Raw genomic sequence first — 72089 nt, 5'->3', positions numbered from 1 at the left:
TTGCTTGATTGACTTTAAATTTTTGGAGAACCCCCCTCTATTATATCTTTGATTCTTTGGACCCCCAAATGGAGGGGTCCTTAAAGAAATTTCTTGCGAACCATCAACAATTTTTCTTGAAAGCCTGATTGATCAATTTTTTTGTTTAAATTTTATAATTAATTTTATTAATGTTTTACTTTACATTATTTAATGATTTATTTATTAATATCGAAAATTTTAATTATTAAAATTGGGAAATTACCATTTTATGTGTTTGAGTGGTATACTTGGTTTCGATTTGTTATTTTATGTGTTTGAGTGGATTTTCCTATGCGTAATGCAGGCTCTAGGGTTGTTTTGATGTTAGGGGTATTTTGGTAATTTAGTCATTTTTATCGTAAAGCTTCTTTTTGATTTGCAAGATGATGATTTCTATGTTTCTGGGGTCGTATTTTCCTAGCGTAGCATGGTTTCTAAGTTTTGTCAGTTCGAGATACCTCATCCGGATTTTTGAAACATATCTAGTAACAAAATAAAGCCTTGGAATAGACATCCATCATTGGGAACCTTTGCGATCGGGTTGACGACTTGATTAATCAGGCGGATGCAAAAATGGGGTGTCTACACTTATATGATCAAAACCATCCAACATCTCACATTATTTTTTATTTTTAAAATATAAATGACTAGCAATCCACCAAAAATCATCATATATGTTATAGATGCGTGATTTTTTATTATGAATACCATTTCTACAAAAGTTTGGATACGCCACTATTCATATTTGTAAAAGGGTGTGAATGGTCACCCGATGTGTATTTTCGAAAAAACTTCATTTTTGGCATTTAATGACTCTCAATGGATAAGATACCAATCAACTTAAGATCAAGGTAAGTGATTTGATTAGGGAAAAGGGAAGGTGTTAGACACCCTTTTCTCCCCACCAAGTGGTGGTAACCTTAACGCAACTCGATCATTTTTTTTTTTTTTTGAAAATGCAAAATAAAATAAAGTGTCACGTATCGATAACTTATACCCTAAGTAGGGATTTATTTTTTGCTTGATTATAAGATCATCCCATTGAAGGAGATGATCCTTATAAACCCTTAGCCTTGGGGACTACATGTGCTTTTGAAAAATATTGACTATAGTTATGGGTCCATTCTCATAAATTGAAAAGAACCCAAACACTAGTTGCCACAAAACGGCTTAATGGGTTAAAAAAATTTTGTTTTGAAAATGGTTACAACCCTTATAATTTAAATTGAACTGAAGTCTGATCTATAGAAATAGGGAGGGGGGGCATCACATCCTATGTCTTTCTAAAAATAAATTGAAGAGATGAGAGGAAAAGTAGAAAAGGGATATAGACAGGGTAGATAAAGAGAGAGGGATATGTATTCCTTTAACCCATCTTGAAACCTTAGCTTTTCTTTATTTTCTTCCTTTTTCTTCTTCTTCTATAACTTCTTCTTTGAGTCCTTAATGATTTATGAGAATGTAACTCTTTAGAATATATAAAGTGAGTGAGTAGAGAAGAGATGAGTAGAAAGTTGAGTTGAGTGTAGATTTTTTAGTGTAAGACTTGGTCACTCATTTTGAAAAGGGAGGGGGATATTTATAGGTGTTTGGAGGTTACTTTAGGAATATATGGGGTGAAGTAATCAAATGGTAGATAATGGCATGGGATTTGAAGGTTGAGAGTATGAAATTTAGAGTTGGAATAAGGGTAGTTGTGTAATGAGGGTAAATGGGTGATTTTTTATCTAAATGGTTTGGATCCTACCCAACCCATGTGGGTGGAGTATTTGGTGAGGTGAGATGATGGGTGTTTGATTTAAGATAATGGGAGTGTAAGGGAATGGTTTGTTGATGGAGTGTTAGGTAGGTTAAAGGAGAGTAGTATTTAGGTTAGGAGAATGGATTGTGTAAGGGATTAATTGATTAGATTTTGGAAGGATGAAGGAAATGGTAACATGTGTCAAACAGATATGGGGAGGTGAGGTGATTAGATAAGTTGATTAAAGAGAATGAGTGTTTGATTGGAGAAGAGGAGTGTGGATTTAGTTTGTGGATATGAATTTGTAAGTAATAACGAGGGTAGGTTAGAGAAGGGTATGAGTTGAGATGGGGGTAGATGATTTTTTAAAGATGAAGATGTAGGTAGGTTAGGAAAGGGTATGGGTTGAGATGATTTTTAAAGAGAGGTGATGTGGGTAGATGGTTTGTTAAAGAAAGTTGATAGGGGTAGGCAGTTGGTAGAGGAAGGTGAGTTAGGGTGATGACATGTGTCCCATTGGTGATCACAATGGTGATTGGTTGATAAGGATAATGGTTTGTGGGTTAGGGTTATGGGTGTGGATATGGATTTGGTATGAATAATGACTTGTGGGCATTATTGTATTGGGCTTGGGTTTTAGGAAGGTTGTAGGTTATTTGGGATTGGATAGGGTTAATTTTAGAATGAGTTTTTGAGGGTGAGTATGTTTTAGGATTTAAGTATATGAGATTAAGTCTAGGTTAGATTGGATATGGTAAGAAATGCATTTTTTGTAAGTTGAGAGTTCGTGGGCTTTGAGCGGGCTTGAGGTAATTCGATTTCGAGGGTGGAACAATGAAAGGTGGGGAAAATAGAGGCACGCCAAGTGACCTTTAGGGGGTCTTAAGGACTTTCGATTCGATCAAAATGTCGCACTTAGATGAATTGGGCTTTTTAATCCCGTTGGCAAGTTATTTAGAAAATCTGATTTTTTTGGGCCCTTTCGAGTAGGAGCCTGTTCAAATTGGGGTGTCTACAGCTACCCTTCTTTGCAGGAATTGTGTACAAAGAACTGCAAATAATAGACTAAATCCCTATTTGTACGGGCTAGAAAATTTTATAAAAAAACACGATTTCAAAACACCAAGTAAATCAATAACTTTTGTAGAAAATGACTACCCAAGTACGGGGTCTGACAGGGTTTTGTCTTATTAATTCCTTGATCTCAATGGCATGGAGCTCGTTTGAGATCTCAGATGAGAATTGATGAATTTTGAAATTTATGTGTTTTTAGTCGTATTTTTTGACAAATTGGAGTTGAATGTATCTCAAAAGGGTTTTTGATTTTTTTTTTTTACTTTTTTGTAATCTTTTGATTTTTGATTTTTTGTATTTTTATGATTTTTTTTTTTTTTTTGTATTTTCTTGATTTTTGATTTTTTTTTTTTTTTTTGTGAGAAGGTTCAATGGGGTTTGAACAAGCTGAGATTCACACTTGCCTTGCCTAAGGTCCCATTGCAATGGGGCTTGATCGAGATTATGTTGACGTGTTAGGTTCCTGAATTTAACCTTTTTCCGTTTTAGGGAACACTAGATGACTTCCATCATAGAGGAGTTTGAAGTGCCTTTGGGTCTCGAAATGTCGAGTACAATTGTTGTTTTACCTTTACACGAAAGTTGTTAAGGTGGGTGTAGATACGTGGTTTTCGATTACGATAACCACATCTACTAAGGATTGGAATCACCTCCATTTATGTGTAAGTAGGTGTAAATGGTCACCCGATTTACATTTTTCGGAAAATGACATTTTGGTATTTAGTGACTCACGATAGATAGGAACTAATCAAACCTTGAGATCAGGATAAACAACTCAATTGGAGAAAAGGGAAGGTGTTAGGCACCCTTTTCTCCCCACCATGTGGTGGTAACCTCAACTCAACTCGGTCATTTTAAATTAAAAATGCAAAATAAAAGTGAAGTGCCACGTGTCAATAAGTTGTACTCTAAGTAGGGATTTGCTTTTGGCTTGATTATAGGATCATTCCATTGATGGAAATGATTCTTATAAACCTTTGACTTGAGGATTACATGTAATTTGGAAAAATATTAGCTAAAGATTACATACCTATTACCTCAAAATGATTTAAAGATTAAAATCGATTTTATTTTGAAAGTGATTACAACCCTTGTACTTTCGACCGAATCGAAGTCCGATCTACCGGAGATAAATGAGGAATAGCATTACATCCTAAAAATAAAATTAAAGAGAAGGAGGGGGACAATAGAAGAGGGAGGTGGAGAAGGTAGAGAGAAGAGAGAGAGGGGGATTGCCTTGAACCCACCTTGAAGCTTCAACCTTACTTCTCTTTCTTTTCTTCTGCTTCTTTAATATCTTCTAAGGTCCTTAGTAGAATATGAAAGTATATTTTTCTTTTTTAGAAGATTAGTATGAAAATAGAGAAAAGATGAGAAGAGAATAGATTGAGTGAAGTATTTTTTTATGTGAGACTTGGTAAAGTTTTTTGTAGTGAGAGTTGGTAGGATTTTTGTGATGAGAATTTGGGTAGGGGAGAAATTAGTAAGACTTGGTAATCATTTTTGAAAGGAGATGAGGGGTATTTATAGGTGTTGGGAGGATACTTTGGGGATATAATAGAGTAAAGTATGGGAGAGTAGAGAATGACACATGTTTTAAAGGTGGAGGGTATGAAATTAGGAGTTGGGAGAGGAGTAATTATGTATTGGATGTAAATGGGTTGGATCTTACCCAAACTATTTAGGTGGAGTGTTTGGTGAGGTTAGATGATGGGTGTTTAAGAGGGTGATTGATTGATTGAGTGGTGTTTGGTTTAAGAGAATAGAAGGTGTAAGAGGATGGTTGGGAGGGAGATAGTGACATGTGGCAAGATGTGTAGAGGTTAGGGGTTTAGATTTAATTGATGGGAGAGAATAAGTATTTGATTTGAGAGGATGGGTATAAGTTTAGGTTGTAGAGATGGATTTATAGAAAATGATGATGGTAGATTAGGAGGAGGTATGATGATGATAGGTTAGGGGGAGGTGTGGGTTGAAGGTGTTTGATTTGAGAGAATAGGGGTTAGGAATTATTAGCGTAGGTTAGGGAGAGGTATGGGTTGGAAGTGTTTGATTTGAGAGAATGGAGGTTTATAAGGAGTAATGAGGGTAGATTAAGGAGGGTGTGGGTTGATGTGAATTTTAGAGAAAAGGTGATGTGGGTAGTTAATTTTTTAGAGAAAAGTGATGGGGTAGGTGGTTTGATGAGGAAGGTGAGAGGGGGTGATGACATGTGTCACCTTTTGATGATAAAAACAGTGGTTGGTTTGAATATGGTTGTTTTGTGGACTTGTTGTATTGGGTTGGTTGGAAATGAATTGAATATGGATAATGTTTTGTGGACTTTGTTGTATTGGGCTTGGATTTTGGAAATGATTTGTAAGTTATTTTGGATTGTGTAGAGTTTGTTTTGGATTGGATTTTTAAAGGTGGGTAGGTTTTAGGGTTTAGGTGATATTGGATTAATTTTAGGTTAGGAGATAAGGTGGGAAATTGATTTTTGAAAAATTGAGGATTCATGGGCTTTAAACGAATTTAAGGTATTTGTAGATTTGGAAGATGGAGCGGTGAAGGTAGAGGAAGGGTATGCATCCCAAGTTTCACTTTTTTTATTTACTAATTTTTTTGAGGTTTTTGCAATCATTGGTTTGATCAAAAATGCCACGTGTTGGCAAATTGAGCCTTTTAAGCCCGTTGAAAAATTTTATTAAAAATCGGATATTTCTGGATTCATGGGTAGAGCGGTGAAGGTTAGGGTAGTTCAAACCCCCTTGGCGGATCCCCTAGACTATTAGGAGGTCTTGGGGGACCTTGGTTCGATCAAAACGTCTTTTTTCAATATTTTTTGCCCTTGAGGCCCGTTGGCCAATTTTGTCGAAAAATTGATATTTTGAGTGGAGCGGGGTATATGAGAGTATACTGAATCTTTCCATGTGGGCCCATTAGACCATTAGGAGGTCTTAGGGGCCTCGACTCAGTAAAAATGTTGTTTTTCACTGATTTGGGCCCTTGAGGCTCAGTGATGAATTTTGTTGCAAAATCAATACTTTTGGGCCCTTTCAAGTATGGGCCCGTTCAAATTGGGGTGTCTACAGTGGGACTTCCAACTTCTTGGGGATAAACTGTAAGTTTTTGAAGATTCCGGACGGCGGATCGATTTTGAAGACAATGTCTAGATCCTTCTTGATTGAATGTCTTACGGATCTCTCAAGGTCGTTGATTCACTTTAATGCCTTTAATTTGATAGTGGTGAACCAACTCTTGTTTTCGGGTGGCGGAGATATCATGGACCTCTCCCTCATTCACGTGATTCAACAAGTTTAGAGAGACGTTGGTTAGCCCTTATGCTTTTGAGTGAGATGTTCCAATCTCTCACGGCTTGTTTGTCCGGTCATGATTGGATTTTCTGTGTATGCATTCCACTCCTACAAGTAAGTTCCAAACTAAGCATAGATTTACAATTTAAACTTTTTAGTTTTCAAAAGTTTAGAATGCTCCTATTTTTGTAGCTTTGGTTTATGGATCACGTGGCTTCAACTGAAGCCATTAACCGCCTGTTTTGCATTAATGCTGATCTTATGCTCATGATGTCGAGGCAAGTTGCTCCCTTGGTCTCAAGTGGTAAAAAGGAATGGTATGCCATCATTTGCAACCTTGATGATAAGGACGTGAGGTGGGTTGGTGCATTCCAACCTCAAGGGTCTCCCGTGATTACATTTGATGGGATACGTTTCCTTATCTTTATCGGTCTCCATGGGACGACCCACTATGTACCGCTTTGGGTTCTTCGACAATTTGGCTATAATCAAGGTGTGCTTATTCCTGAGAATTTCAACGAGTTGGTTGGTCCTTTATCAATCACACTTCTGAGTTGACTCATGAAAAAATGGAACCGAGTTGAGGTTTTAATTCGGGTCGTCTTTGCGGCACACCTATTCCCATCCTACTTGCATTGGATTTGAGAACTCATCTCTAGGAGGCAATTGGTGTCAATAGTGCCTCAAGCGTGTCCTAGTGTTTCTTCCTTCTTTGATTATCGAGATCGAGTAGAGGAGTCCTAAACTGATCCTCGTTGAATTTAGGCTATTTGGCTCAAATCAAAAAAGAAGATGCAGAAAGAGATTGCTCGACTGACATCCCAACTTCCACAGTCGAGATCTAGTGATAGTGATGAAATGGCTAGGCTTTGAGCTGAAGTTTCAGAGTTAAGGGACAGGCTTGCCCAGTGTCCCCATTTTGATGATTCTGTAGCATATTTGGTGAGCCGTGATGTTTCAGATACTGAAAAAGTGATGACTAGCCAGGTTCTCAGGATCTGTGCTTTGGATGAGCATCTTAACTCCTTATTTATTTCTTACCATAACATTTGACGGGTTATGTGTTGTATTCCCGCTTTTTTGTATTTTCTTATTATTATCTGAATGTATGTAAAACATTAAAATACTTAATGCAAATGTAGACACCCCATTTTTACGCTCGCCTGATTAATCAACTCGTCAACCCGATCGCAATAGTTCCCAATGATGGATGTTTATTCAAATGCTTTATTTTGTTACCAGATATGTTTCAGAAATTCGAATGAGGTATCTCGAACTGACAAAACTGTAGAAACCACACAACGCTACGAAAATATGACCCCAGAAACATAAAAATCATCATTTTTCAGATAAAAAGAAGCTTCACGATAGAAATCACTAAAAAAATGATCAAATTACCAAAAAACCCCTAATCTTAAAACATCCCTAAAGCCTACGTTACGCTTAGGAAAATCCATTTAAAGACATAAAACAACAAATCAAAATCAAATAAATCATTTCACCAATTTTCACAAATTTTGACAAAATTACGAAATCCAATATTTCCATTAAATTTCTTACAAAAAATCGATTCTAAAACATCCTAGAATATCAAAAACCGACTTGAAACACAAAAAGTCCTCTCCGAGGGTAAAATGGTAATTTTACAATTTTTATAATTAAAATTTTCGAAATTAATAAATAAAATATTAAATAATTAAAGTGAAATATTAATAAAATTAATTTAAAATTTTGAACCAAAAAAAGCGATCAATTAGGCTCTTAGGCAAAATTGTTGAGGGTTGCCAAGATATTTATTCAAGGACCCCTCCATTTGGGGTCCAAAGAATTAAAGATACAATAAAGGGGGATTCTCCAAAAAATTAAAGTCAATCAAGTGTGACTAAAGTCAATATATTAAATTCAATCAATTAAGACTAAAGTCAAAATTAAAGTCAATCAAGTAAGACTAAAGTCAAGATATTAAAGTCAATCAAGTAAGACTAAAGTCAAAATCTTAAAGTCAATCAAATAAGACCAAAAGTCAAAACCCTAATAGAGTTCTAATTAAATAATAATTCTATTTAACAATCCTAATTAAATAATAACTCTATTTAATAGAATTTTAATTAAAATATAACTCTACCTAAAACAATTCTAATTAAAATATAATTCTAACTAAAAGAATTATAATTAAACATTAATTCTATCTAAACAAACACTTAAAAAAATCTATAAATAGGGGTCTTCACACCCTATTTTCGTATCAAATAATAAATCCTAAGAGAACTAGGTCAAAAAGCATCCCTAGCCTCCCATAAACCCTAATTTTGAAGTCCCAACTCCTTACCTAACACCCATACTTTGATTTTAACTTGAAAAATACATAAAAACCCTTCAAAAACACCCTAAAATCTATAACAAAGAATCCAAATCTAAGAAAGAGATACCTTACCTCGGAGCTCAGAGATCAGATCCGGAGACAGAACGAGGAATACTATACGATGAGCTATTCTATCAGATCTGAGGGGATAAAATCGTTGCGTTCGAAAAAGGTGAGTATTTTTATTTTTTTATTATTATTTAGGTCTTATTAGTAATATAATTTTATTTAAGAATTAGTAGAGACCGGTGCATTTCCCGGGCGGGGTTGGTGTCTAACACCTTCCAATCCCGTAACGTGATCCCCGGACCCATATTTTTCTTTCGTAGATTAGTTTATTTACCTTTTAGGGTCAAAATTCGATTTCTAGACCGTAATAACTAGGTGGCGACTCCCAAACCTCAAAGGTCAAAAGCGGATCCGCGCACCCCGCAAATCGAGGGTGCTTTCAGCAAGAAAATAGGTTTTATATTTACTTGGTCTCAGGTATATCTATTGTTCTTTGAAAACATGAAGTTTTGTTGAATAAGTCCTAGATTTGTCATCATTGACCAAAATAGTAGTTTTTCTTTTGAAATTTTATGAAATATCTTTATCAAATGAGTACGATAAATTCAGAGTTTGTAAAATCTTCGAGTGTAACGATCTTGGTGTTTTTGCTAATCATAGGGGATACGAGCATCAATCACTCTTTTGGTTCCTTTAGAATCATCCCCAGTGCCCTGATATCAGAGGAAAGTTTTTGGAAAGATTTTTCCATTCACAGTTTATACTCGTACAGGCCAAGAATTTTTTTTTTGCCCTTATTGCCCCCGACGCCAATTTTGGTTTTCACCAGACTCGGTTTCCATATTTTTTACTCATCGATACCCTTTTTGGGATTTTTATTGTGTCGGTAGCTTTAATCTTTCCATAGGTTGATTCTTTTACTCATAGTGCCCTTTCGGATTTTCACTATACTCTTTCAGACTATGCTTGTATTTTTTTTTTTTTTTTACATTATGATTCTCGCTCGGAGTTTCTAGGTCTTTGTGGCTTGGTGACTCAAGTTGAGCTTCTATATCAGTGACTCTACTCTTGTAGTGGCGCTCTTTCTTAAGTGATCGATCTAGATTTTCCTCTCGAGTTTGCTGACGATTTCTCATGGTTCGACAACTCAAGTTGAGCCACTAGATCGACTACTATACACTTCAAGATGCTATTTTTTTCGAATATCCGATCTAGATTCCCCTTTATAGTCTTTTAACGACTAATAAGACTTGAGGTCTGGATCAAGTTACATGATCATTGGCGTTGCCATCGTCATTATGTTGTCCTAGAACATTCCCTGATTTGAAAAGACTTTTGGTGGGACGAAATGTTGGCTTAAGCTAATAGTAATAGATGGATACAAAAAATGTTAAGGTCTGGATCTGTCTAGAGTGGGTTAGACATGGGGTTCGTCTATGTTTGTTTTGAAAAGGTGATTTATGTTTCCTCCCAACGTCTCTCGAACTTATTTAGACTGGAGATTTGGATCGAACTCAAAATCAAGTATCTGAGTTTTTTATTTTTTTTGTATTTTTAGTCATTCATAGTTTATCCTCATGCAGGCCAAAAGTACTTTGATGTTTTTTCTCTTTTTTTTAAAATTTTTTTTGTTTTGTTTTGTTTTGTATTGTTAACTTGCTTCAGTCTTAGGTTAAGAAATAACATAATGGTTAAAAATGGTTGATTAGGGTTAGACAGTTATTTTTAGGCCAGCAAAGATAGCTTTTCGTCATCTCACGATCAGTTTTTAGGTGTAATATTTCTTAATAGTATCAGCATTGATCGATTGAGGGAAGACTTGCCCGTCCATTTCTGTAAGAATCAGAGCTCATCCCTTTATCACATTTTGTACGATAAATAGTCCTTCGTAGTTTAATCGAAACTTTCCTTGGCAATCTTCTTGGATTGGTAAGATCTTCTTTAAGACAAGGTCTCCTGCTAAGAAATCTCTAGGTTTGACCTTTTTATTATACGCACGAGTTATTCGTCGTTGATAAATTTGTCTATGGCAAATGACTACAAGGTGTTTCTCCTCTATCAGATTCAGTTGATCGAACCGAGCTTGAACTGATTCAATTTTATCCAACTCTACTTCTTTTAAGATTCCAAATGATGGAATCTCGACTTCTACAGGCAAGACTGCTACCATTCTGTATACTAGGGAATAAGTCATTGCCCTAGTCGAAGTCCTGAATGAGGTTTGATAGGCGTGAAGTGCAAAAGGCAACATGTCATGCTAATCTTTGTATGTAATTACCATCTTCTCGATAATTTTCTTGATATTCTTATTGGCTGCTTCATCGGCTCTATTCATCTTAAGTCTGTAAGGTATCAAATTATGATGAGCAATCTAGAAGTCTTTGCATATCTTGATCATATCCTTGTTCTTGAAGTTTTTGGCATTATCCGTTACTAATCCGCTAGGAAGCCCATACCGACAGATGATGTTATTTTTTACAAACTTCAAGACGTTGCTCTTCGTGACATTGGCATATGATGTAGCTTCTACCCACTTGGTAAAGTAATCTATAGTAATTAGAATGAAACGGTGCCCATTTGCAGCTTTTGGTGAGATCTGTCTGATGACGTCCATCCCCCATAGTGAGAAAGGCTAAATGGTGGTTATGTTATGCAGTTCTGAAGGCGGAGCGTTGATCTTGTTAGCATAAATCTGGCACAGATGACATTTGTGAATATGCTGATAGCAACCACTCTCCATTGTTGACCAATAATATCATATCCTCATAATCTTCTTGACTAGCATATGATCATTCATGTAGGGTCCATAGACTCTACCATGCACAGTCTCAATCAGTCGTTTTGCTTCTGATTTTACTACACATCGAAGTAAGACCTCGTGATGCAATTTCTTGTACAAAATATCGTTGTTCAAGAAGAATTACCCTGCAAATTTCTGAATGGTCCTACGATCGTTTAGCATCGCAACTGAGAGAAGGGTTCAATCTTCGAGATATGCCTTAATGTCCGAGTACCATGATTTTTCTTTGAATTATTCTACTTCGATAGGTAGACAATAGGCCAACTCATCCTAAATTTCAATCTCAATAGGATCGATAACTAGGTCTTTTGAAATGTTGATTATGGAAGCGAGTATAGCTAGTCCATCTGCGAATTAATTCTTAGCTCTTGGCATGTATGTCAATGAAATCCTATTAAAGCTTGAGCTTAATTCTTCGAGATATTTATGGTAAGGGATCAATCTTTGCTCTCGGGTCTTCCATTCTCTAGTCGTCTAATAAACTATTAAGCTTGAATCTTCGAATACATCGATTTCATCTACTTCGAGATTTAGCATCGCTTTCAATCATGTTATGCATACTTCATATTCTACCTCGTTGTTAGAACATTGGAACTTTAATCTGATGGCAATTGGCCCATGGGACTCATCTGGCTTGATCAAGACTACCCCTCTATTCCCTTTTTGATTTGCTACTTCGTCGAAGTACATTTTCCAGCCTAATTCTTCGTCATCGTCCTCAATCTCGATGAATAGTATGACTTCATCGGGGAAGTTTGTCTTCAATGGCTAATAGTCAGGCAACGGGTGCTTGGCTAAGTGATTGGCAATGACTTGTCCCTTGATGGATTTTTTGAGTGACATAGGTGATGTCAAACTCAGATAACAATAGTTGTCATTTTACAGTGCGACCTGTCAATGCCAGTTTCTCGAACAGATACTTTATGGGGTCTATTCTGGCGATAAGCATAGTCGAGTAACTGAGCAAATAATGGCGTAGTCGTTGAGATGTTCAGATTAATGCACAACAACTCTTCTCAAGCATTGAATATTTTGCTTCGTACTCGGTAAATTTCTTGTTCCTTCCGCTCTGATTCATTATGTTATCCTAGCACACATTCCATTGACATTTCTTGCACTGAGATATACATCTGCAGAGGTCGCCCTGAAGTAGGAGGGACCAAGATTGGTGAATTGAGCAGATATTGTTTGATCTTATCGAAAGCTTCTTGACAATCCTTGTTTCACTTTTTTGGTGTATCCTTTCTGAGTAGCTTGAAGTTGGCTCACAGATGGGTGTGAGCTGAACAATGAATCGGCTGATGTATTGTATTCTTCTCAAAAATGCCCCAACATCCCTTTTTGAAACAAGCGCTTTCATCTCGAAGATATATTTGGTTTTTGCCAGATCTATCTCGATGCCTCTTCTATTGACGATGAAACCCAGTAGTTGTCCAATGTTGTCCTAAATACATACTTTGAAGGATTGAGCCTTAAATTGTACTTCCTTAGTTGGTTGAATAACTTCTTTAGATTTACCAGATGATCTTCGTTTATACCAGACTTAACGTTCATGTCATCTACGTAGACTTCCATTTTTTTATGGATCATGTCGTTGAATAATGCAGTGATTACATGTTGGTAAGTCGCCCCTACATTCTTTAACCCGAATGACATGACTTTGTAGTAGAAAATCCCTCATGGTGTGATGAATACAATCTTTTCCTAGTCTTCTTCTGTCATTTTTATTTGGTTATAGCCGAGAAGCCGTCCATGAAAGAGAACATGCCATGCCCTATTATACTATCGACTAGAGTGTCAATGTGTGGTATTGGAAAATCATCCTTAGGACTGGCCTTTTCCAAGTCTCGGTAGTCAACACACATGCATACCTTCCCATCTTTCTTGGGTATTGGGAGAATGATAGCTAGCCATTCGGGATACGTAGAAACTACGAGGAATCCTACTTCGAGTTGTTTCATGACCTCGTCCTTGACCTTGAGGGTTCATTCTAGTTTCAATCTTCTCAATTTATGCTTGATCGACTTGCTTTCTGGAGCAATTGGTAGTTTGTGACTGACAAGATCTGTGTCTAACTCGGACATATATCTGTATGACTATGCAAAAAAATTTTGACAAATTTGTAAGAATTCGATTATTTTTTTCCTTCTGCTGTTGTGTCAATAAGGTTCCGATCATGACGATTCATGGGTCTTCTTCAGTAGTAAGATTGATTGAATATGTATCCTCAATATTTGGCTTAACACCTTTCTTGTGACGTTTCTACCAAGTCTTTGATTTCTTTAGGTATTCCATTTCATCCTTAGACTCTTATTCGACCCCCATAGGATCAAAGTCGAGTTTGAGATCAAAATCATACTCGTCCTTTTCAAACTCTATTCTATTTAGGTACTCATTTGATCGAGACAGATCTCTTGAAAACTTTTTTTTTTGTTTTTAAAAAATATCTATTTTTTGTAATTTTGAAAGTTTTTTATTTTATTTTTTTGCCTTTTGAGATATTTTTTATTTTTTTGATTTTCGAGGAATATTTATATTTTTGTTGTTTTTTAGATATCTAAAATAAGAAGAACAAAATCATGCAAATTTATTAGTAAAAATAGGAAGCCCTCAAAATAGTCTTTCCTCGAGGACGAGGACTCATTATAATCATTGGACAAATCAGATTTGTTTTTTGGAGGCTTGAGCAGCCTCAAGGATTAAAGGGAATTCTTCCCAGTTGTTCAAGACCTCCCCTTCTCTGATAGGGTGGAAGGTGGGAAGGTGGTTCCGTTGGTGGTTCGAAGATGGCCATTACCTTTGGTTGAATGTTATCAGAGTTGGGCATAGTCCCTCCCAAGCTTGGTGGGATGATGACTGATGCCTAGTTGATGCTGATGGGAAAAGGCGATTCATTCTTTCCACTTACAATGGATTCAGTGCATGCAGGTTATCCCATTGTTTCTTGTAGACTTTCGTTGGAATCCCCATTGAACAAGTTGTCAATGTCTTCCACAAGGGATAGTTAGGACTCAACAATTGAGTCTTCTTAAATGTGTTGGACTTTAAAACTTACTGTTCTCAGCTTTTTAGCTAGCTTTGTTGGCAGTTGTTCTGATAGATTGTCGGGTCTAACTTGTGATTTGGAAAAGTTGATACTGATGTGAGGAACCTTGCCCAAATTTCAAACGTTTGATTCACAATTTTGCTTTCTTACTAGTCAAAGTTCTCTCTTTTTGTCATTCATATCTGATATATCCTTTTTCGTAGGTCTAAACCCCAAACTGAAATAAGGAGTGTGTTTCTTCGCTTCGACTAGCGTGGCTTTCTCTTTTCCTCCCGGTCCCAATCCTTGTCTGGGTCAGTAACCTACTTTCTTTAAGGCCCGGACAATCATCAGATTTGCCCTTTATAATTCTACTTTTATATTTTATTTCTCCTTTTCGATATGATTAATGACAGCAAATTGATAGGAATGGTACAGTACCTTGTCCTTCATCATTTCTATGTCTATGAAAGGAACGTCTGGAGCTATCCCAGTTGGGATGAGATTTTCTACTAAGACAGATATCATCTTCTATCTCATGATAAACTTAACTCTTTGGTACAAAGAGGAAGGTACTACCCCAACAATGTAGATCCATGACCTTTCTAGCAGCAAGTTGAAGGTTGTCGGTATTTTTATGACCTCGAACGTTACCTCAAATGTATAAGGGCCTATAGTGATCGGTAAATCTACCTCTGCCAGGGAGTTTTCTTCTTGAACTATCAAAACCTCAGACAACTTTATTGTTTGGTTTGACATGCGACCAATTGGCATTGAGTTTGCGAAAGGTTTCGAGAGAATAGACATTGAGAGCTGAGTCATTATCAATTAATACCTTGACAACCATCATACCCTTGCACATGACCATAATATTTAATGGCTCAATGTGCCCCTAACCCTCTAACACGATTTCACTTTCTGATTGGGAGCCATGATCTAACCAACCGTTTGTTCTAGTTGTGCGGGTAAAGTAGTTGTAGGTACATGCAATTTTCTAAGAATTCTCAATAACACTTCTTGGTATTCCTCTGACTTCTATAGGAGGCCCAAAATACTTATCTGAGCCGACTGTTTGTTCAATTGGTCTACGACATTATGCTTTCTCTTGCGAATAAGCTTAATGAAGTTTGTCGCCTTTTTATCCGATACTTTCACATTTCCTCCTTTTTGTTATCTTTTTCGTTCACCTTGTCTTTCCCTTTTGTTTTCCTCTTCTCCTCGTCCACTGTCCCCTTTGTTATTTCTTTCTTTTCGATTCTTATCCCTTTCATTAACACCCTTTGGCACGTCCCTACTTTCATCATGTGACTAATGTCAACCACCACCGTCTTTTTTATTGTATTGACCCATGTCGATGTGATGATGGTTGTCTCATAACTCCATGGGATGGCTTAGTTAAAAGTATATAGGAATGGTTTAAGTGAGCGTATGGTTATCGTAGGTGGATCAGGTTTTACATTAAGGATAAAGGGTGGTGGTTGTGATTTGGATGTTGTGGTAATGAGAGGAGTTACTTGAAGAGTTGATAGAATGTAAGGAATGATGAATGGTGGTCGAGTGGTTGAAGTGTAAGTTATATAAAAGGGGGCTCGAGTCGTATTTTGGGTATTTGGCGATGTATAGGGTATGACGAGAGGTGGTCGAATGGTAGCATTGAAAATTTGATGAGTAGAATGGATGGTGAGATCAACTATTCTAAGTAGCAATTGTGAGTTTCAAGGGAGGTTTGTCGTGTATTGGGTAATGGCGTTAACTATTGATGTCTCTAATTCCTTTATTAGGTGGATTCTGATATTCGACTAGACAGGAGCTATCAAAACGATGGATTAAAGTCTAGTTCTCCGAAAATGACATTTATCTCATGCCCACCTTCCCCTCCATTGTGGGTAGGCAATGGGTTTTGATTGATGTTCTGTTGTTGAGTCGGATTTGCTGGTCCTCCAATATGCTGGCATTTTTATCTATCAGGTTTTATAGTTGATGTTTGAGTTGGTAGCACTGATCTGTAGAGCGCCTTGGTGCACCCATGTGGAATTATAAGACAAGCTAGATACTCTCCCCTGAGCAAGATCGGAAGTAATTTTAACAGTGTCATGGGCAACCTGGTGAACATCTTGTTTACCCTGTTGGGTCGTATTTGTTGGTTCTGCCCGTATTGTGATGCTTGATGTGCGACTGGTGAAGGGTTTGCCCGAAATGGGTTTTGAGGTACGTGGGTCCAAGCTGGTAGAGGCGTCGGAGCATATGGTCTCGGCATTGGTGTTGGGAAGAAGAGGGGTTGGTTTGGTTGTACATTGTTAACCCATATTTCTTCCTTCTTCCTTCCTAGTGGTACCAACTTTCTCTATGGAGGTATCCCTGCTACTGCCTTTGGCTTGTAAAATCAAATATCAGACCAGTTCGGATCCCGTCTTCGACCCGATCTGCTACTTATACTAGATTTGAGAAGGTGCCTGTAGTATGTCCCACCAGATGAGTATAAAAGGTGTGTCCTAGGGTTGAGATAAACATGGTGTTTATATCTTGTTCGATCATCGCAGGCCTTACTTGTGAAGTAAACTCTCGCCACCTCTAGATGTACTCTTTCACCGTTTCCCTGTGTTTTCATGTCATATTGGTCATGTCATTCATATTAATCCCACATTGTACTAAACTAGTAATTATACCAGAACATTTCTATCAAGTCTTACCAATTTTTGATGAGCGTATGGTCCAATCTTAATAATCATTTGAGAGTTGGCCCCATAAGGCTCCTTTGGAACAACTGTACTAGTAGCCTGTTTTCCTCGCCATATTGGCACATGGACCCACAATACAACTTTAGGTGTGAAAGAGAACACCCTACCCCATTATACTTTTCGAATTTCGAACATTTGAACTTGGTCGGCAGCTGTGCGTTAGGATAAAAGCAAAGATCCTTAAAACGAATTCTACTCATGGTGTTGAGGCCTTTGATTTTCCCTATTTCCTCTTGAAGAGACTAGATTTGTTGGCCCACCTTTTCGTCTGTCATGTTTTTGGCCTTTTTCGGCCCTATACTCACACTCGTCGTCAGGAATGACCACAGGGGGTTAGTCGATTCTGTGAAATGTAAAACGAGGGCCCTTGGTATCTTGGAACTGTTGGTGGCAAGGTGTTTTGTGGCCCTTGTGGAAGTGGTTCAAGGAGATCCTAGTTTGACCCTAATGCATGGTGTTGTATTGTTTGGGCCTGTATGAAGCTGGCATTAACTAACACAGTACTCAACATTTTTTTTTACTGCTTAGTGGTTTTCAATAATGATGCGATCCTTGTATCAATATCTGACATATCGGCTGTAGACACCTCAATTTGAACGGGCCACTTCTCGAAAGGGCCCAAAAATATCGATTTTCCAAATAAATGGGCCAACAGGCCTTAAGGGCCCAAGTCATTGAAAAGTGACATTTTTACCAAACCGAGGCCCCTAAGACCTCTCAATGGTTTAGGAGGCCCACCAAAAGGACTCGGCCTACCTTACGCTTTCCCAATATTCACCGCTCCGCTTCCAAAATCAAAAACGCCAAATTTCCGATAAATTTCACCAACGGGCCTAAAAAGCCCGATTCGCCAACACGTGGCATTTTTGATCAAACTAATGATTGCAAAAATCTAAAAAAATTAAAAAATTAAAAATGTGAGACTTGGGATGCCTACCCCTTCTCTACTACCACCGCTTCGCCTTCAAATCCGCAAAAACCATAGGCCCACCTAAGGCCCACAAGCCCTCAACACTTTCCTAAATCAATTTCTCACCTTACCCCTAACCTAAAATCAATCCCACATCACCTAAAATCTAAAACCAACCTATACCCTCAAAATCCATTCCAAAATAACCCTCAACCAATCCCTAAAATCCAAAACCATTTCTAAAACCCAAGCCCAACACTACAAAGCCCACAAATCATTAACCATATCCAATTCATTATCCAACCCACAACCCTAACCCATAAACAACAACCCACATCAACCAATCACTCTTTTATCATCAAAAGATGACACATGTCATCACCCCATCTCACCTCCCTCATCCAACCACCTACCTCATTAATTCCCTTTAAACCTCATCTACCCACACATCAACCCATTACCTTTTCTCTCAAATCAAACACATCAACCCACACCCCTAACCTATACCTCCCCTAATCTACCCTCATCATTCCCTACAAAATCTACATCTACAACCTAAACATACACCATCCTCTCAAGTCAAACACTCAACCTCTCCCATCAACCTATCTCAACCCTTCATTTCCAACCACTTTGACACATGGCATCATCTCCCTCACCTTCCAAAAATATCATCAACCACCTCTTTAAATCCTCCATTCTCTTAAACCAAATACCATTTAATCTCAACCATCATCTTAAACTCACCTCACCAAACACTCCACCCAAATGGGTTGGGTAAGATCCAAACCATTTGGGTCAAAACTCACCCATTTAACCCTCCTTCCCTAAATACCCTCCAATCTCCTCTAAATTACATCCATTTCTTTCTCAAACTTATAACCATTCTATCATTTTTCTTCATTTCACCCAACTTTACCCCCAAAATAACTCCTCAACATCTATAAATACCCTCCTCCTCTTCCTAAAAAAGCCCCCCAACTTTAACTACAAAAATTCTCCCCTCCCACTCTTACAAAAAAAAATACTACCAATTCTCTCCCCCAAGTCTCACAAAAAAAAATTTATTATACTCCACTCATCTCTCTCATCATCTCTTCTCTACTCCTTCAACCATACAAGAATTGTATTTTCATAAAATACTAAGGACTCAAGAAGAAGAAAAGAAGAAAAAAAAATACAATGTGGGTTCAAGGCAATCCCCCCCCCCCTCTCTCTTCTACACCCTATCCTCCTCCCTCTTCTATCACCCCTCTCCCCTTTATTTTATTTTTTAGGATTAATGGACCCCAACGCTAAAGGTCTATAAGGGTCATTTCCATCAATGGAATGACCCTATGATCAAGCCGAAAATGAACCCCTATCTAGGGTACAAATGCACCCACGTGGCACATTTTTTTCACATCTTTTTAAATAAAAAAGGACCGAGTTGAGTTGAGGTTACCACTATTTAGTGGAGAGAAAAGGGTGCCTAACACCTTTCCTTTTCTCCAACCGAGTCGCTTATCCCGTATCTCAAAGATTTGATCCGTACCTTATCCATCGAGAGTCACTAAACGCCAAAATGTCACTTTTTCAAAAAATGTACATCGGGTGACCATTCACACCTACTTACAAAAATGAATGGTGGCGACTCCAAACCATCGTAGATGTGGCCGTCGTAATGACGAAATCACGTGTCTACAGCTTGGCGACTCCACTGGGGAGTAAAGGCTCTACCCTCGTGTCAACTCGGTTATTTTGAAAAAAAAAAAAAAGGTTTCAAAATTTTTTATTTGCAAGCTAACAATACTTGTTGTATTTGTTGTATTTATTTTTTAAATAGGTTTCTTTTATTTATTTACTCACTTGAAAAAAAAAAAAATTCCGACTTTTACTTTATTTATCCGATTATGTCCTTTTAAGCATGCATATCATCAAACAAATGAAAAAAAAATTTTCTTTTTTGGCCCAAGCCAAAAACCAGAGGCAATGTGCCTCAAAATGGGTATAAAAAAATAAAAAAAATAAAAAAAAGTCGTTTTTCTTCTTTTTTGGCCGAATGGACAGTCGAACTTAAACTAATCGTAACTTTCTCGTCCGATCTCCGATTAGCTATTAGTGCATATCGATTTGGGGTAGAACAAAATTTTCTACAAAATGTGACAAAGTAAGCAACATTTTGCCAAGTCAGAATCGATTTCTAAGCTCATTTACTATCGTTTACGCTATCATTTCCTTTTGACGTCTCGTCGCAATACAAAATGAGTAGGAAAAAAGAGCATAAAAAAGGAAAAAATTTGGCCAAAGTCAAAAATCAGAGGCAATGTGCCTCAAAATGAGCACAAAAAAAATTAATTTAAAAAAAAATAATTAAAAAAAAAAAAAAATTTTGCTCAACTTGTTCCTTACATCAGTCTTGGAAACTTTCCTCTTAGAATTTATTTTTATTTTAAGTTTTAAAGCTTCAAAAGATCAAACGGATCACCTTTTTTTAACTCAAGGCGTACCGCTCGCCACTTTTTAATTGATCAAAATGAAAATTCAAAGCGATCATCGGTTGGACCATAAAAAAATATAAAAATAAAAAAACAAGTCTTCTTGTTATTAGTTCATTCGTTAAAAAAAATTAAAAAAAAAAGTGATGAAAAAAAAAAACCGATTGGTTGATGCGTAACCATGAATGTGTTATCCTTGCGGACTGATGGTTTTTATAGGTATATTTTAATGTGCCTACATTAAATGATTTGATCTGGCCAATGGGCCCACTCATCTGGAAAATGCCCCGGGCACACCCTATCATATTTGCACACACTACTAGCACGTCTACTTTACTGTATTGCACGCTTGCACATCCCTAATAGCCAACGTGGCACTAGTGCGTGGCCCGATCTCCTCGGAGATGCAACGTCATTCATGAAAACCACAACTCCAGTCATGTACCTCAAGGTATATCAAACTGGGACATCAATACCATCTGATCAGGTGATTCTGAGAGGTATATTGATGCACCCAGGCTGGAGCGACCTGAGCCTTTGACCTATTGTGAGCCACACAGTCACATGTCCCATTTGCCAACGTAGTACTAGTACGTGGTCGGTCCCCTCGCGGGATGCGAAAACCATTTATGAAAGCTACAACTTATGACTCGTACTTGTAGGTATACAAAAGATAATCCAAGTACATCAATTGCACTTCTTGGTCAAAACCAATGCCTAAGCAAGATCCTGCCCCGCTGTACCCTACTGTACGAGGGGGATAGACTACGTCTATTCCAGACGAGAGGTACTTAAGTGGGAGTGCGCCACTTCTCAACTGGGGATCAAACTGGCTGTTTTTGGCTTCAGAGAAGTGAATTGAAGTTTTAGATTATCACCTATACGGTATATCAAACCAAGTCACCACGTACCGTCTGATTGAGTACGCTTGAGAGGTATATAGGTGTGCTTGGGCAAGGGTGGCCAGATAAAAATGCATTGCACGTAGTAAGCTTAGAGTCTAGAAACCTTCCTTGTAAGTCACGACTCGAACTTATCGCGGGTGTTCCCGGATAGTTGAATGAAACCTGATAATTGATGTATGTGAATGATGTGAATGATGAAATCAGAGTTTATGATTGTCCTTAAGGATCAAAATTTTGTTTTCAGAAATTAAAATGGGTGCACCGACCCAGTAAAGAATCCATTTCTTGAATGACCCAGTCCATCTCGATCCAATAATAATGATAGGCCGGGTCATTTAAATCAAAATGAAAATCAAATTTTCAAAAAAGAAAAGTGGTTTGCAAAAGAAATTTTTTTTTCAGAAAGTAGATTTTCCAAAAATAGTGTTCTCTAGGGAAAAAATGTTTTCAAAAAGAAAAGTGTTTCCAAGAAAGTGTTTTTCAAGAAGAACAAAAATTTTCAAATGAAAAGTAATTTTACATGGACCTTGGAAATGTACTGAACTATTCTTTTGTGTCAACTCAGGATGCTGGCTGCAGGCAATAACCCAATCGACCAATTGGTCAAAACAACCATCACGGGGATGCACACCGTAGAGAAATTCAACTTTGGAAAATTCATGTTGAGATGCGCTCTGTACTTCCACGAGTTTGAGATAGATTGGAACCTTTTGCACGCTATGGCTAAGCATTGAAATCCTTATCTTCACATCTTCCACATTGGGCATATGCACTTGTGTCCTACTTATGAAGACTATTGTGGTATCATGGGGATATCTACTTCAGGTCCTCTAGTCAAGCCTTCATTGAAGACAGGATATTCTGGTGACCTCGCCACAGGCCTAAACATTTCAAAGGAAGAAGCCAAGGCCTTAGTCTGTAACGGGAGATTGGATTTAGTACCCTTATTGAGTCCATACCACTCTCGTAGTCATCCCATCAATGTAAAACCGGAAGCTTGGAGAGCCACTAGAGACAATCGGTTATGTTTAGGGATCCTAGCCCAATACATACTAACCTCCAAAAGTGAGGGTCAAACTATTCATGAGTCTTTCATAGACATAGCTTCCCAGCTCTCTAGAAAAGCCAACCATGTACCTCTTATTCTAGCTGAAACCTTCTCAGGTTTGGATGCCATAAAAAATGGTGAGGGAAGGGATTTCAAAGGAAGCCCTCACCTACTTTATATGTGGCTTTGCGATCGTCTTAAAATTGTGGACATCCATTCAACCCTCGAGTATAGGCCAGAGCACTTTTCCAAGAGAAATATGTTAATGCGTCACAACTCAGTTAAGGCTTGAAGCAAATGGTTGGATTCTCGCCTTGTCCGTCATATTGGTTTGAGATGCCCTTGGTGGATGACGGACTACCCTGTTTTAGGTACCAAAGGATCCTATTATGTCCGTTTGATTGGACTGGAGGAGACATCTTTTTACCAACCTGCCATTGATCCCAGAACAGTACGGAATACCTATAGAGTTTTCGCTACCTCAACACAAACAATTCTTTTCTCCCGGACCATTGACTGAAAAGTTAGTGCATCTCATTGAGAAGGCTTGGAACAAGCGCACCTTAGGATATCCAGATGGACCAGCAGAGTTCAAAGAGCTAGTCGTTAGAACCAAAAGAAGCAAGCCTAATTGTCCCAGCAATCCTGATGACGATCAAAACAAATCCAAGCGTCCATGTAAAAGAATGTAAGACAGAGTTATTGAAAATTGTTATTCAAGGAAAATCTTATCTGTCAAGTAATTTTCAATAGTTCAATAAAATTTCTTTTAGTTTCTTTGTGGATAATCATGGCATAAATGAATTGTTTAATGGGTCGGTATACAAAATTCAAAATGTAATCTTCTTTTTCAAAATGTCATACCGACTCCGTGTCGATGCCAGCTCCGTGCTGATGAAATTTCTTTTTTAAAATGCTTTACTGACTCCGTGTCGATGCCAGCTTCGTGCTGATGAAATTTCTTTTTCAAAATACTTTACCGACTCCGTGTCGATGCCAGCTCTGTGCTGATGAAATCACTTTTAAATTTTACCGACTCCGTGTCGATGCCAGCTCCGTGCTGATGAAATTTCATTTTTCAAGTGCTTTACCGACTCCGTGTCGATGCCAGCTCCGTGCTGATGAAATCGTTTTTAAATTTTACCGACTCCGTGTCGATGCCAGCTCCGTGCTGATAAAATTTCTTTTTCAAAATGCTTTACCGACTCCGTGTCGATACCAGCTCCGTGCTGATGAAATTTCATTTTTTCAAAATACTTTACCGACTCCGTGTCGATGCCAGCTCCGTGCTGATGGAATCGTTTTTAAATTTTATCGACTCCGTGCTGATGAAATTTCATTTTTTCAAAATACTTTACCGACTCCGTGTCGATGCCAGGTCCGTGCTGATGAAATCGTTTTTAAATTTTACCGACTCCTTATCGATGCCAGCTCCGTGTTGATGAAATTTCTTTTTCAAAATGCTTTACCGACTCCGTGTCGATGCCGGCTCCGTGCTGATGAAATTTCATTTTTTCAAAATACTTTACCGACTCCGTGTCGATGCCAGCTCTGTGCTGATTAAATCGTTTGTGAATTTTACCAACTCCGTGTCGATGCCAGCTCCTGCTGATGTAATTCTTTTTCGAAATGTTGTACCAGCTCCGTGTCGATACCAGCTCCGTACTGACGAAATCTTTTTAATTTTACCGACTCCGTGTCGATACCAGCCCCGTGCTGATGAAATTTCTTTTTATTTTACCGACTCCGTGTCGATGCCAGTTCCGACTGATGTAATTCTTTTTCAAAATATTTCGCCAGTCCCGTGCTGATGCCAACTTCGCATTAATGTCGGCTCCGAGCCGAAGAACTCTTTTCTTTAAAACTCGTTACTTTAAAATAAATAATTTTACCCGACCTAATAAAACATCATGCATATTCTTTTTGTAAACAAAACAGTACCGTTTGATCTTCTGTACGCACAAGGTGGCCAAACGAAAGAAGTACAAACACCCTGAGAAGCCTCCGTATTTCCTTCGATCTACATCAGCTATGAGCAACTCAGAGGACCCACAACCTGCGACAAGTTAACTTGCCAAAGCTAATGCAATGATAGCGAAGTTAGTAGAAACAACAAAAAGACAAGAACAAATGTTGATGACTGTTTTTAGTAATACTAACTTCCTACAAGCGCAAGCCGCTCAGCACCAAGCATCTGGATCAAATCCGGAACCCCTTGAACAAACACGACCAGATCAACAGACCACCCCATCTCCTACGGTGCCAATGTATCAGGGCCCTCCACTCTATATTCCACAGAATTCGACCACCCCCTGTGGTCATTCCCGACGAGGAATGCTAGTACAGGGCTACGGAAGCCAAAAGCGCAACAGATGAAAAACTGGCTCAGCAAATCGAATCTCTGCAGGAAGAGATGAGGAGGATGAAGGGCCTTAACACTATGAGCAGAACCAGATTCAAGGATCTATGCTTCTACCCCAATGCTCAATTACCGGCCAAGTTCAAGTGTCCGGAGTTTGAAAAATATAACGGAGTAGGGTGCCCGCTGTCACATCTGAAGTTGTATTGTGGATCCATGTGCCAGTATGGCGAGGATGACAGGTTATTGGTACAGTTATTTCAGAGGAGCTTAACAGGGTCGGTACTCAAATGGTTTTCTGGATTGGATCACTCACTCATTAAGAGCTGGCAAGACCTAGTCGAGATGTTCTGGCAAAATTATCGGTTCAATACTGATGTGGGGGTAGATCGAAACGACATGGCCAAGATGACAAGAAAGCAACGGGAAACGGTGAAAGAGTATGCACAGAGGTGGCGAGAGTCTGCCTCACAAGTTAGGCCTGCAATGACAGAGTAAGAGATGAACACCACGTTCATCTCGACACTAGGGCACGCTTTCTATACTCATCTGATGGGGCACACTACGAGCACATTTTCAAATCTGGTACAAGTAGCAGACCGGGTCGAGGACGGGATCCAAACTGGTCTGATATTCGACTTTACAAACTTGGGGGCAGCAGCAGGGATCCCCTTTCAGAAAAAACCAGTGCCGGTAGTAAAGAAAAGAGAAGAGACACAGGTTAACAATGTACAACCAAATCGACCCCTCTTCATTCCAGCACCAGCACCAAGACCACAAGCTCCATCAACTTCTTGGACCCCGGCACCTCCACCAGTCTGGAACCCTGGACCTCAGAACCAGTTCAGGGCAAATCCTTCACCAGTAACACCGCAGTATGGGCAAGGTCAGCAAGCGCGGCCTAACAGAGTTAATAGAGTGTTTACTCGGTTGCCAATGACACTGTCAGAATTACTCCCGATCTTGCTCAACGGAGAGTATCTCACGAAACGACCACCAAACCCAGAAGCCGAACAGGGACCAGGATACAATCCAAGCTTGTTTTGTGAATTTCACATGGGTGCACCAGGGCACTCTACAGACCAATGCTGGCAGCTCAAACATCAAGTGCAGAACCTAATCGATAAAAGGGCTCTCATCCTAGATGGGCATGCCAACCCGCCCCAACAACAGAACATCAATCAAAACCCTCTACCTACTCATAATGGAGAAGGAAGTGGGCACAGGGTAAACGTCATCTACGAAGAGTTTGACTTCAAACCTTCAGAACTAATAGCACCTGTCGGAATGAAAATCAGGGTTCACTTAACCCAGAAATCAAGGATGTCAGCAATTAACATAGTCGACCACTATGCAGCAAATCCATCACAAAATTCACAGCTACCTCATAGAATGGCCAACCTCACCATCCATCCCCCTCATCAAGATACTACCACCCGACCACCTTTAGTCATACCTTACGGATCACCCCATCATCAAAATTCGACCCGACCTCCCCTTGTTATACCCTACACACCACCATATTCCCAAGGATCAACTCGACCCCCCTCCATATACCATACACTTCATCTCCACGTCCACCACTCGTCATTCCATACACTCCATCGACTCCACCAACTCATACTATCACTACATCCAAGTCATCATCACCACCTCTCATTCTCAATATGAAGCCCGATCCACCTCCCATAACCATACACTCACCTAAATCATTCCCCTATAGCTCCGATCAGGCAATCCCTTGGAGCTATGAGACCACTATCACCACGACCAACGGGGTCGAAATAATGAAGAAAGTAATGGTGGCTGATATCGACCGTATAACTTGAGCAGGAAAGTGCCAGAAACTGTCAGGAAATGGGGTGAACATCAGGGAAGAAACAAAAGAGACTGCAAAAGAGGTGACAGATGACGAAAAAATAAAAGCAAAGGGAAAGGGTAAACTGTATAAGGAGGACAAAATGGAAGAGAAGGCGAAAGTGACAGACAAAGAAGCCACAAACTTTATTAAGCTCATCCTCAAGAGAGAGCATAACATAGTTGACAGATTGAACAAGCAGCCAGCCCAAGTCAGCAGCCTAGGACTAATACAAAAATTGGAAGAGCACCAAGAGGCATTGTTGAAAGTCCTAGGGGGATCACATGTACCTTTGACCACGACACCGGCGCAGTTAGAGCAAACAGTCGGCCAGATCATGGCCCCCAATCCTATTATTTTCATGGAAAATGAGTTTATACTTGAAGGAACGGGGCACGTCGAGCCACTAAACATTATGGTCATATGCAAGGGCATGATGGTTGCCAGGGTGCTGATTGACAACGGCTCAGCGCTTAACGTTTGTCCACTTGAGACCTTCTGAAAGCTGAACGCCGATTGGTCACACGTCAAGCCCAACAACAAGGTTGTCCGAGGTTTTGACAGTTCAAGAAGAGACTCCTTGGGGGAGGTAGTTTTACCTATCACAATAGGCCCATGCACCTTTGAAGTAACATTTGAGGTCATGGAGATACCAACAACCTTCAATCTACTACTGGGCAGGCCATGGATCCACATAGCAGGGACTGTACCTTCTTCTTTACACCAGAGAGTCAAATTCATCATGGGGCAGAGAATGATATCGGTATTGGCAGAAAACTTGATCCCGGCTGGCAGAGCTCCAGACGTGCCATTTATTGATATAGAGATGACGAAGGACAAGACACTCTACCATTCGTACCAATTTGCGACTGTCAACCACATCGAGAAGGGGAAGGAGAAGGTAAGGGCAAAGCTATCAAGAACGAACCTTATGATCGGTCGGGTTATGAAAAGGGGAGGTTACCGACCCAAGCAAGGGTTGGGACCAGGGGGAAGAGGAAGAGCTACACCAGTCGAAACAAGCAAACATACTCCTTATTTTGGTCTAGGGTTTAGGCCTACAAAAAGGGATTTAGCATAAATGAATGCAAAGAAGAAAGAACTTCGACTAGCAAGAAAGCAAAACCATGAACCGAACGTCTGGAATCTGCGTCGAGTCCCTCACATCAGTGTTAGCTTCCCAAAATCACATGCTAGAGCCGACAGGTTATCAGAACCACAACTAGCAAAAAGGCCAAAAGTGGTAAAATCCAAACCCATGCAAGAAAACCCAGTCGTCGAGTCCCAATCATCCTTCATAGAAGGCATTGATGTTCTATTCAATGGGGATTCCGATGAAAGTCTACCAGAGACCACTCTAGAATCCACCCAAGTGGAAATCACTACAAGCTACGAGAAAAAATCACCATTCCCCACTGGCATCGACTGGGCATCAGTCGTCATCCCACCAAGCTTGGGAGGGACTATGCCCCAATCTGACAAAAATCAATCAGAGATCATGGTTATCTCCGAACCGCTAACCAAATCATCCAACGAATCACTTTCACATCTCATCCGCCCCCTCAGAGAAGGGAAAGTTCTGAACAATTGGGAGGAATTCCCATTGACCCTTGAGGCTGTTGAGGCCTAAAAAAAAACGCCGTTAAACGAATCTAGTTTGCCCGAGGATCATAGCGAGCCCTTTTCCTCGGGTAAAGACTGTTTTGAGGGCTCCCCATCTTTATTAATGAATTTGCATGATTGTTCTTCTTATTTCATGTATTCGAAAAGTAACAAAAAAACAAATATTCCTCAAAAAGCAAAAAAATCAAAAATTTCTCAAAAGACAAAAAAATCAAAATGCTTTCAAAATTGTAAAAAAATAGATTTTTTTCAAAAGCCAAAAAAAGGTTTTCAACGGATCTATCTCAATCAAATGAGTATCCAGATAACATAGAATTTGAAAGGGACGAGTATGATTTCGATCTTGAACTCGACTTTGACCTCATGGGGATCGAAGAAGAGTCTGAGGACGAAATGGAGTACCCGCCTAAAGAAATCAAAGACTTGGTAGAGCGTCACGAGAAAGGTGTTCAGCCAAACATTGAGGATACAGATTCAATCAATCTTGGTACCGAAGAGGACCCACGAATCGTCAAGATCGGAGCCTTATTAACATCGCAGCAGAAGGAAGAAATGATCGAATTCTTACGAAACTATCAAGACGTTTTCGCATGGTCATACAGAGACATGCCGGGGTTAAACACGGATCTTGTTGTACACAAACTACCCATTGCTTCCGAAAGTAAGCCAATTAAGCAAAAATTGAGAAAACTAAAGCCAGAATGGACCCTCAAGGTCAAAGATGAGGTCATAAAACAGTTCGAAGTCGGATTTCTCGCAGTTTCTACATACCCTGAGTGGTTGGCTAATGTTGTACCAGTACCCAAGAAAGACGAAAAAGTACGCATGTGTGTTGACTATCGAGACTTGAACAAAGCCAGTCCTAAGGATGACTTTCCACTTCCACACATCGACACTCTAGTCGATAGTACAGCAGGGTACGGCATGTTCTCGTTCATGGATGGCTTCTCAGGCTATAATCAGATAAAAATGGCAGAAGAAGACCAGGAAAAGACTGCATTTATCACACCATGGGATACTTTCCACTACAAAGTCATGCCATTCGGGCTCAAGAACGCAGGGGTGACTTACCAACGGGCAATGACCGCACTATTCCACGATATGATCCACAAGGAAATGGAAGTCTACGTAGATGATATGATCGCAAAATCGAGCATAGAAGAAGATCATCTGGAAAATCTCAAAAAATTGTTCGACAGGCTAAGGAAATACAATTTAAGGCTAAATCCTGCAAATTGTGTATTCGGGGCAACATCGGGCAAACTACTGGGTTTCATCGTCAGCAGAAGAGGCATCGAGATAGATCCTACAAAAACTAAGTATATACTCGAAATGAAGGTACCTGTTTCAGAAAAAGATGTTCGGGACTTTTTGGGGAGAATACAGTATATAAATCGGTTTATAGCTCAACTCACGCCTATCTGTGAGCCAGTCTTCAAGCTACTGAGGAAAGACACGCCAAAGAAGTGGAACAACGACTGTCAAGAAGCATTCGACAAGATTAAACAATATCTGCTCAATCCACCAGTCCTAGTCCCTCCTACTCTAGGGCGACCTTTACTGATGTACATCTCGGTGCAAGAAACGTCAATGGGGTGTGTGTTAGGGCAACACGATGAATCAGGACGGAAGGAACAGGCCATTTACTATCTCAACAAGAAATTTACTGAGTACGAAGCAAAATATTCAATGCTTGAGAAAACTTGCTGCGCATTAGTCTGGGCATCTCAACGATTACGTCACTATTTGCTGAGTTACTCGACTATGCTAATCGCCAGGATGGATCCTCTCAAGTACCTTTTCGAGAAACCGGCATTAACAGGTCGTACAGCAAAGTAGCAATTATTATTATCTGAGTTTGACATCACCTATGTCACTCAAAAGGCCATCAAAGGGCAAGCCATCGCTAATCACCTCGCCGAGCACCCATTGCCTGATTACGAGCCATTAAAGACAAACTTCCCCGATGAAGCCATACTGATCACTGAGGTTCAAGACGATAATGAGGAGCTAGGCTGGAAAATGTACTTTGACGGAGCAGCCAATCAGAAAGGAAACGGAATAGGGGCAGTTCTGATCAAGCCAGATGGATCCCACGTGCCAATCGCAATCAGACTAAAATTTCAATGTTCCAACAATGAGGGTGAATACGAAGCATGCATAGCAGGGTTGAAAGGCAGCACTGGATCTCGAAGTAGATGAGATCGATGTTTTCGGAGATTCAAGCTTAGTAGTCTATCAGACAACTGGAGAATGGAAGACCCGAGAACAGAGATTGGTTCCTTACCACGAGTATTTAGAAGAACTAAGCTCGCGCTTTGATAGGATTTCATTCACGTACATGCCGAGAGCTAAGAATCAGTTTGTAGATGCGCTAGCTACACTTGCCTCTATGATCAGTATCTCGAAAGACTTAATCATCGACCCTATCGAGATTGGAATTCAAGATGAGCCAGCCTATTGCTTACCCGTTGAAGTAGAAGAATCTGAAGAAAAGCCATGGTATTCTAACATCAAGGCATATCTTGAAGATCGAACGCTCCCCTCAGATGCAACGCCAAATGATCAAAGGACCATTCAGAAGCTAGCAGGGCAATTCTTTTTAAGCAACGGTATTTTGTACAAGAAGTCGCACCATGAGGTCTTACTTAGGTGTGTGGCAGAAACATAAGCGAAACGACTAATTGAGACTGTACATGGGGGAGTCTGTGGACCTCACATGAATGGTCATATGCTTGCTAAGAAGATCATGAGGATGGGATAATATTGGTCGACAATGGAGAGTGAATGCTATCAGCATGTCCGCAAATGTCATCTATGCCAATTTATGCCAACAAAATCAATGCTCCACCTTCAGAATTGCATAACATGACCACTCATTGGTCTTTCTCGTTCTGGGGCATAGACGTCATCGGTCAGATCTCGCCAAAAACTGCTAATGGGCACCGTTTCATTCTAGTGCCCATCGACTACTTCACCAAATGGGTAGAAGCGGCGTCCTATGCTAATGTCACCAAAAGCAATGTCTTGAAGTTTATCAAGAATAACATCATCTGTCGGTATGGACTTCCCAGCGGATTGGTAACTGACAATGCTAAAAACTTCAAGAACAAGGACATGGTCAAGATGTGCGAAGACTTCCAGATCACTCATCACAACTCTGTAACCTACAAACCTAAGATGAATGGAGCAGTCGAGGCAGCCAACAAGAACATCAAGAAAATCATCGAGAAGATGGCAGTTACGTACAAAGACTGGCACGACATGTTGTTTTTCGCCCTTCACGCTTATCGGACTTCATTTCGAACTTCAACTGGGGCAACTCCGTACTCATTGGTGTATGGCATGGAAGCAGTCTTACCCGTAGAGGTTGAGATTCCTTCCCTCCGAATCTTAAAAGAAGCAGAGTTAGATGAAACTTAATGGATTCAAGCTCGGTTCGATCAGCTGAATCTGATTGAAGAGAAACGCCTTGCAGCCATTTGCCATGGACAGATCTATCAGCGACAAATAGCTCGTGCCTATAACAAGAAAGTTAAGCCTAGGGATTTCTCACCAGGAGACCTGGTCTTAAATAAGATTCTACCAATCCAAGAAGACGCCAGAGGAAAGTGCAGACCAAACTATGAGGGACCATTCATCGTACAGAAGGTAATGACGGGAGGAGCTCTGATTCTCACAGAAATGCACGGACAAGTCTTCTCGCAACCGATCAATGCTGACACTGTTAAGAAATATTACGCTTAAGACCTGACCCTGAGATGACGAAATGCCATTTTTGTTATCCCAAGCAAAACATCACACCCTAGTAAACCCTTTTGAGCTATCACGTTCATTTCTTAACTTAAGACTTGGGCAAGTCAACAACTACAAAACGAAAAAAAAAATCAAAAGCATCAAAAGTACTCCTGGCCCGCATGAGGATAAACTGTGAACGGCCAAAAATACAAAAAAATCAAGAAAGTCAAAAACTCGAATACTTGATCATAGCTCGACCCAAATCTCCAGCCTAAACAAGTTCGAGAGATGCTGGGTGGAGACATAGATCACCTTTTCGAAGTAAAAATAGACAAATCCCAAGTCTAATCCACTCTAGACAAACCCAGACCTTAACATTTTTTTTAAAACCTTCCACTACCATAAGCCTAAGCCAACGTTTCGTCCTACTTAAAGTCCTTTTTGATCAGGAAATGTTCTAAGACAACATAATGACAGTGGCAGCACCAATGATCTTGCGACTTGGTCCGAACCTCAAAGCCTTGTTATTCGTTGGAAGACTCGAGAGGGGAATCCAGATCGAAAGAGAGTACTCGAAGTGTAGAGTAGCCGATCTCGCAACTCAACTTGAGTTGCCGAACCACGAATAGTCGTCAGCAAACTCGATAGGGGAATCTAGATCTATTACTCAAGAAAGAGTGCCACTACAAGAGTAGAGTCGTCGATCTTGCAACTCAACTTAAGTCACCAAGCCACAAAGACACAGAGACTCCGAGCAGAATTGTAATGAAAAATCTAGAAAAATACAAGCATGGTCTGAAAGGGCATGGTGAAAACCTGAAAGGGCGCTATGAGTAAAAGAATCAGACTATGGCAAGATCAAAGCCACTAGTAAGATGAAAATCCTAAAAAGGACGTCAATGCGTAAAAATGTGGAAACCGGGTCTGATGAAAACCGTAATTGGCATCAAGGGCAATAAAGGTTAATAAAAAAAAAAACTCCTGGCCCGCAAGAGTATAAACTGTGAACGGCAAAATCTTTCCAAAATCCCGAAACCCAAACAGATAATAGTCTTCAAATACCAGGGCCCTAGGAATGACTCTAAAGGAATCAAAAGAGCAATTGACGTTTATATCCTCTGTGATTGGCAAAAACACCAAGATCGTCGCAACCAAAGATTTTACAAACTCTGAATTTATCTTACTCATTTGATAAAAATATTTCATAAAATTTCAAAAAGAAAAACTACTATTTTGGTCGATGATGAAAAATCTAGGACTTATTCAAAACTTCAAGTTTTCAAAGCATTAGATACACCTGAGGCCAAGTAATTACAAAACCTATTTTCTTTGTATTTAATCTTTCAATATTTTGCAATAAAAAGAAAATACAAAAAGAGTTAATACAACGCAGTCAATCAAACATCATGAAAAAAGAGTCAAAGTGTTCCTCCAAAGCACGGATCCGGGCAGCATGACTCATCATCACTTTTCCAGCGTCCGAAGCATTACGACTCACTAGACAAGACGCGAAGGCATCGAAGCAGGGACCCCAAGCAAGCTCCTCCTGAGATCACTCTCCGAGCCTACTGAGGTAGATAAACAATTGATCATCGAACTCGTAGTTGTAGCAATGGAAGAGTTTATAAGAATGACCCAACTAGGGAAACCCTTATGGATGCATAGCCTTGATCATGCTTATGAGATTCTAAGTGAAGATGAGTACGAGTGAACATTCCCGAGGGGAGTTTGGTCAAAACCATTTGAATTGAAATCAGAACCTTCTCGAGAAACGGCCGTTGTTATCATGAATCACATTAACCTTGTTGAGATCCTTATGGATGTGAATCAGTGGTCCACTGTGCTTTCTAACATTATTTCAAAAGCAACAACTCTTGAGGTCGTATCAACAGGCTAGCAGAAAACTATAATGGAACTCTTCAAGTGATGACAGCAGAATTTCAAGTCCCTTCACCTTTTGTTCTGACTCGAGAGAGTTTCTTTGTAAGGTATTGTAAACAACATGCTGAGGGAATTTGGGTGGTGGTCGATGTTTCCTTGGATCGTTTGCGTCCTAGCCCGATATCGAGATGTCGAAGAAGGCCATCAGGTTGTTTAAATCCAAGAAATGTCAAATGGTTACTCCAAGGTTATATGGGTCGAACACGTAGAAGTGGATGATAAAGCAGTTCATAGTATATATAAAACACTGGTTAACTCCAGCCTTGGGTTTGGCGCAAAGCGTTGGGTTGCTACCCTAAATCGACAATGTGAACGCCTTGCAAGTGTTATGGCTAGTAACATGCCCGCTGGAGATGTTGGTGTGATCACAAGTCAAGAAGGGCGAAAGAGTATGTTGAAGTTAGTTGAGAGAATGGTGATGAGTTTTTGTTCTGGTGTAAGTGCTTCTACTGCTCACACATGGACAACATTATCGGGAAGTGGCGCTAAAGATGTAAGGACCATGATTGGAAAAATCATAGATGATCCCGGCAGGCCTCCTGGTATTGTATTAAGTACAGCTACTTCTTTCTGGCTTCCAGTCCCACCAAAGAGAGTTTTCAATATCCTTCGCGATGAGAACTTTAGAAGTGAGTGGGACATTCTTTCTAATTGTGGTGCTATTCAAGAAATGACACATATTGCTAATGGCAGAGATCCTGGTAACTGTGTTTCTCTACTGCAAGTTAATACTCCAAATTTCAGTCAGAACAACATGTTGATATTACAAGAGAGTAGCACCGATGCAACGGGCTCTTTTGTAATCTATGCTCCTGTTGATATTGTTGCAATGAACGTGGTTCTAAATGGGGGAGACCCAGACTGTGTAGCACTCATTCCCCCTGGTTTTGCTATACTCCCCAATGGGCTAACAGTAAATAGAGGTAGAATTACTAAAGTTGGGTCTGGTGGATCCCTATGAACTGTCGCATTCCAGATCTTGGTCAACTGTGCTCCAACTGCAAAACTTTCTCTTGGATTTATGGCGACTGCTAACAACTTCAGTGCTTGCACCATTGAAAGGATCAAAGGTATCAAGGGACAATGCATGAATTGAGAGGTTTAGCTTATGATAGAAACAGAGCAAGATCAACAAAAAAGCAATGAAAAAAAAAATCAAAAAAAATCAAAAGAATTTCAAAAACCTTTCGAGTTGCACTCAACTCCGAGTTGTCAAAACACGATCGAAGAAATAATCGGATTTCAAAACTCATCAAATTGTCATCAAATAAAAGATCTCACACGAGCTCCGCGCCATCGAGATCAATGAATTAATAAGGCAAAACTCTGTCAGACCCCGTGCTTGAGTAGTCATTTTCCACAAAAATCTTCAATACAATCGATAATTCGAGATCGTGTTTTTACAGAATTTTTCTGGCCCGTACAAATAGGGGTTTAGTCTATTCTTTGCAGTTCTTTGCATGTAATTCCAGCAAAGAAGGACAGCTGTAGATACCTCAATTTGAATGGGCTACTTCTCGAAAGGGCCAAAAAATATCGATTTTCCAAATAAATGGGCCAACGGGCCTTAAGGGCCCAAGTCATTGAAAAGTGACATTTTTACCAAACCGAGGCCCCTAAGACCTCTCAATGGTTTAGGAGGCCCACCAAAAGGACTCGGCCTACCTTACGCTTTCCCAATATTCACCGCTCCGCTTCCAAAATAAAAAACGCCAAATTTTTGATAAATTTCACCAACGGGCCTAAAAAACCCGATTCGCCAACACGTGGCATTTTTTATCAAACTAATGATTGCAAAAATCTAAAAAAATTAAAAAATTAAAAATGTGAGACTTGGGATGCCTACCCCTTCTCTACTACCACCGCTCCGCCTTCGAATCCGCAAAAACCATAGGCCCATCAAAGGCCCAAAAGCCCTCAACACTTTCCTAAATCAATTTCTCACCTTACCCCTAACCTAAAATCAATCCCACATCACCTAAAATCTAAAACCAACCTATACCCTCAAAATCCATTCCAAAATAACCCTCAACCAATCCCTAAAATCCAAAACCATTTCTAAAATCCAAGCCCAACATTATAAAGCCCACAAATCATTAAGCATATCCAATTCATTATCCAACCCACAACCCAAACCCATAAACCACAACCCACATCAACAAATCACTCTTTTATCATCAAAAGATGACACATGTCATCACCCCATCTCACCTCCCTCATCCAACCACCTACCCCATTAATTCTCTTTAAACCTCATCTACCCACACATCAACCCATCACCTTTTCTCTCAAATCAAACACATCAACCCACACCCCTAACCTATACCTCCCATAATCTACCCTCATCATTCCCTACAAAACCTACATCTACAACCTAAACCTACACCATCCTCTCAAGTCAAACACTCAACCTCTCCCATCAACCTATCTCAATCCTTCATTTCCAACCACTTTGACACATGGCATCATCTCCCTCACCCTCCCAAAATATCATCAACCACCTCTTTAAATCCTCCACTCTCTTAAACCAAATACCATTTAATCTCAACCACCATCTTAAACTCACCTCACCAAACACTCCACCCAAATGGGTTGGGTAAGATCCAAACCATTTGGGTCAAAACTCACCTATTTAACCCTCCTTCCCTAAATACCCTCCAATCTCCTCTAAATTACATCAATTTCTTTCTCAAACTTATAACCATTCTATCATTTTTCTTCATTTCACCCAACTTTACCCCCAAAATAACTCCTCAACATCTATAAATACCCTCCTCCTCTTCCTAAAAAAGCCCCCCAACTTTCAATACAAAAATTCTCCCCTCCCACTCTTACAAAAAAAAATACTACCAATTCTCTCCCCCAAGTCTCACAAAAAATTTTTTGTTATACTCCACTCATCTTTCTCATCATCTCTTCTCTACTCCTTCAACGATACAAGAATTGTATTTTCATAAAATAGTAAAGACTCAAGAAGAAGAAAAAAGAAAGAAGATACAAGGTGGGTTCAAGGCAATCCCCCCATCTCTCTTCTACACCCTCTCCTCCTCCCTCTTCTATCACCCATCTCCCCTTCATTTTATTTTTTAGGATGACTGGACCCCACGGCTAAAGGTCTATAAGGGTCATTTCCATCAATGGAATGACCCTATGATCAAGCCGAAAATGAACCCCTATCTAGGGTACAAATGCACCCATGTGGCACATTTTTTTTCACATCTTTTTAAATAAAAAAGGACCAAGTTGAGTTGAGGTTACCACTATTTAGTAGGGAGAAAAGGATGCCTAACACCTTCCCTTTTCTCCAACCGAGTCGCTTACCCCGTATCTCAAAGATTTGATCCGTACCTTATCCATCGAGAGTTACTAAACGCCAAAATGTCACTTTTTCAAAAAATGTACACCTACTTACAAAAATGAATGGTGGCGACTCCAAACCATCGTAGATTTGGCCGTCGTAATGACGAAATCACGTGTCTACATCGGCCAATGCAAGTTGTGGAACTTCAAAGGTACTCATGTTGGTGATTAAGGATCTGAGGAAATATGAAGGCTCTTCTGGCTGTTTATACTTCTTTCGTTTGACCACCTGTGGGTACAGAAGATTAAACGTTACTATATTGTTTAAGAAAAAGAAAATGCATGATGTTTTATTAAGTCGAGTCAAGTTATTTATTTATAAGGTAAACGAGTTTTAGAGAAAATGATTCTTCGGCGCGGAACCGACATCAATGCAGAGTTGATATCAACGCGGAGCTAGTATCAATAAAGTTCTTATGTGTTTTTATCATTTTACTCCCAGGACTTTCTTATTACGATTTTGTGCAATTGTCATGGCAACTTTTTCCACTCGGATCGATACACAATCCTTTAATGTGGATTTTGCAATAACAAATTATTTTATATATAAAGGAAATCAAAATAAAAACTCTCTTCAATCTCTACAAGATTAAACCAAATAACGGAAGACTAACTAAAATTAAAACTCAAAACAAAAAATCATCTATCAATACATCTAGAGATTATAAACATAATACCCTAGGGTATCAATAAAAAATTAACCAAAAATTGCTATAGAAACTAGTTTTGACTGAATCAAGTTCAACTTTAGAGAGAGAGAGAAAAAAAAAGACATGTATTTTTGGGGATAAAGTACGACCGTCGTGGTAGGAGATAGAGAGATCTTCAATGAGGAGAGAAAAAATACCAACGTTTTCAGAAAGGGTTTCCAAGCCGTTTTCTCAAATGTTTTCTACAAGTATCAAAATCGTTCGAGTTCTTTGAAATCATCAATCAAGAGAGAGAAAGAGAGGAGATTGAGTTTTGTGAGAACTTGAATCAAACAATGGTATGGGTATGGGCACCTTCTTCAACGGGTAAATCTTCAATCGTTTGATGGTTTTTAAGGTTTCGAACTTTAATGATTAAGATTTTCTGTAGAGAGAGACACATGAGGGAAAAGAGAGCTTCTATCCCATCATTTTTTTAGGGTTTCCTATTGAGAAATTCGTGAAAGAGAAGTATTTGTTTCTTTGTGATTTTTGTAGAGAGAAGGATTCGTGAGAAAAGGAGTTTTGAGAGAGAAGGTTTTAGTTTCAATAGAATGAAAGATGGAGGGAGGTATTTGAAAACACCTCAACTCTTTTAAAACAAACGAGGTTTCCGAGCTAGCCCGCACGTTTTGTTTTAAAACGAGCTCCAAGCCGTTGAAAACCCCAAATCCAACAATTGAAATGCATCAATTTCCAAGCCATTTTCTGAGATGTCCCATGAAACGCCCCTTTTAATTAAATCTTCATTTGAGTCGAGCTTTAAAGCTATGGTCTATGCAAACAACCTATATATATTAATTGTTAAGGTATGCGAACATGTATTGGACGATATATCAGTGAGTGTAAGTATAGAGGGAATCTGACTAAGCGGCCTGCCACGATGGACGCCAGCTTCCCGCCAATTCTCGCCTTACTCACATTTATCTACCGTGAGTCACTGACCGCGAATCTGACTAAGCATTCTGCCACGTAGGACGCCATGTCAGATTCCCGCCAAACATGACTGTTAACTCCCGCCAATTCTCGCCTCTTTACTCACAATTTATATCTACTGTGAGTCTGTGACCGTCCATTCCCGCCATTTCTCTCTCTCTCTCTCTCTATCTATCGAAGATGAAACCCTCGACATCACCCTTCAATCCCTTCAAATCCAAGAAGATCACTCGATCGAGCTCGAAATTAGCTTCTGTCGCAAATGAAATCGGTGCTTCAGATCCAAATACCCCAGAGAAACCGATTCAGCTCCGTAATCGAAGCAGAAATCGAGGTGTGGCTTTCTCAGTAAACGAAGTGAGGGAGATCGCAAAAGGGCTTCAGAAATCCAACAAAGGACCTTCAGATCAACTAGATCTAACCAAATCGAGCAGAAAAACTGCAAATAAATTTGGGTCTGATTTCAAATCGTCAAAAAAGCCGACCTGCTCGATCAAACTCCCTGAAAAGTAAGATGTTTGAAGAATTTTTTCGGAAAATTGGTTCTTTCATCACGTGTTTTGGGGTTTTACCTAGTTATGAGATTTTACCCATTTTGGTATTTTATTTATGTGATTTAGGTATGAGATGATGGCTAAGTTCTTTGATAGCATGGAGTGTTCGATTCGGTTACTTCGAATGAAGGGAAAAATGACAAATTTTGCAAACATTTGCCCAGGAATCGAATCATTAACAGACAGGTAATTTCTTATTCTTTAATGCAAAGTTTGATGTGAGAAAATCAGGTAATTTGGTTCTTTTTATGTGGGATTAGAATTGGGTTCTTTTGTTAATTTATCGATTTTGTTGTGTTTTAGGAGATTTTCATACAACCATTTAGCCCAATTGAATTACATTTTGCCCGAGGCGATTGTATTAGAGAAGGTACTTCTGCAAGATGAGAAGACTCTCTGTATGAAACCAGATCTTCAGGTCACTCTGAAAACTGATGTATTGGAAAACAATGGTGGACAGAAAGGGGGGAGTGGGTATTTGAGTTTGAGCAAATTGTTTCGTGCCCGGCTCTTGGATTTCGTCAAAGTCCATCCTGAGGTAGCTAAACCTTATTTTTCAAATCAATCTTTTGTTTCTTGTATTTATTTATTATGTTAATGCACAATTTTTTCTTATTTCAATTCACATTTATTATGCATATAGTTAATTTAACATTAGCCATGTTGTTAGAAATCGAGAAGCAGGATTTAGTTTTAGATTTTATCGTAGTCATGATCCACAATAATTTCTAGTATATTTTACTGGTTAACACTAGCTTTTGCTTTGTAATTATGAATTAATTTGTAAATGTAGCTAATAAGATATAATCATGGGTTTTGGATCCATTGACTCGTGAAGAATGACTCATGACAAAACACATGATCCCAACCATTTAGATTTAAAAAAAAAAAAGAAAAAAACAATGGTTGAGATTTATGCATATCTTGATAACATATATCTCAGAGACACTTATCACGATGATAGATCTCAACCATTGGATTCTGTGTTTAATTGGTTGGGATCATGTGTTTTTTTCCATGAGTCAAGGGATCCTGACTCTATAATCATTATCAAGAAGCTGTTGGAGAAATTGGGGAAACAAGTAAAAGAGGAACCAAAATATAGAAAGTCTCTGAATCACGAGAGAGATCGTTTTCTTTAAACTGACACAAAAATCGTGGTAAGCAACGGTTATCAGAAAAGTTGGTTCCAAGATATATTGAATCGACTATGTATTGTTGTGGTAGATTTGTTGAATCTATTCACTCTCACTGAATGCAATGGTATCGATGAACCATTTTGATTAGCAATTTAATTGTGGGGGAATGAGAACACAAGAAAATCCAATTGAATGTGTGTAAAATGAGAAATCTTCTCCTTTAAGTAGATGTTAAAAGGTGTTTAAGACACCTTTTCAAATGACAGGTCATTGGACCGCCGATGGTTAAAGATAAAACCATAAAGAAAGGGATGCAATTCAAAAATAATTTCTTTTAACAATAGAAAGAGTAACCCATGTTAGCATTCCAATTTTTACATTTTTCATAGCAACTGAAAAATCGGTTCCAGCCATTGCCTTGATTTAAATTATTAAATTCCCTGTGATAACTTTAGCCTTTAGTGTCTCATATCCTCCAAAATGTGAGTAAATTCTACAAAGTTCCTTTAGGATTGATTTATTGTTCTAAATATCTTATGTGCATTGGAAAATTCTTCTGAATTTTTTTTGATGTGGAATGACAATGATTGTTGATTAGTCTTCTGAAAAAGAGAGGATTCATAACCATCTAAGTAGGTTTTTGTTCTTGAATTAAATTCTTATTCTTTGTCCAAGATATCCTGTGTTTTAAAAATGCTATTTATGTTATCAGGGGAACGAGATTCCAGAGGAAACACTACCAGAGCCATTTAATCGAACAAAACAAAATATACTTTCAAACTTGAATGAAGCACAAGTCTCCTCCTTGCCCGTCGAGTCATTACCAGAAGCGATCCCCCATCAATATTCAGCTGTAGCCTCCCACTTGTCCCAATCTTTTCAGAGGCGGTTTGCACATAGGATTCCCATTCGTGAATCAGAGAAAACTCAACTGTTATCCACTGCTCTCAAACCTTCAACCCCTGCAGTACCCTATTCTTGTTTTAAAGAAACTTGTTCAAATGAGGAAATACGTAGTTCTGTTGTTCCATCGCTGCAACATTCAAAACCACCTACCATTAGAAGAACTTCAGTATCCGGTGCTTCCCCTATTAAAATTCCTTTTTCAAGCCCTCTGACAACCTATAACAAAGAGGACAAACCGACGAAGAATAAAGATTGTTCTCCAACAGAAATTGATCACAGCCATGGGACTCCTGCAAAACTCATTTCGACTCCAGCGAAGCCGATGACCGTCACGCCTGACTTACAGACGCCAAAGAGATGTCACATGATCGAAGATGATGATTCCATTGCCTCACCAAACAAGTTGTTGAGGCGCCCACCTCGGAATAGGTCATTATTCACCACTCCCATAAAGAATGCAAAATCTGAGACCGAGAAAAGTGAAATGGGAAGATCATCAGCAGATGCTGATATTATCAAATTACTTCCAGAGTCACTTTTACAATCGGTAAATTCATAACTAACTTGAAGAGTTCCTTCTTTTAAAAATGAATAAAGAAATTATAAAAAGCCGGGCATTTTCAAGAGAATTATTGAGCTCGTTTTGACACAGATTCGACCAGATGTAATTTCATTTACTTTGTGAAAGAATATATTTAGATGAACATAACAACATGAATAGAATGAAATTCAAGTTCACATGGCAAGATTGAAACAAAATTTGACTGTTCCGATGAAGGATTATTAAACCATACTACTATTTGCAGATAAGAGAGAAAGAGGAAAAAGCAATCGAGGAGCGGGATATGGGCATCTTGCAAGCAAGGAGACGGAGGCAGATGTTGGCAAGCCTGCCAAAGCTGTTCAACATGATCCACCTCATATTTCAGTCAATAAAGCGTTGGGTTATTACAAAAGAGGAGCTAATGCACAAGATAATAGTGGGCCATTGTGATATAGTTGATAGAAGTAAGACACTATTGATTCTTATCAGGTTATGAGAAGAAACAATTTCCTGTATAATTTAATAATGCTTAATGTAAGTTAGCTAAATGACTTGCATTTGGATTTGCAGATGAAGTAGAAGAACAGCTAAAGTTATTGCAAGAACTAGTACCGGATTGGATTTGGGAGAAAGTGGCATCTAGTGGGGATCTTCTGATTTGGTAAGTTGGGTCTGAAGTTGTTAACTTGGTTGTTGAATATAAGTGATTATTGTAGTTTGAAGCAGTGTTAAATGTTTACTTTGTGTGAGTGCCTTTTGCAGCATCAATAAGATGTCTTGTCCAGAATTGATACAGAAAAGACTCGCAAATGCTGTGTAAAAGGGAGTGCTTTAACTGATTGATACAAAGAAGGTGATAATAATACAACAAACAAGTTTCTGCACCATTCAAAAAAATGGAGAGACATTTTTGACAGAAGCAAGCTCTCCCTTTGAGTATGTATATATTATTTATTAGAGGAAAATCTAACTCATTGCACATTGTTTCTTATTTATATGTTTCAAATGCCAGAATTATTACAAATTAGTATATCTTTGTTTTTTTGCATGGCTAATGTCTTCTAGATTGGGTGGTCATTTGCATACATCTTTTGGACCTTTACATTAACCAAGATAAAATGAATAAAAGAGAAAAATGTTGTTGGTTTATTTAGTCAGAATTTGAAATTTGACTCCTGAAGTATTTTGGTTAGGCATGTTGAGGTATGTGTCCTATGGTGATGGGTCAGTCAAGTGTACCAGAAAAAATTGACTACTCAGCCCTTGCTTGGTATCATTAAAGCCCGGAGTCATTGTAGATGATTTCATGCAAGTCTAGATCCTTGGGGAATTGGTGGTGGTCGTCCTCCTCATCATGGAATGATCAAGTTCAAAATGTTATTGCAGAAAGAAAGCTCTACTGATAGAATGGAAGGAAACTCTAAAGATAATCCAAATTGGATTCAAAAATTAGACAAATGAACCAAACAAAGACGACCAATTAAATCCTAAAAATAAAATATAAAAAATCTGAAACTAATATTCACGTCTAATCAACATTAGTTAAGATTGATTAAATTGTGGGTCTTGAGGCCATATATTTGTAAAGCACTTGTAATATATTTATTTATTTGTTTATTTATTATTTGAGGTTGGTTGGTAAGCCGGACTTGAGGTAAATTGTGCTTGTATTGATGGATTGATTTTCCTACATAGAATGTGTATATGGTTTTATTTAAGAATAATGATGAATGCACGTGGTTGGGTAAAGAACCGCACATATTTTCATATGTATCTCGATGAAAAAGGTCTATCGTTCTGTGCCCTTGCCATGTCTTATTTAATCAAACAAAGACTAATCTGAACTCTATTTGAAAATTTCCCAGTTTCAAATACATTCATCACGACTCTTTATTTAATCAAACAAAGATCCAAACTCTATTTGAAAATTTCCTATTTTCAAATTTTTGAAAATAATACATCATCTCACCAACCTAAGTTTAATAAGGGTAAAATACACTTTTACTCCCTGTGGTTTGGCATAATTCTATGTCGACCCCCTAACAATTTGACAATTGCACTTACTTCCCCTATGGTTATCTAATGGTTTCACTTACCCCTTTCCATCTAGTTTCCGCCGACCAAACAGTTAAAAATGGTTTTTAAATTTTTATAAGGACCATTTTACCCTTTTCAAAATGTTAATTCTTTTTTATGAACAAAAAATATCCCTGTGAAAAAGAATGGATTCACACGTACGAGTGAATGCTTAGATGGGAACACTTTTATACTTTTAAATTTTAACTTTTTCTGTATATATAAAATAAAATAATAATAAATAAAATAAAATAAAAGGGTATAATAGTAAAATAACATCTGAATTTTAACATCATCTTTTAAAAGGGAGGTAAGTGCAATTGTCAAAATGTTAGGGGATGGAATTATGCCAAACCACAGGGGTCATAGTGTAATTTATCCTTTGAAAAAACACCCCCCTAAATCCCTAGAGCAAACCAAAAAGTTAAAAAAAAACGCTACAAAGTACAACTAGGGGTGTGTAATCGGGCCAGGCTGGGCTTCCTTGAGATTAGGCCTGGTTTGGGATGGGCAGCTCGGGTAGAAACAACGTCGGGTTGGGCTTGAGGTTAGCCCAAGTCATTTCCCAAATGCGAGCTTAGCTTGAAGCCCGATCATAAGGGGGACTTGCCGAGCCTTTGCAGTAGAGCTTCGAGTTGGGCATGGTTTGGGTAGAAAAAAAATAAATATAAATTTTGATCAATCTACACAAATAAATAAATAACATCAAAATTTGTATTAAATTTTAATCTTTTAAAATGTCGATGTAATTAATAATACATTGAATTTAAGTGTGGGGAATTGCATCACAACAAATTAAGTACATCACAACCCACTCATTTTGGATCACGTTGGTCACATTTGGGCCATGTGGACTGTCTCATTGGTCCAAATGACAACTCAACCTCTTTGTTTGTCATCTAGATTGGACTTGAAAAATAAATCCTACAATGAAAAAAGAATTTTTTAGCATTGGATTTTAAATTTAAAAATGGAGGGTCATTGAACTCCTAGATTTAAAATTTAAATCCAACGGTGAAAAAATCTCTTTTTTTAAATTTTGTTGTTTTAAGAGTTCATAAAATTGTATGGCCTACAAACCTGTGGCACTTGATAGTGTATTTGGGTGCCACGTTAACATGTGGTCATAGAGAAGGATGGCCCTTAAGTTCGTATAATCGCATCTGTATCTACATATATACATATAGGGAATGTTATAGCCCAAGACTTTATGAGGACATTAGGATTCTCCAACACTTTTACTTTCTAAAAATACCCTTACCCATTTTTTTAATGAAAAAAACAAGGGCATTTTGGCCTTTTACATGATAAAAGACGACTTCTCAGTCAAAATCTTAAAATCCTCAAGTTTGAGAGAGACAACTTCTCACTCAAAATCTAGGTTTTGTACTAAAGAAATCTAGAACCTTGTACTTTTAGCAAGAGTCGTAGACTCTAGCAAGAGCTTGATTTTTATAAAGGCTGTATACACCCCAATTTGAATGGGCCCGAACCCTCGAAATACGACATTTTCGCCAAACTCAAAGCCTCTAACACCTCTCAAAGGGTTAGTAGGTCCACCAAAAAGCTCGACATGCTCCGCTCCACTCGAAATATCGATTTTCCGACAAAATAAGCCAACGGGCCTCTAAGACCCAAAACATTAAAAAAAATGGCAGTTTTGATTAAATCGATGCCCCTAAGACCATCCAATGGTCTAAGGGGCCCATCAAAGGGGCCGGACTCATCCTACGTTGTCCCAACCTTCACCGCTCCACGCTTACATCCAAAAAAATTGATAAAATTCTCCAACGGGCCTAAAAGGCCCAAATTGCCAAACACGTGGCATTTTTTATCAAACCGACAATTAAAAAAATCTCAAAAAAAATTAATAAATTAAAAAATAGGAGACTTGGGATGCCAACCCATCATCCACCCTCCACCACTCCACCTCGAAATCCACAAACACCTTAAGCCCATGCAAGGCCCATAAACTCTTAACCCTCTCCTAAACCAATTTCCCACTTTACACCCTAACCTAAAATTAACTCCATATCACCTAAACCCTAACACCTACCTTCCCTCAAATATCCAACCCAAAACAAATCCTAATCAAGCCAAAATGACCAACAACCCTCCTAAACCCAAGCCCAACACTTAAAAGCTCATAAACCACTAACCATATCTAACTCATTATCCAACCCACTACCTTAACCATTATCCACTACCCACATCAACCAATCACCCTCCCAATATTAAAATATGACACATGTCATTACCACCCTTCACCTCCCTCATTTAATCACCTACCCCCATCATCATTCTCTAAACAATTCATCTAACCCACATCACCTCTCTCTAAAATCACCTCAACCCATACCCTACCCTAACCAAACCTATCCCCATTTTCTAACATCATCAACTACCCACACCTCAACCCATACCCTAATCCATCACCATTTTCTAACATCATCAATCATCCATATCCCTTACATATCAACCCCTCACTTTCCCTTAAAACACTCCAACAAAATCACCTCAACCCATACTTCCCTCATCATCAATCAACTAACCCACACCCTTCTCTCTAATCAAACAACCCCTATCAACCAATCAACCAATCTCATCACCTCACCCTCTCATCATGATTTCCACATAGCATCATCCCCTTTCTCCTCCCAAAAACCAATATACCCACCTCTTACACAACTCATTCTCCTAAATCTAAATACATCACCACTTTAACCAACCTAACACTCTTTCTCCAAACAACCCTCTTACACCCCACTCCTCCATCAACCATCACTCATCTCACCCTACCAAACACTTTACCCAAATGGATTTGGGTAGGATCTAAACCATTTGGTTCAAAACCTTACCCATTTTCATTCTTTACAAAACTACCCCCAATCTTACTCCAAATTTCATACCCCCATCTTCTAAAAATCATGCCAATACCCATTCTCCCAACCTTTAACCCCATTATATCCCCAAACATCCCCCCAACACCTATAAATACCCCTCCCTTCCTTCCAAAAATGGTCACCAAGTTTCACCAAGTCTCACATAAAAAAAAGAACTCAAAATCTCTCCTCCAATCTCACACTAATCTTCTACAAAACAAAAAATACATTCTCTCATAAGTCTACTAGGGACTCAAGAAAAAGAAGAAGAAGGAGAAAAGAAGATCAAAGATACAAGGTGGGTTCAAAGTATACCCCCATTTTTTCTCTCTCTATCCTCTCATTCTCCCTCTTCTAATATCCCCTCATTCTCTTTTATTTTCATTTTAAATGAGTAGCCCTAAGGCAAATGATTCATTAAGATCATCTCCTTCAATGAGATGATCCTATAATCGAGCCGAAAGCGAATCCCCATCGAGGGTAAAAACACCCCCACGTGGTACTTTATTTTCCAACTTACTTCAAAATAAAAATGACTGAATTATTTGAGGTTACTGCCACTTGGCGAGGAGAAAAGGGTGCCTAACACTTTCCCTTTTCTCCAACTGAGCGGCTTACCTTGATCTCTAGGTTTGATTAGCCCCTTTATCCATCATGAGTCACTAAAAATGCCAAAATGTCATTTTTTGGAAAATGTACATTGGGTGACCATTCACACCCACTTACAACATGAATGGTGGCAACTCCAATTCATCGTAGATGTGACCGTCGTAATGACGAAAACCACGTATCTACAGCTGGCGACTCCGCTGGGGACATGGCTCATCCCTCGTGACAACTCGGTCATCTTTGAAAAAAAAACTTTGTTTACTAACATTGTTGTGTGTTGTTTACTTCTTATCTTCTATTTTTCAAATGTCCAAAATGTAATATTTACTTACTTTTGTTGTTTTATTACATATTTGTAAGGGGGTCGATGAAAAATAATAAATAAAAATGCACATGTGCACTTGCGAGCATAGCCCCACTTCCAAGCCACCCCACCCTCAATATACTTGGCCCCGATGCTTAGTAGTTCCACGGCTTGAGATCGTTATTTCAAGTGTCAGGAATAAACACATCAAACCCAATCACCAACTAACGACATGTGTATTTCGGTATGCATCGAGGTTTGAAGATCGAGTAGCCGTGAAGCCACCTATTAAGCTGCATGCATGTGCCCGACTGCTAGAACACGAGTTTCCAACGTTACATCGACCCCCAAGCAAGGTTGTAATTGTACAAGTTGTTGTCGGGCCTCGAAGCCCAAATTATAAGCCCAATGGGGCACCCCTAGTTCACTAGGTAGATGTTCTAATTTATTTTTATCCTCCCTTAGGTAAAAGGGAGTAGTGCACATAGCATCATCCAAAACACACAAAAAAAGAGGGGGAGAAAAACAATGAACCAAAGACTCAAAACAGGGGAAACATGAAAAACAAGGGCAAAGAAACAGTTCTGTGAATTTCCAGAAATTGGATTTCATTCTGGTCCGTGTCCATGGCACGGATATGCCAAAATGTACCTCATCCGTGTTGGGAACACGATTGAGACAGAATATGCGTCATCCGTATTTGGAACATGGTTGAAACAGTGAATGTCTCATCCGTGCCCAAAACACGGATGACGGAATGTAGACCCTATCCGTGCCATTAACACGGACTAGAGTGAACTCGACCCTACAGTATGAACTCGACAGTCCATTTTTTTTTTAAGGAGGCCCACTTACAATTGATCAAACATTAACGGCACCCTTGGAAAAATCCTAAGTTTTAGACGAGTTAAGTAAAATGGATTTTGTTAATCAATGTTCTCAAAAAAAAATAAAAATAAAACAAACAAACAAAAAAAAAAGATAAAGAATTTGCGGATTTTCCAACTCAAAACAACTTTGTGAACCAGGTCCCCACTTATATCCATTTAAACTGGGCCCACGCTCCGAGCCATTCCAACTAGGTCCACGACCCAGATCCATTTTTAACTGGGTTACGACCTAGATCCATGTTCAACTGGGTCCACGACTCAGATCCATTTTTAACTAGGTTACGACCCAAATCTATGTTCAACTGGGTCCACGACCCATATCTGACCCAACTGGGTCCACGACCTAGATCCAATCCAACTGGGTCCACGACCCAGATCCATTTTAACTGGGTTACGACCCAGATCCATGTGCAACTGGGTCCACAACCCATATCCAATCCAACTGGGTCCACGACCCAGATCCATTTTCAACTGGGTTACGACCCAGATCCATTTTTAACTAGGTTACGACCCAAATCCATTTGCAATTGGGACCACGACCCAGATCCAATCTAACTGGGTTACGACCCAAATTCATGTTCAACTGGATCCACGACCCAGATCCAACCCAATTGGGTCCACGACCCTGAACCCAAATCCAATCCAACTGGGTCCACGACCCAGATCCATTTTCAATTGGGTCCACGACCCAGATCCATTTTCAACTAGGTCCACGACCTAGATCCATTTTCAACTGGGTTACAACCCAGATCCAATCCAACTGGGTCCAAGATCCAGATTCGTTTCGACTAGGTCTAAGGCCCAGATCCACTACAAACTGGATCCATATCAAATTTCAAACCAAGTCCATGATCTAACAAAGATAACAACCAATCAATCAACTCAAGTGAATTCAATCGTTTTAAAAAAAAAAAAGATTTCAAAAAGTGCCAATTGCAGTCCTTGATTAAAGTCGGTGCCTAGAAAGATCTTACCCAGTTGATACGAGGGGGATAGACTACGTCTATTCAGGGAATCAGGTGATTTAAGAGTGCCACTGTGCGCCGCCTCTTCCGTGGAGATCTGCCTGGCCGACGATGATTTCATAGAACTGAATTGAGGCTACCAAAAACATGGGTTGTTCCAACTCGATTTATCTCAGAAATTACTTTTCAAAATATTTTTTCAGACTCTGTGTCGATGCCAGCGCCGTGCTAATGAAATTACTTTTTCAAAATATTTTCCGACTCCGTATCGACCAGCTCTATGCTGATGAAATTACCTTTTCAAAATATTTTTCCAACTCCGTGTCGATGCCAGTTCCGTGCTGATGAAACTATCTTTTAAAAATATTTTCCCGACTCCGTGTCGATGCCAGCTCTGTGCTGATGAAATTACTTTTCCAAAATGTTTTTCCGACTTCGTGTCGATGCCAGCTTCGTGCTGATGCCAACTCTGTGTTGATGCCAACTCTGTGTCGATGCCGGCTCCGTGCTGAGATAATTTCACTTTCAAAATATTTTTCCGACTCTGTGTCGATGCCAGCTCTGTGCTAATGAAATTACCTTTTCAAAATATTTTTCCGACTCCGTGTCGATGCCAGCTCTGTGCTGATGAAATTACCTTTTTAAAATATTTTTTTCGACTCCGTGTCGATGCCAGCTCCGTGCTGATGAAATTACTTTTCCAAAATATTTTCCCGACTCCGTGTCGATGCCAACTCCGTGCTGATGCAAACTCCGTGTTGATGCCAACTCCGTGTCGATGCCAGCTCCGTACTGAGATAATTCCGCTTTCAAAATGTTTTTCCGACTCCGTGTCGATGCCAGCTCCGTGCTGATGAAATTACCTTTTTAAAAAATGATTTACCGACTCTGTGTCGATGCCAGCTCCGTGCTGATGCCAACTCTGTGTTGATGCCGACTCCGTGTCGATGCCAGCTCCGCGCTGAGTTAATTCCATTTTGAAAAATATTTTACCGACTCCGTGTCGATGCCAACTCCGTGCTGATATAATTCTTTAAATATATATATATATATATATATATATATATATATATATATATATATATATATATATATATATATATATGTTTTACCAACTCCGTGTAGATGCCGACTCCGCGCCGAGAAATTACTTTTTCCGTTAAAACTCACAATAAAAAACTTTACCTGATCTAATAAAACATCATGTATCTTCATTTTTTGTAACAACAAGATAGTAACACTTGGTCTTCTGTACCCACAGGTAGCCAAGCGAAAGAAATACAAGCAGCCAGAAGTACCTCCATATTTTCTGAGATCATCTACAGTCATCATGAGTTCTTTTGAACCAGCACAACCCCCAGTAGCCGAAACGTCAGGCATCGATCCACAAACCACAACATTATTGAAAATAATTGAGAGGCAAGAAAAGATAGTAAGTGCTGTGTTAGCCAATGTCAGCGTCATACAAGCTCAAACAATACAGCAACATGCATCTGGATCGAATCATGATTTACCCAAGCAACCTCCCCAGGGACCACAGACCACCATGCCACCTGTAGTGCCTGAATACCAGGGGCCCCCGCTCTATATCCCACAGAATCGACTACCCCCTGTGGTCATTCCTAATGACGAATGCAAGTACAGGGCCACAGAAGCCAAGAGCGCGAAAGACGAAAAATTAGCTCAGCAAATCGAGTCTCTGCAAGAAGAGATGAGAAGAATGAAGGGCCTTAACACTATGAGTGGAACTCGGTTCAAAGAACTTTGCTTCTACCCCAACGCACAATTACCGGCTAAATTCAAGTGTCCGGAGTTTGAAAAGTATAACGGAGTAGGGTGTCCGCTGTCACATCTGAAGTTGTATTGTGGATCCATGTGCAAGTATGGTGAGGATGACAGGCTGCTGGTGCAGTTGTTTCAGAGGAGCTTGACAGGGCCGGCACTCAAATGATTTTCTGGATTAGATCACTCACTCATTAAGAATTGGCAGGACCTAGCCGAGATGTTCTGGCAAAATTACTGATTCAACACAGACGTTGGTCTAGATCGGAACGACATGGACAAAATGACAAGAAAGCAGAAGGAAACGGTGAAGGAGTATGCACAGAGATGGCGAGAATCGGCCTCACAAGTAAGGCCTGCAATGACCGAGAATGAGATGAACACCACGTTTATCTCAACACTAGGGCACGCCTTCTATACTCATCTGGTGGGGCACACCACTGGACATTCTCCAATCTGGTACAAGTAGCAGATCGGGTCGAAGACGGGATCCGAACAGGTTTGATCTTTGATTTCACAAGTCTAAGGACAACAGCAGGAATCCCTTCTTAAAGAATGTCAGTGTCTCTAGGAAAGAAGAGGGAAGAAACACAAGTTAACAACGTACAACCAAACCGACCCCTCTTCATCCCTTCACCAGCACCAAGACCACAAGTGCCATCGACTTCATGTGCACCAGCACCGCCAACATGGAATCCTCCACCTCAGAATCCATTTTGAGCAAATCCTCCACCAGTTGTACAGCAGGCACTACTATATGGTCAGAACTAGCAGGCACAACCCAACAGAGTAAATAGAGTGTTTACCAGGTTACCCATTGTAGACACCTCAATTTGAACGGGCCACTTCTCGAAAGGGCTCAAAAATATCGATTTTCCAAATAAATGGGCCAACGAGCCTTAAGGGCCCAAGTCATTGAAAAGTGACATTTTTACCAAACCAAGGCCCCTAAGACCTCTGTAGACATGAGAATGTTCACCTTTTGAACCTTAATGCTACGTTGTTTGGAGTCGCCACCATTCTTTTTTGTAAATGGGTGTGAATGGGCACCGAAATCGATTCTTTTGAAAACCATTTTTTATGGCATTGTAGTGACTCTCAATCATGAAAAATGTATGGTCTACCTAAAATCTAAGTAAGGGGATTCGGTTAGAGAATGGGGAAGGTGTTAAGCACCCCATTCTCTCCACCTAAGGTGGTTACCTTTAGATTTGTCCATTTTTGAAAAGGATTAAAATAACAAGTAGAATGCATGAGATGCATGAAATGGGTGGGTGCATATAGTGTGTATGTACCTCATTGGAAGAGGTTTTGATGTTGGTGTTGACATAAGAGATATCTTATGGAAAAAGACATTCTATGGAGTCAACACATTTTTGCATGAGTTGAAATGTTGGTTTATGATTTTAGAGAAGTTCCATGAAAGGAGTTCTCTTAGATCTATAACCTTAATGCATGCATGTTTAACTAGAAACTTAGTATTTTAACCCCATCAAGAGGGTTACACATTTCTTCATCATAGCCAACATGTGTGATGTGTGTGCATAGTGTACATTATGATGCATGATATGAGAATGGTTTAAAAGGGCTTCAACCTCCATCCTTTCGACCAAACCGCCTCAAGCATTCCATGCCCAAGGTTGAGGTTCAATCTACTCGGGATGAAGGAGGGTTCTCCATTACATCCTAAAGGCTTCTAAAAATAAAAATAAAAAAGGAGAAGGATAGAAGAAGAAGATGCAACTTAAAAGATAAATAAATAACTATTGTCCCACCTTGTCCCTTTTGGAAGTCTTGAAATAACTTGAGCTTGTGTAATGGACTTGAGAGTTGAAGGATGTGGTTGAGAGTTGAGAAAGTTGAGGGATGAGAGATGTAGAGTTTTAGGTTGAGAGATGGGGGCTTGAGAGCATGAGTTGTTCTTAGAAAATGAGAGTATTTATAGAGTTTTTGGAGAACTTTTGGGGATAAAGTGGTCAAACCCTAAAAATAAAGAAAATGGACATGAGATTTAGGTTGTTTCTTTTTGGATTTTCCATTTGTATGAGGGTAAAGATGACATTTGTGAAGAAACCCTAAAAACATACTTTGATCCTTGGTTTTTTGGTAAATAGAGGTGAGAGAACAAAAGTACTTTTGGGAGGATGAATGGGGGAGTGACATGTGTAAAGGTGGAGTGGTAGGTAAAAAGTAGATCTTGGTTTATTTGTAAATAACTCATAAAGCAATGGTGGAAGTGTAGTTTTGAAATGGACCAATGGGAAAATAAAAGCACATTTGGGAGGGTGAATAGGAGAATGACATGTGTAAAGGTGAAGTGGTAGGTGAAAAGTAGATCTTGGTTCATTTGTAAATAACAAATAAAGCAAGGATGGAAGTATATTTTTGAAATGGACCAATGGGAGAACTCCATGTATGTACTTGAAGATTCCCACCTTTTGAGGGCATAATGGGAAGTTCTCTCACCTTTATGGATTATTACCAAAGACCAAATAACCTTTTTGGTTTAACTAAACTTTTTGAGAAAGGCATTCTTGAGTTTTCACAAAAGAAAAGTTGACCCTCCAATTAGATGATGCATTGGGCATTGGGGGCTTATGAGGTATCAACATGTGTCATCTTATGAAGGGGTGAGAGAATGGACTTGGAGTGGGCTTGGTGTTGGGCTTAGGTTTGGGTTAGGATATGGACTTGGGTTTGGGCTTAGAATGGACTTGGCTTTGGATTTAGGATATGGACTTGGGTTTTGGACTTGGGTTAGGTTGGAGGAGGAAATGGACCTTGGTTATGGTATGGGTATGGGCTTAGGATATGGGTGATGGACATAAGTTTAAAGTGGATTAGGGACAAGGTTGAGTATGCAAACTATATGACATGATGTATGTATGCATGTATGCATGAATGATGAAGATAAGTGGCAATGCGAGTCCGTCAAAGAGCTTGAGTTCTAAATCGGAATCAACTCGAGAAAATTTGAATCTTTCTAACGGGTTCGTGCAAATTGGGGTGTCTACAACCTCTCAATGGTTTAGGAGGCCCACCAAAAGGACTTGGCCTACCTTACGTTTTCCCAATATTCACCGCTCCGCTTCCAAAATCAAAAACGCCAAATTTTCGATAAATTTCACCAACGGGCCTAAAAAGCCTGATTCGCCAACACGTGGCATTTTTTATCAAACTAATGATTGCAAAAATCTAAAAAAATTAAAAAATTAAAAATGTGAGACTTGGGATGCCTACCCCTTCTCTACTACCACCGCTCCGCTTCCGAATCCTAAAAAACCATAGGCCCACCTAAGGCCCACAAGCCCTCAACACTTTCCTAAATCGATTTCTCACCTTACCCCTAGCCTAAAATCAATCCCACATCACCTAAAATCTAAAACCAACCTATACCCTCAAAATCCATTTTAAAATAACCCTCAACTAATCCTTAAAACCCAAAACCATTTCTAAAATCCAAGCCCAACACTACAAAGCCCACAAATCATTAACCATATCCAATTCATTATCCAACCCACAACCCAAACCCATAAACCACAACCCACATCAACAAATCACTCTTTTATCATCAAAAGATGACACATGTCATCACCCCATCTCACCTCCCTCATCCAACCACCTACCCCATTAATTCTCTTTAAACCTCATCTACCCACACATCAACCCATCACCTTTTCTCTCAAATCAAACACATCAACCCACACCCCTAACCTATACCTCCCCTAATCTACTCTCATCATTCCCTACAAAACCTACATCTACAACCTAAACCTACACCATCCTCTCAAGTCAAACATTCAACCTCTCCCATCAACCTATCTCAACCCTTCATTTCCAACCACTTTGACACATGACATCATCTCCCTCACCCTCCCAAAATATCATCAACCACCTCTTTAAATCCTCCATTCTCTTAAACCAAATATCATTTAATGTCAACCACCATCTTAAACTCACCTCACCAAACACACCACCCAAATGAGTTGGGTAGGATCCAAACCATTTGGGTCAAAACTCACTCATTTAACCCCCATTCCCTAAATACCCTCCAATTTCCTCTAAATTACACCCACTTCTCTCTCAAACTCATAACCATTCTATCCTTTTTTTTACTTCACCCCATTATATCCCTAAAATAACTCCTCAACATCTATAAATACCCTCATCCTCTTCCCAAAAATGCCCCCAACTTTCACTACAAAATTTCTCCCCAACTCTCTCTCTACTAACAACTATCACCCCCCTTACTAAGAAAAATCTCATCAATTCCCTCACACTAATCCTCCCCAAGTCTCATAAAAAAAATCACATACTACACTCATCTCTTTCATCATCTCTTCTCTACTCCTTCAACCAAAAAGAGTTGTATTTGCTTAAAATACTAAGGACTCAAGAAGACTCAAAGAAGAAGAAGAAAGGAAGAAAGAAGATACAAGGTGGGTTCAAGGCAACCCCCTCCTCTCTCCTCTACATCGGGTGACCATTCACACCCACTTATAAAAATGAATGGTGGCGACTCCAAACCATTGTAGATGTGGTCATCGTAATGACGAAATCACGTGTCTACACCCATGACACTATCGGAATTACTACCAATCTTGCTCAAGGGTGAGTATCTTGCAAAACGTCCGCCAAATCCTGAGGCTGCTAAAGGGCTAGGGAACAACCCAATTTGTTCTGCAAATTTCACATGGGTGCACCAGGGCACTCTACAGACCAATTCTGACAGCTCAAACATCAAGTACAGAACCTAATCGATAAAAAGGCTCTCATCCTAGATGGACCTGCCAACCCGCCCCAATAACAAGATATCAATCAAAACCCTTTACCAACTCACAATGAAGAGGGGAGCAGGCACAGGGTAAATGTTATTTGTGGAGAACTCAACTTCAATCCCTCAGATTTAATAGTGCCTATCGGGGCAAGAATCAGGGTCCACTTAACTCAGGGATCAGAAGCACCAACAGTTAGCACAGTCAACCACTACACAACAAATCCATCCCAAAATTCACTACCACCACTTAGATTAGCCGACCTTACCATTCATCCCACTCATCAACATACTGCTACCTGACCACCTTTAATTATACCTTACGGATCACCAAACTATCAAAATTTGACCCGACCTCCCCTTGTTATACCCTACACACCACCATATTCTCAAGGATCAACTCGACCTCCCTTTCACATACCATACACTTCGTCTTCACGTCCACCACTCGTCATTCCATATACTCTATACGATCCTCACGTAACTCCCCCCACCACCTCAACATCCAAATCATCACCACCACCTCTCATCCTCAATGTGAAACCCAATCCACCCCCCATAACCATACGCTCGCCTAAACCATTCCCCTATAGCTCCGATCAGGCAGTTCCTTGGAGTTATGAGACCACTATCACCACAACCATAGGGGTTGAAACCATGAAAGTGCCAGAGATTATCAAAAAATGGGGTGAGCATCAGGGAAGAAATGAAAGAGACTGCAAAAAAGGTGACCGACGAAGAAAAAAAGAAAGCAAAGGGAAAGGGTAAACTATATAAGGATGACAAGACGGAAGAGAAGGCGAAAGTGACGGACAAGGAAACTCCGGACTTCATTAAGCTCGTTCAAAAAAGTGAGCATAATATTGTGGACCAACTAAACAAACAGCTAGCTCAAATCAGTATTTTGGGCCTAATGCAGAAATCAGAGGAACACCAAGAAGCATTACTGAGAGTTCTAGGAAAATCACATGTACCTGCAACTACTTCACCGGCGCAGTTGGAGCAAACGATCGGCCAGATCATGACCCCCAATCCTATTATTTTCATAGAAAGTGAATTTGTGCCGGAAGGATGGGGGCACATCGAGCTGTTAAACATCATGGTCATGTGCAAGGGCATGATGGTTGCCAGGGTGTTGATTGATAATGGTTCAGCGCTTAATGTTTGTCTGCTTGAAACCTTCCGAAAACTCAACACTGACTGGTCGCACGTCAAGCCTAACAACAAGGTTGTCCGAGGCTTCGATAGCTCAAGAAGAGATTCTTTGGGAGAGGTGGACCTACCAATTACTTTAGGTCCTTGCACCTTTGAAGTAATATTTGAAGTCATGGAGATACCGACAACCTTTAACTTGTTACTGGGCAAGCCATGGATCCATATTGGACTGTACCATCCTCGTTGCACCAAAGAGTCAAATTTATCATGGGGCAAAAGATGATATCCATGCTGGCAGAAAATCTTATTCCGATTGGGAGAGCTACAAATATGCCATTTATCGATATCGAAATGACAAAGGACAAGGCACTCTATCACTCATATCAATTTAATGCTGTCAACCACGTGGAAAAAGCGAAGGAGAAACAAAGGTAGAATTATCAAGGGCAAACCTGATGATTGGTTGGGTTTTGAAAAGAGCAGGTTACCGACCTAGACAAGGGTTGGGACCAGGAGGAAAGGGAAAGCTACGCCGATCGAAGCAAAAAAGCATAATCCTTATTTCGGATTGGGGTTTAGGCCTACAAAAAAGGATATAGCAGAAATGAACAAAAAGAAGAAAGAACTTTGACTAACAAGTAAGCAAAATCGAGAACCAAATGTCTGGAATCTGGGAAAGGTCCCTCACATCAGCATTAGCTTCCCAAAATCTCATATTAGACTCGATAGTTTATCAGAACCGTTGCCAACAAAATTGATAAAAAAAACTAAAAGTGGTAAATCTTAAACCTGTGCACATTTATGAAGGCTCAATTGTTGAGTCCCACTCATCCTTCATAGAAGGCATTGATGTTTTATTCAATGAGGACTCCAACGAAAGTCTATTAGAGACCACTCTAGAATCCACCAAAGTGGATACCACTACCAGTCAATGGAATGGATCACCATTCCCCATGGGCATTGACTGGGCATCAATCGTCATCCCACCCAGTTTGGGATGGACTATGCCCCAATCTGACAACAATCAATCAGAGATCATGGTCATCTCTGAACCACCAATCAAATCATCCAACAAATCACTCGCTCATCTCATCCGCCCCCTCAGAGAAGGGGAGACATTGCACAATTGGGAAGAATTCCGATTAACTCTTTAGGCTGTTGAGGCCTCCAAAAAAAATGCCGTTAGGCAACATCAATTTGCCCGAGGACTCTAACTAGCCCTTGTCCTCAGGTAAAGCTGTTTTGAGGGCTCCCTATCCTTACTAATGAATTTGCATGATTATCCTTCTTATTTCAGGTATCTAGAAAATCACAAAAAAACAAATGTTTCTCAAAAAGTAAAAAAATCAAAAATTTCTCAAAAATCAAAAAATCAAAAAGCTTTCAAAATTGCAAAAAAAAAATAGATATTTTTCAAAAAATAAAAAAAGAGTTTTCAAGGGATCTGTCTCCATCAAATGAGTACCTAGATAAAACGAAAATTGAAAGGGATGAGTATGATTTCGATCTCGAACTCGACTTCGACCTCATGGGGATCGAAGAAGAATCCGAGGACGAAATGGAGTACCCACAAAAGAAATCAAAGACTTGGTAGAACGTCACGAGAGAGGTGTTCAGCCAAATATCGAGGATACAGATTCAATCAATCTTGGTACCGAAGAAGACCCACGAATTGTCAAGATCGAAGCTTTATTAACGTCACAATAGAAAGAAGAAATGGTCGAACTATTACGAAACTATCAGGATATTTTCGCATGGTCATATAGAGATATGCCGGGGTTAGATACAGATCTCGTTGTTCACAAGTTGCCAATTGCTTATGGAAGTAAGCCAATCAAGCAGAAACTAAAAAAACTAAAGCCTGAATGGACCCTCAAGGTCAAAGATGAGGTCATGAAGCAGTTTGAAGCAGAATTTCTTGCAGTTTCTACGTACCTTGAATGGTTGGCTAACGTCGTCCCAGTACCCAAGAAAGATGGAAAGGTACGCATGTGTGTTGACTACCGAGACTTGAACAAAGCTAGTCCTAAGGATGATTTTTCATTATCACACATCGACACTCTAGTCGATAGTACAGCAGGGCATGGCATATTCTCGTTTATAGATGGTTTCTCAGCTATAATCAGATAAAAATGGCAGAAGAAGACCAAGAAAAGACTGCATTCATCACACCATGGGGTACTTTCTACTACAATGTCATGCCATTCGGACTGAAGAATGCATGGGTGACTTACCAACGGGCAATGACCGCCTTATTCCACGATATGATTCACAAGGAAATGGAGGTCTACATAGACGACATGATCGTTAAATCCGAAGTAGAAGAAGAACATCTGGTAAATCTCAAGAAGTTGTTTGATAGGCTCAGGAAGTACAGTTTAAGGCTCAATCCGGCCAAATGCGTGTTCGGGGCAACATTAGACAAGCTACTGGGGTTTATAGTCAGCAGAAGAGGTATCGAGATAGATCCGACAAAAACTAAGTATATATTCGAAATGAAGGCACCTGTTTTAGAAAAAGATGTTTGGGGCTTTCTGGGGAGAATACAGTATATCATTCGGTTTATAGCGCAATTGACGCCTATCTGTGAACCGGTATTCAAGCTACTGAGGAAAGATACGCCGAAGAAGTGGAACAAAGACTGTCAGGAAACGTTCAACAAGATCAAGCAATATCTGCTCAATCCACCAGTCTTAGTCCCTCCTACTCCAAGGCGATCTTTGCTGATGTACATCTCAGTGCAAGAAACATCTATGGGGTGTGTGTTAGGGCAACACGATGAATCAGGACGGAAGGAACAGGCCATCTACTATCTCAGTAAGAAATTCATCGATTATGAAGTAAAATATTCGATACTTGAGAAGACTTGCTGTGCATTAGTCTAGGCATCTCAACGACTGCGTCATTATTTGCTCAGCTATTCGACTATGCTTATCGCCAGGATGGACCCCCTGAAGTATTATTCAAAAAACCAGCACTAACAGGCCGCACAACAAAATGGCAGTTATTGTTATCTGAGTTTGACATCACCTATGTAACTCAAAAAGTCATCAAAGGGCAAGCCATCGTTGACCACCTCGTCGAGCACCCGTTGCATGATTACAAGCCGTTAAAGACGAACTTCCCGAATGAAGCCATACTATTTACCAAGATTGAAAACGATGATGATGACGAAGAGCCGGGCTGGAAAATGTACTTCGACGGAGTAGCCAATCAGAAAGGAAATGGAATAGGGGCAATCCTGATCAAACCAGACGGGTCCCACGTGTCGATCGCAATCAGATTGAAGTTTCAATGCTCTAATAACGAGGCTAAATATGAAGTATGCATAACAGGGTTGAAAGCAGCGTTGGATCTCGAGGTAGATGAGATCGATATTTTTGGAGATTCAAGCTTAGTAGTCTATCAGACGATTGGAGAATTGAAGACTCGGGAACAGAGACCGGTCCCTTACCACGAGTATCTAGAAGAACTAAGCTCACGCTTTGGCAGGATCTCATTTACATACATGCCAAGAGCTAAGAATCAATTCACTAATACACTAGCTACGCTTGCCTCCATGATTAGTATTTCAGAAGATCTAGTCATCGACCCAATTGAGATTGGAATTCAAGATAAACCGGCTTACTATCTTCTTGTTGAAGTAGAAGAATCCGAAGAAAAGTCTTGGTACTCAGACATCAAGGCATATCTCGAGGATCGAACCCTTCCCTCAGATGCAACGCCTAATGATAGAAGGACTATCCAGAAATTGGCAGGGCAATTCTTCATCAGCAATGACATTCTGTACAAGAAATCACACCACGAGGTCTTACTTCGGTGTGTGGCAGAAATAGAAGCAAAACGACTAATTGAGACTGTACATGGGGAAGTCTGTGGGCCCCACATGAATGGTCAAATGCTAACCAAGAAGATCATGAGGATGGGATACTATTGGTCAACAATGGAAAGGGACTACTATCAGCATGTCCCAAATGCCATATGAGCCAAATCTACGCCAACAAGATCAATGGTCCGCCATCAGAATTGCATAATATGACTACGCCTTGGCCTTTTTCGCTCTGGGGGATGGACGTTATCGGGCCTATCTCACCTAAAGCTGCAAACAGGCATCGCTTCGTCTTAGTGGCTATCGACTACTTCACCAAGTGGGTAGAAGCTGTTCATACGCCAACGTCACTAAAAGTAATGTCCTGAAGTTTGTCAAGAATAACATTATCTGCAGATATGGGCTTCCCAACGGATTAGTGACTGATAATGCCAAAAACTTCAAGAACAAGGACATGGTCAAGATGTGCAAAGATTTCCAGATTGCTCATCACAACTCTGTACCCTATAGACCTAAGATGAACGGAGCAGTCGAGGCAGCCAATAAGAATATCAAGAAAATTATCGAGAAGATGGCAGTTACATACAAAGATTGGCACGACATGCTGCCTTTTGCACTTCACGCCTACCGAACCTCGTTCAGAACTTCGACTGGGGTAACTCCATATTCATTAGTCTACGGAATGGAAGCAGTTTTACTTGTAGAGGTCGAGATCCCTTCCCTCCGGATCTTAAAAGAAACAGAGTTGGATGAAGCTGAATGGATTCAAGCACGGTTCGACCAGTTAAATCTAATCGAAGAAAAACGTCTGGCAGCCATTTGTCATGGACAGATCTATCAATGACGAATAGCTCGTGTTTACAACAAGAAAGTCAAGCCTAGAGATTTCTCACTAGGAGACCTTGTTCTGAAGAAAATTCTGTCAATCCAAGAGGACGCTAAAGGAAAATTCAGACCAAACTATTAGGGACCATTCATCGTGAAGAAGGTGATGACGAGAGGAGCTCTGATCCTTACGGAGATGGACGGACAAGTATTCCCGTAACCGATCAATGCTGACACTGTTAAGAAATATTACGCCTGAGATCTGACCTTGAGATGACGAAAGGCCATCTTTGCTATCCCAAACAAACTATCCAACCCTAGTCAGCCCTTTTGAGCCATCACGTTCATTTCATAACCTAAGACTGGGGTAAGTCAACAGTTATAAAAAAAAAGAGACAAAAGAAAAGAAAATCATAAGTATCAAAATACCCCTAGCCCGCATGAGAATAAACTGTGAACGGCTAAAAATACAAAAAAATCAAAAAAGTCAAAAAACTCGGACACTTGATCTGAGCTCGACCCAAATCTCCAGCCTAAACAAGTTCGAGAGACATTGGGAGGAGATATAGATCACATTTTCGAAACAAAAATGGATAAGCCCCACGTCTAAACCACTCTAAATACATCCAGACATTAACCTTTTTGTAACCTTCCACTACCATAAGCCTAAGCCAGCGTTACGTCCCAACAAAAGTCCTTTTTGATCAGGAAAAGTTTTAGGACAACACAATGACAATGACAGCACCAATGATCTTGCGACTTGGTCCAGACCTCAAAGTCTTATTAGTCGTTGGAAGACTCGATAGGGGAATCCAAGTCGGATATTCTAAAAAAAAAGTACTTGAAGTGTAGAGTAGCCGATCTCGCAGCTCAACTTGAGTTGCCGAACCACGAATAGTCGTCAGCAAACTCGAGAGGGGAATCCAGATCTATTACTCAAGAAAGAGTGCCACTATAAGAGTAGAGTCGTCGATCTCGCAGCTCAACTTGAGTTACCAAGCCACAAAGACACAGAGACTCCCAAGAGAATTGTAATGAAAAATAAAAAAAAATACAAGCATAGTCTGAAAGGGCATAGTGAAAATTTGAAAGGGCACCATGAGTAAAAGAATCAGACTATGACAAGATCAAAGTCACTGGCACGATGAAAATCTCAAAAAGGACGTCGATGCGCAAAAATGTGGAAATCGGGTCTGGTGAAAACCGTAACTGGCACCAGGGGCAATAAGGGTGAACGAAAAAAAAAACTCCTGGCCCGCAAGAATATAAACTGTGAACGACAAAAATCTTTTCCAAAACCCATGACCCAAACAGATAACAATCTTCCAAACACCAAGGCACTGGAGATGACTCTAAAGGAATCAAAAGATCAATTGACGTTTATATCCCCTGTGTTTGGCAAAAACACCAAGATTATCACAACCAAAGATTTCACAAACTTTGAATTTATCGTACTCATTTGATAAAGCCATTTCACAAAATTTCAAAACAAAAATTATTATTTTGGCCAATGATGACAAATCTAGGACTTAATCAACAAAACTTCGTGTTTTCAAGAATAATAAATACACCTGAGGCTAAGTAAGTACAAAACCTATTTTTTTGCATTAATCTTTCAACATTTTGTATACATTCAGTTAATGAAAAGAAAATACAAAAAGAGGGAATACAACGCAATCAGTCAAACATCATGATAAGAAATGAAAAAAGAGTCAAGACGTTCCTCCAAAGCACCAATCCGGGCAGCTTGACTCATCATCACTTTTTCAGCATCAGAAGCATCGCGACTCACCAAATACGTTGCGAAGTCATCAAAATAAGGACACTGGGCAAGTCGATCTCTCAACTCAGCGACTTTAGCTCGAAGCCTAGCCACTTCACCATTATCACTAGATCCGGATTGGGCAAGGGCAGATGTCAGTCAAGCAATCTCTCTTTGCATCTTCTTCTAAGACTTAAGCCAGATAGCCTGAATGCGACGATGATCAGTCTGGGACTCCTCAACCCGATCTCGATAATCAAAAAAAGATGAAGCACCAGGACGTGTTCGGGGAACTATCGACACTGAGGGCCTCCTAGAAACAAGTTCTCGAATCCAATGCAAGTATGTCGGGAATTGGTGTGCTGCAAAGATGGGTCGACTCAGAACCTCAACCCGACCCCATTCTTTTACAAGTCGACTCAAAAGGACAGTCGACAAAGGACCGATCAACTCATTAAAATTCTCAATAATGAGCACAACTTGGTCATAACCGAATTGACGAAGAACCCGAAGTGGTACATAATGGGTTGTCCCGTGAAGATCAATCAAAATGAGAAAACGGGCACCATCAAATGCAATCACGGGAGACCCTCGAGGTTGAAAGGCACCAACCCACCTCACTTCTTCATCAGTAAGGTTATCAATAAGGGAATACAACTCTTCTTTGCCACCCGAGATGAGGGGAGCAATCTGTCTCGACATCATGAGTACAAGATCGACATTAACGCAAAAAAGACGACTAACAACTTCGGTAGAAGCCAGATGGTCCATGAACCAAAGCTGCAATAACATGAACATTCTAAACTTTGGAAACTAAAAATTCAAGTTTTAATTTAAAAACTAAGTTAAGTTCGAAATTTACCTGTAGGAGTGGGGACACCCTCGGAAAATCCAATCACGACCAGAAGAACAAGCCGTGAGAGATTGGAACATCTCGCTCAAAAGTATCGGTGCCAACCGGTGTCCCTCTCGGACTTGTTGAATCACTAGAATGAGAAAAAGATCTATGATGTCTCCGCCACCTGGGAACAAGAGTTGACTCACCACCATCAGAGTAAGAGCGTTAAAATGAACTTGTAGATACGTAATTTTCGTCGTTACGACGGCCATATCTACGATGGTTTGGAGTCGCCACCATTCATATTGTAAGTGGGTGTGAATGGTCACCCGATGCACATTTTCCAACAAATGACATTTTGGTATTTTTAGTGACTCACGATGGATAAGGGGGCTAATCAAACCTAGAGATCAAGGTAAGCCGCTCGGTTGGAGAAAAGGGAAGGTGTTAGGCACCCTTTTCTCCCCGCCAAGTGGTGGTAACCTCAAATAATTCGATCATTTTTATTTTGAAGTAAGTTGGAAAATAAAGTACCACGTGGGGGTGTTTGTACCCTCGATGGGGATTCGCTTTCGGCTCGATTATAGGATCATCTCATTGAAGGAGATGATCCTAATGAATCATTTGCCATAGGGGCTACTCATTTAAAGTGAAAATAAAATAGAAGGAGGGGATATTAGAAGAGGGAGAAGGAGATGATAGAGAGAGAGAAAGGGGGGGAGTCTTGAACCCACCTTGAAGCTTTTTTCTCTTCTTTCTTCTTCTTCTAGATCTTCTTAAGTTCTTAGTGAAGTATAAGAGTGAAATTGTCCTTTTTAGAAAGGCGGTATGAGAGAATAATAGAGTAGAGATTAGGTTTCTTTTTTTTTTAAGAAGACTTGGTAATCTTTTTTGGAATGAGGGAAGGGGTATTTATAGGTGTTGGGAGGATGTTTGGGGGTATAATAGGGTTAAAGTTTGAAATGAGGGATAATGACATAGGTTTTAGGGGTGAAAGGTGTGAAATTTAAAATGAAATTGAGGGTAATTGTGTAATGAGTGGAAATGGGTAAGGTTTTGATCCAAATGGTTTGGATCCTACCCAAATCCATTTGGGTAGGGTGTTTGGTGAGATAAGATGAGTGATGGTTGATGGAGAGAATGGGGGTGTAAGGTGTTAGGTGTTTGAGTGTTGGGTTGATGGAAGAGGTAAGGTGTTAGATTTGGAGAGATGGGTAGTGTAAGAGATTGGTTGGTTGGTTTTTGGGAGGGTTAAGGGGATGATGCCATGTGGCATATGTGATGAGAGATTAAGGTGATGAGATTGGTTGATTGGTTGATGGTGGTTGTTTGATTAGAGAGAAGAGTATGGGTTGGTTAGTTAATGATGAGGGAGGTATGGGTTGAGGTGATTTTGTTGGAGTGTTTTAAGGAGGATGATGGGTGTAGATATGGGTTGTGATGTGGGTGGTTGTTGATGTTAAAGAATGGATGATAGGTTAGGGGATGTAGGGTATGGGTAGTGATGTGGTTGGTTGATAATTGAGAAGGATGGGGATAGGTTAGGTTAAGGTAGGATATGGGTTGAGGTGATTTTGGAGGGAAGTGATGGAGTGTTTAGAGAATGGTGATGGGGGTGGGTGATTAGATGAGGGAGGTGAAGGGTGGTGATGACATGTGTCATCTTTTGACGTTGAGGGGGTGATTGGTTGATGTGGATAATGGATAATGGGTTAAGGTTGTGGGTTGGATAATGAATTGGATATGGGTAGGATTTTATGGGCTTTGAGGTGTTGGGCTTGGATTTTGAAAGTGGGTTTGGATTTTAAGAATTGATTGGGGTTATTTTTAAGAATGATTTTGAGAAGGTAGGGTGGTTTTGGATTTTAGATGATGTGGGATTGGTTTTTAGGTTAAGGTTAATATGAGAATTAATTTAGAAAAGGGTTGAGTGTTTGTGGGCCTCGAATGGGCTTAGGGTGTTTGAGGGTTCGGGGATGGGGCGGTGAAAGGTAGATGGAAGGTAGGTATCTCAAGTCTCACATTTTTAATTTTTTTTTTTATTAGATTTTTTTATCAAAAATGTCGCGTGTTGGCGAATCGGGCTTTTTAGGCCCATTGGAGAGTTTCATCGATCGTTCGATTTCTCTTGGATATAAAGGAGGTGGGGTGAGGTTGAACATGTGTAGGGTGGGTTACAACCCTTCTTATAGGTCCCCTAGACCATTGGGAGGTCTTATGGCCTTGATTTACTCAAAATTGCCATTTTTCATCGTTTTGGGCCTTAGAGGCCCGTTAGCCTATTTTGTTGGAAAATCGATATTTCGAGTGGAGTGGAGCATGTCAAGCTTTTTGGTGGACCTACTAACCCATTGAGAGGTGTTAGAGGCCTTGATTTGTCAAAAATGTCAAATTTTGATGCTTCGGGCCTTTGAGGCCCGTTGGCCAAATTTATCAGAAAATCACTGTTTTTGGGCCCTTTCGAGTGAGGGCCCGTTTAAATTGGGGTGTCTACAGAACTAACGGCTTCAAGTGATCCGTGAGGCATTCAATCAAGAAGGATTTAGACATTGTCTTCAAAACCGATCCGCCATCCGGAAACTTCAAAAACTTGTGGCTTATCCCCAAAAAGTCGGAAGCCTCACCTCGGAATCCATCACGCAATTGTGGAATCACAACGGGGCCCGATATCTCAAGCCCCAAGAACACTTCAAACTCCTCGATGGTGGGAGTCATTTCGTGCACCCCGAACTAAAAGAGATTAAGCTCGGGAATCCAATACCCCAACATGGCCTCAATCAAGCTCCATTGCAATGGAACCTTGGGCAAAGAAAAAGTGAACCCCAACTTATTCAAATACCATTGGGCTCTATCATCATTATCCATGCCATCCATCCAACTACTCAAAAATGAATCAACAACGCCATACCTTTTCAAGTTGGAAAGAGTAGAGAGCACCTCCATGGAACTTGAAGAGAAGCCTTGAAGAAGAAGGAGAGCAAAATCGGCCTAAAATTGTGAAAAAGGGAAGTGAAAACGTGAAAATAAAAAGCTAGGGCAAAAGCAATGGTAAAAAGAGGCCTGAATAGGGAGTAAATGGTGTTTGTCTGTATTTGAAACATGGATAAAATCAACATTAGCTGATTCGTGCTGGTAACATGGATGAAGCAAAATGTGACTCATCCGTGTTCCTGGCATGGATAAAGACAAGGGTAACTCATCCGAGTTGAGAACACGGATAAAAACTGAAATGCCTAATCCGTGTTCCTAGCACGGATAAAGGTTTGACAAAGCTATCCATGTTGAGAACACGGACTAGAACATTTTAAGCCTTGGGGGTCTGAGTCATTTGAGAACTTTGAACTACCTAATGGATATCTCAGGGATCGATATCTTTAGAAATGATAGAAATTCCTACGTACTCGAAAAATGCGTTCAAAACTCTCAGAAACTCTCAAATATATATCGAGCACGTAAGAGTTCGGCAAGATCATCTACAAACATGGATCTCAAAACAACTCACACCACTCAAAGAGCACACTCGAAGGGTCCTTAGGACCCTAATCATACCCTTTACCTGCCCGTAAACTCACCAACACTCAAAAGGGCCCAAAAGCTTTAATGATTGATACCATACCCAAAAAACTCGTTGGAGTTTAAATCAAGTGCACATGTGATCATGATAAAACGACAAATGCAATAAAATATGAACATATATACAAATGTTCGAAGTGTTTACATACAATGTCTTGCTCTAACACAAAAATATTTACATGTTTTTGCAAGATACAAAATTAGATGGAGGGGAGAGCATCGTCCCGGGCATTCTGAGTCTCTGGGATCGCTCCAGAGGAAGATCCGGCCACTGCACCCGAGCCAGACACCCCAGAAGAAGGTAGGTCGTGCAATCGCAGCCGTCCCTCCGAATCTGTGAAGAAAAGCTCCGCATCCAGGGCTGCATCCTGCTCTGTGGTGCCCGCGAGATCAATGCCAGGGACAGGAGGGCCAGTGGAGGGGGAAGCCTGAAAAGGAAGAAACAAAACAAATTAGAACACAAGCAGAAGTATATACAATATGCAAGGAAACAAACAATTAAACGTAAATACATACCCTAGGAGGTGTCGGAGGCCGTGCAGAGGTGCTCGCTCCGTCTCGGCGTCGATGATAGTCCTGAAAAGATCACATGAAGGAATCAATCAGAACATAATGCAATATGTGAAAAGAAAGGAAATAGGAACTGCATACCATCTCAGCCTGCAGACGTGACTCTCGCAGCGCCATCTCCAGCTTTAACTCCTGGATCCTGGCCGCCTGCGCCTTGAGACGAGCCTCCTGCTCCTCGATGCGAGCAGCCTGTTCCTCCACCTCCGCCCAATAGGCCCTCCACCTATTCTCCATCTCCACTGCCCTCGCTGCCTGAGCCTCAATCACATCATAACCCTCACGGAGACGACGGAAATCATTGGCCTGAAAGCAAAAATAGCAAACCAGTGAGAATAATAAGAAACCAAGAGTTCTACACAAAAGAGAAAATGATGGAACGTATACCGTGACAGCATGCTCTTGCAGCAAGACCCCTCTGATCTTTGTGATCCCAGCCCGGGCAGTGACAACAGGCCTCTCGGAACCAGGCCTAGTAGTCACCGCCCCTCACCAGACCAGCAGCATCTACGCTTCTCGCTTGGGCAAGATACTCATCCACCGTCATAGCCCCCGAGATAGGCTCAGGTGGAGCTACAGGAATGCGAAGACTCCCATCATGCTGGAAAAACAAGCGCTCCCCCAAATAAAAGGTGTACCTCTGCTCTCCGATGAAAAAGGGGTAACGCTGTCGTCTGGTGTTACGCCTATAGGCGTTTCGCACCTCCTGCCTCCCGCTAACAATACGGGGAAGGTCTTGCAAAGTAACAGAAAATATCTACAAAAGAGACAATCAGATAACAGATATGGATAGCTTCGAAGTCAAACAGAAAGGAAAAGGTAAGATTACTCACGTCTCGAAGCCTGCATCGATCAATGTTGGCCCGGGCACTCCTAGGGCTGCTCCTAATAGCCCTGGCGTCTCTCGTAGCCCAAAAGGCACCCAAGGGATAGCCCTCATCAGGGTGGCGACGAGTGGGCAAATAGAAAGGGAAATATACATGAACAAAAATCTGGAGGAAATGGTATAAAATGTCAAACAACGAATGAAGTATGGGGAAAGAAGCAACTGAAGAGTGACGATAAGAACCTATTTACCTCAATGAACTGCCAGAAGAAGCGTGTGGAGATCCCAGCTCCACGAGGCGCAGTAATCCCCTCCACTACTCGATCCAGACCAGCCAAAATAGTGCCATAGATCAGACTCTCCCAATCAAAATTTCCAATATGATCGAGATCGTGCATCACCGAAAGGAAGGTGGTAGAAACCGAAGAGTCATCCTCTAAAAAGAAGCAGCTACCGATAAGGAGAAGGTTGCAAATGCGGAAAATAATATTGAAATCTTTGTCTCCAAATCGAGCCGACCTCTCTCTGTAGGTATGAGGGGCCCCGTCCTCTACCTCGATCAGCAATAAACCCATCAGCACCTCTGTGCTGATCTGCCCTTGCTTCCCCATCATGGAGGCAGGGACTCTAGTGATATCTAACAGCTCACCCACCTCCTGAACAGACAACAGGGCCAAGGGCAAGGGCTCTCCGTCCATAGCAATGCCCGTAATCGCCACAAAGTCAGAGGGCCTAATGCCTATCTCCACCTCAGGCATGTGGAAAGAATGAGTAGCTGGGAACCATCTCTTCACCATGGCCAAGAACAAGGGTCGGTCAGCCTTGAGAGTCGGTATCTGCAAGAAGGCGCCAAAGCCCACTATAGCAAACTGTGTCCTGATATCATCTGAAAATAGGGCTGCAGTAAAAGGAAATGCGCTCCATCTCCCTCTGAAACTGGTTGACGGGTAGGGAGTAGGGATATCCAGTCGGACCAGCATCGAAACATGCCTCCCTAGGCCAAGAAACAGAAAGGTATCTAAGACCCTCTCGCTCTCTTCCGCAGGGATCTCCACCCTGGGAGTCTCACGACCTACTCGGTCGACGCCTACGGCCCTATTTGCCCGGCCTCGACCACCACGTCGACCTCTACCACCACTACTACTCGGTAGGTCCTCAGTCGGACCACTATGAGAAGTGCTGGCCTCATCTGCCCAGCTACCGGACGAAAAACCAGCTACCGAAGATGAATCAAGCCTCCGTGATGGCTGTCTCGGCCAGCCGTACTCTATCGCCACGTCGGACCCCAGACCGAAATGGGTCCGGGTCCTAGGTCTGGCCTCTTCCTCCTCATCAGAAGAATGTCTCGCCACTCAGCTCCTCCACTCTCTACCTATTTGTAAGTCGCCATGTGATCAATCAACAAGCTGTCTAGGTCAAACCTATCCAATCTAAGTCGAACCTATCTTATCAGAGTCAAACCCAGTCAACTCTGTCAAACCTATCCAATCCAATCAAACCTAACCCATCTGAGTCAAATCTAGTCAACTCAGCCAAACGTAGCCCATGTGAGCCAAACCTATCCAATTTAAATCAATCCTATCAAACCCTGTCAAACCCAGTCAAATCTGAGTCAAACCTATCCAACTCAGTCAAACCCAGTCAAACCTACCCAACCCAGTCAAATCTGAGTCAAACCTACCCAACTCAATCAAACCCAGTCAAACCTGTCCAACCTAGTAAACTCAATCAACCACAGGACAACCCAGCCTAACCCAGTCAAACCCGGGTCAATTCAATCAAACCCATATAATCCCAGTCAAACCCAATCAATCTGAGTCAAACATGGCCAATCTGAGTCAAACATAGTCAACTCAGTCAAACCTAGCCAATCTAAGTCAAACTCGGTCAACCACAATCAACCCGACCAACCTAAGTCAACTCAATCTAAAACCCAACCCTAGTCAAACTAATCAACCCATTTAACCTGATTTCTCGACCACCGTTAACCCCGTTAACCCAGTCTCAGTCAACCTAGTTCGACTCATCTAGCTCGGTCAACCCAAGTCAACTCAACCAGCCCAGTCCACCCAAGTCAGACTCAGTCGAACCTAGCAAAAACTAGTTCAAACCTATGCGAACCCCCTCCTATCTAATCAAGCCTATATCCGGGTTTAGCCAACCAATCATTACAAGGTGATAAGGTGTTAAGTACGGGCGTTCGATACCAGTCATAATGGTCAAGAAAAGATGAACGAAAAGAAGTACAACAAGCATGAAAAACAAATCAAAAGCAAGTTAAGATGGGTGAAAGAAAAAAAAAAGGAAAAATCGATTCGCTTAAACTCCCATCTCAATCCCGTCAACAGTCCGCATCCTCACTCCAAACCATCTTCGCTA

The 72089-nt window shown here is 40.2% G+C and overlaps 1 protein-coding gene across 2 annotated transcripts; it reads left to right on the top strand.

Moving 5' to 3' along the window:
* Nucleotides 1-38823: 38823 nt before the first annotated feature.
* On the top strand, nt 38824-43712 carry CDT1A (CDT1-like protein A). 2 transcript variants are annotated; one of them, XR_015180957.1, is made up of 8 exons: nt 38824-39419; nt 39531-39650; nt 39768-40002; nt 41316-42056; nt 42316-42517; nt 42624-42714; nt 42816-42989; nt 43247-43712. XR_015180957.1 is itself a non-coding variant. In XM_086451873.1 (7 exons), exons 1-7 carry the CDS (start codon nt 39091-39093, stop codon nt 42871-42873), a joined length of 1776 nt encoding a protein of 591 aa, XP_086307999.1. In that variant the 5' UTR covers nt 38824-39090; the 3' UTR covers nt 42874-43205. The 2 variants fall into 2 exon arrangements, 1 of the variants encoding a protein (XP_086307999.1); XM_086451873.1 differs by lacking the exon at nt 43247-43712 and having other exon boundaries at nt 42816-43205.
* Nucleotides 43713-72089: the final 28377 nt, after the last annotated feature.

Source organism: Akebia trifoliata, chromosome 8 (genome assembly GCF_017979445.1).
Source record: "Akebia trifoliata isolate Shusen 1 chromosome 8, ASM1797944v1, whole genome shotgun sequence".
Classification (NCBI taxonomy): Eukaryota; Viridiplantae; Streptophyta; class Magnoliopsida; order Ranunculales; family Lardizabalaceae; genus Akebia; species Akebia trifoliata.
The sequence above is the reverse complement of the archived record's forward strand: the minus strand, read 5'-3'. Positions and strand labels throughout refer to the sequence as shown.

Excerpts from the sequence above, each read along its gene's own strand:
- CDT1A (XM_086451873.1), top strand. The coding sequence starts at position 39,091 with ATGAAACCCTCGACATCACCCTTCAATCCCTTCAAATCCAAGAAGATC. Across the intron at positions 39,651-39,767 it reads ATCGAATCATTAACAGACAG|GAGATTTTCATACAACCATT; the intron begins GTAATTTCTTAT and ends GTTGTGTTTTAG. Across the intron at positions 42,518-42,623 it reads TTGTGATATAGTTGATAGAA|ATGAAGTAGAAGAACAGCTA; the intron begins GTAAGACACTAT and ends TTGGATTTGCAG.